Source organism: Bos grunniens, chromosome 5 (assembly GCF_055505025.1).
Source record: "Bos grunniens cultivar Pamir isolate PY7600 chromosome 5, Bosgru_T2T1.0, whole genome shotgun sequence".
In the NCBI taxonomy this organism is placed as follows: Eukaryota; Metazoa; Chordata; class Mammalia; order Artiodactyla; family Bovidae; genus Bos; species Bos grunniens.
This window is the reverse complement of record NC_141169.1, coordinates 21,585,414-21,657,502: the sequence shown is the minus strand read 5'-3', so window position 1 is coordinate 21,657,502 and position 72,089 is coordinate 21,585,414. Positions and strand designations below refer to the sequence as shown.

Genomic DNA, 72,089 nt, shown 5'->3' with positions numbered 1-72,089 from the left:
GTCTAAGTTTTTCCTACATCAGGAGAATTCTGTAAAGTCATATACCCCAAATACAGTGCCTGATATGTAATAGGCACATAGAAAATAAGGCAAATTTGGGAGTAAAATAATATATTAATCTTTTTATTGGTGTGAAATGGAGACTGGATATCTAATTTTTTAGAACAGTTTTAGATTTACAAAAACATTTAACAGATGGTGCAGAGATTTTCATGTAACACTCTCCCATCCCCCATGCACATTTCCTATTTTATTAATATCTTGCATTAGCATGGTACATTTGTTACGATAAATGAAGCAATATTAATACCTTATTATTAACTATAGTCCATCATTTATATTAAAGTTCACCACTAGTGATATACGGTGCTATAGATTTTGGCAAATGCATAATGTCATGTAGGGCTTCCTTGTTGGCTCAGATAGTAAAGAATCTGCCTGCAATGCAAGAGACCCAGGTTCAATCTCTGGGTCAGGAAGGTCCCCTGGAGAAGGGAATGGCAACTCCAGTATTCCTGCCTGGAAGATTCTGTGGACAGAGGAGCCTGGTGGGCTACAGTCTATGGGGTAGAAAAGAGTCAGACATGACTGAGTGACTTAACATTAACACATAATGCCATATATTTACCATCACAATATTACACAGATGAGTTTACTTGCCTTAATAATCCCCCCTGCCTCACCTCTTAACCCCTACTCACTCCCTCTATAACCCTAACCATCACAGATCTTTTCACTGTCTCCACAGTTTCCCCTTTTGCAGACTGCCATATGGTTGGAATCATACAATATGTAGATTGAGAGTCCCCAGTCTCTGGGATCAAATGCCTGACAATCTGAGGTGGAGGTGATGTAATAACAGAAATAACATGCACAATACAGGTAGTGCACTTGAATCATCTCAAAACCACCCCCTCACCTGGTCCATGAAAAAGCCATCTTCCATGAAACCAGTACCTTATGCCAAAAAAAGTTGGGGACCACTGTTGTAAACTTCTAAGGTTGTCGTCTTTCCTTTAGCAATGTGTATTCAAATTTTTACAAGTTACTTTATTGTTTGATCTCTCATTTAAAAAATTATTTTAAAAATGCTTCATTGTATGGATATAGCACTGTATATTTATTCACCTTTGAAAGACATCTTGATTCCTTCCAGTTTGGGGTGATTATAAATAAAACTGCTGTAAACAGATATTCCCAACTCCTTCCTTCCATCCTTTACAATATTGTTGTCATTTATTTTATTTGTCCATATGCTATAATCACCTAAAACATTATTGCTATGATTATTTAAACAATTATGTATTAAATTAAGAATAAGATAAATAAAGTGTTTAATTTCATCTTTATTTATCCCTCCCCTTATGCTCTTCCTTTATTTATTTAGGTCCAAGTTTCTGACCTATATCATTCTTCTCTTTAGACTTCTTTTAATATTTCTTGCAAGGCAGATCTACTGGTAACAGATTTCTTCAGTATATGTTTGTCTAAGAGTCTTTATTTCTCTTTCACTTTTGAAAGATAGGTTGCATGTGTGTGTGCTAAGTTGTTTCAGTTATGTCTGACTTGTTGTGACCCTATGGACTGCAGCCCACCAGGCTCCTCTATCTATGGGATTCTCCAGGCAAGAATACTGGAGTGGGTTGCTATGTCCTCCTTTAGGGAATCTTCCCAATTCAGGGATCAAACCCGCATCTCTTATGTCTCCTGCATTGGCAGGTGGGTTCTTTACTACCAGGGGCTACCCTCAGAGGGTAAAGCATCTGCCTGCAATGCAGGAGACCTGGGTTTGATCCCTAGGTCAGGAAGATCCCCTGGAGAAGGAAATGGCAACCCACTCCAGTACTCTTGCCTGGAAAATCCCATGGAGAGAAAAGCCTGGTAGACTACAAGCCATGGGATCACAAAGAGTCGGACACGACTGAGCAACTTCACTTCACTTTCACTTTCTTTACCACTAGTGTCATCTGGGAAACCTGAAAGATAGGTTAAACAAATACATAACTCAAGAATTTAGGGTTTTTTTTTTTCCCCTCAACACTTTGAATATTTCACTTCATTCTCTTCTTGCTTGCATCCAATGTAATTCTTATTCTTACTCCTCTAGAGATGGTTTCTTCTACTGTTTAATACTTTTTTCTAGATTTCCTCTTTGTCTTTTTTTTTTTTTTGGTATTTAACTATAATATGCTTAGGTGTAGATTTCTTGGTATTTATTTTCTGCTTGTTGAATCTGTAGTTTGGTTCTGTAAATAACTTTAGAAAATTCTATTATTAGTATTTCAAATATTTCTGCTGCTCCTTCCTGTCATTTTTGTCCTTCTCATGTTTTTTATTATACATATTTTATACCTTTTAAAATTCTCCCACATGCCTTGGTTATTCTGTTTTTTTGATTTTTTTTTTTTTTTATTCTTTGTGTTTCACTTTTGGCAGTTTGTATTAGCATATCTTGAGAGTCACCAATTCTTTCCTTTGCCATGTTTAGTCTACTTATGAGACCATCAAAAGAATTCTTCATGTCTATTATAGTATCTGTGACTTTTATACTTTCCTTTTGGGAATTCCCTGGTAGTTCAGTGCTTTAACTGCTGGGGCCCTAAAGTTTGATCCCTGGTTAGGATCTAAGATCCCCTAAGCCATGCAGTGTGGTGGGAAAAAAAAAAAAATTGTCTGATACTCTTTCTTGGGAGTTTCTGTCCCTCCATTTATATCACCCATTTGTTCTTGAAAGTTGTGTATGCTTTCCAATGAAGTCTTTAAAATACTAAACATAATAGTTTTAAATTCTCTGATAATTTCAATATTCATGTCATATCTGAGTTGGGTTGTTTTGTCTCTTTATCTCAAAACTTGTTTTGTTTTGTCTCTTCAGATTGTTTCTTTGTTTTTTATCTTTTAGAATACCTTGTAATTTTTTGCTGAAAGCTGGACATGATGTATTGAGTAATAGTCATCAGAGTAATTAAGCTTTTACTGTGACGTTTTATGTTAATCTGACTAGGAGTTGGGTTGTGTTCAGTGTTTGCCATAATTGTAATTGCCAGAAGCCTAGATTTTCTCTAGTTTCCTTGTCAGACTTTTTTTATTCCTGTTGCTTTTGGGTTTCCCTAGGGACTCCTTCTTAAATAGAATCTGTGATTCTCATTTATAGTCTGTGACTCACTTATGATCTGTTTTAATATTGAAGCCCTGTTGAGGTGGCAATAAGATGTTGGGAAGGGTAAGAAGTCTATATTCTTATAATAAATCTCAGATTTTTAATAGACCATAGTCCCTGAAATGTGGTTTTCAAAACATTCCTTAGCCCCTATTTTCTCATTGTTTATGACAGACAAGTCTAGCACGGTCTGGAATTGTCCGATTGTTTTTGCTTAAGTAAGATAGGGTAGAGTAGTTCCCCATGGAGGACACTGTTAAGTTTCCTTTGGGCATACTTTAAAATATTTACTAAAATCTGTGGAAGAGTGGCAGAGTTAAGAAAATATACAGAAAATATTGAGATAATAAAAAAATGATTAGAGCAAAAACTGATGGTGATGGAACAAAGCAAAATGAGTTTCAATATAACACAATTATTATTCCAGAAAATGATTACAAGGAATTAAACAGAAACAAAATTTCAAAGGTATATTAGATGAGATTTGTCCTGAAATTAAGAATACTAATTAACCTGCAAGTGAAAAATGAACCTTCTTCTTTTGTAAAGATTGACAAAACTGTAAAGGTCAAGCCATCTTTTGTGATGTTACCAATATTCAAAGTCTAGAAAACATCTTGAGTGTGCACAGAGGAAAAGTAAGTAACCTAAACAGTGGAAAATAACTAGGCTGGCTTCAGACTTTTCCACTGCAACTTTTAGTGCCAGAAGACAATGAAGCAATGTCTCAATATTCTAAGAAAGATGTGACCTAAGAATATTCTACCAATTTGTCCTTAGAGTAAAATATTCACAGATATAAAAAAAAAGAAAGAAAAAAAAAAGCAAGTACTCAGGGAACATAGCACATATGAGAAAGAAGTGAATATACTTTCAAAAGAGTTCTATCAAAATCGTACATTCAACACTGAAGCAGATGTGAATAAAAAAGAATGAGTCATTCATATTAAATACTATTGTGCATATATCTAAAGTCAAACACAAGACATACAATTTATAATGTGACAAATAAATGGTCTGGATCTACATTCTTATAGTTTCAACTCTGACAAGTCTTAGGTCTATAACCTTGGGCAAATTAATAATACAAACTATTTCATGAGGTCATTTTGAAGATTTGAAGATTAAATGTGCTATAATCTGCAAATAAAAATGCAGGAGACATTAGATGATGTTGGCTAAAGTAAGCAAACATGTATTCAGACAATAAGAAAAATTGCCAGTCTTTGATAAGTAAAATATAACAAAATTGGAAAGTGAAAAGAAGTGCAAATATAAATGAGTACATAAAATTAGAAATATTTTTAAAAGGTTTAACTCAATAATTTCATAATTTTTAATATTTAAATGAATAATTTTGAATTTTTTGGATAAAATGTCTATTAAACTTTTAACAATTCCTTATATAAGTAATATATCATTATTATATCTTATTATCTATACTTATATTTTTCATCCTTTTTTATCTCTAAATATGCAGAGATAATAAGATTTTGTGTGGTAAGCATGTGGATGATTATTGGGTCTTTTTCTCAAAACTTATAGTCCTTGAATTTTCATAATGATGAGTATGTATAAATTCTACCAAAATAATAAGCTTTTTAAAAAATGCAACATAAAAATGACAAGTAAAATGTAATAATTCAGAGTCTAAATTATGATAAAATAAGCATTAACAGTATCTAAAATTGTTATTTTACTGATTAAGCATGAGTAATGCCAAAATGACAAGGAAAATAGAATATATACATATGCTATACATGAAGCAGAGATTTAATGATACTACCATAACATTTTGGTTTTCAATGATTTATGTATATCTTATATCCAATTCGTTAGAAGACAGATAAGAATCAGAAATTGAGCAAAAGAAACAGCCAAAATAGTTTTTACAAAGTCCATGCATAAAAGTTCAAAGACTTTGTGATGCATGACAAATTCACTCTTCTTTCACTCGTTTTTGCTGGGAACTACCATTCACTCTCTTTTCAGTCTGTTACAAGCTCAAGGAGAAAGCATTTGGTCAAAGGTCTAAGTCAACAAATATTTACTGAATGCCTAACCTGTGTAATGGACTAGAAGTACAGCAATAAACAAAACTGATAAGCCATGTTTTGTGGAGATAACATTCTGGTGGAGAAAATAAATAAATAATAATCTATGCATTTATGTCATATAGTTATGAGTGTTATGAAGAAGTTCATTCACTTTTAGATGGAGTGCTCAGGGAAGGAGTAACCGAGGAGGTAACATTAAGCAGAGCCTCAAATGAGGTAGGGATTCAACCAAATAGACACTGTATTCTCCCAACCCCATTGTTTTCTTTTTGCTAGTTTGATTTTTGAGTGGTGAGCCTATGATTTGATCAGAATCAATAGTACAAAAGAAAATATTTTCTTGGGTTATGAGAACAAAGAATTCTCATCTTCTTCTCTGATATTAACCTAAAATGATACAAGGTATGGAGCAGATGTAGCTACCACCTCTATGTGGAAGATCACTAATTACGGCATCAACAAAAAGAAAGCTCTCTGTAAAGAGAGAAATGTAGTTAAAAAAAAAACTACATTATTTATTATTTATTACTTTGAATTACTATGCATTTGATTTCATACAATCATTAACTGACTGATTCACATAAGAAACACTGGGCACACATTGTGGGCCAGGAACTGTTTTAGACATTAAGGATACAACTGTGACTATGACTAGTAAAGCTGATGCCTCATGAAGCTAGTATTCACCTAAGAGAGATGTATATAAGAAAAGAAAAAATATAATAGCAGGTTGTAACAGGTACCATGAAAATCAACACTTGGAGGAAACAATGATTGGGTGTGACTTGACAACAGAAAGGTCATTCATATGACTGCAGTAGACAGACTGAGGGAGAGGTGCTTGATCTAGGCATGGAGAAGGAGGTGGGCTCCAGCTGATGGGGAACTTTCTGGGACATGGATCAGGAGTTTAGATTTTGTTCAAAGAGAAATATAAAGCTACCGAATGCTTCCAGTGAAAAAGATGTGGAGTTTTATGCATTTATGTTTTAAATGACTCTTGCTGGTGTTTGGCAGAGAAGGCAATGGCACCCCACTCCAGTACTCTTGCCTGGAAAATCCCATGGATGGAGGAGCCTGGTGGGCTGCAGTCCATGGGGTCGCTAAGAGTCGGACAAGACTCAGCGACTTCACGTTCCCTTTTCACTTTCCTGCATTGGAGAAGGCAATGGCAACCCACTCCAGTGTTCTTGCCTGGAGAATCCCAGGGACGGGGGAGCCTCGTGGGCTGCCGTCTATGGGGTCGCACAGAGTCGGACACAACTGAAGTGACTTAGCAGCAGCAGCAGCTGGTGTTTGGCGAATAAACAATAGAAACACAAAACAGAAAGCAAGGAGACCCAGTAGCATGCTTTTTTGGTAGTTCAGATGAGAGAAGATAGTGGAATGAACTATATTTTAAGTAGAACTGAGCTCTTTGATGGATTGGATGGGACACAGTAAAGAATTGGAAGGATTCTACAATAATTGTAAGGCTTTGAGCTGGAGCCAACTAGAGAGATGTATTATCATTTAATAAAGTGTAGAGTAAAGGGACAGAGTTTAGGGCGAGTCCTAAGGCCATTATTTCGGGTATATTATGATTAGACACCCAAGTGGAGACGTCAAGTTCTAAGTAGTCAATGGCATAAAAGAAAAGAAATGGCAGCTCAGACTGAGCTGTGCAGATTGGAGAGGCAGCAGTGGGAGATTTATACATAAGGTGGTGGTTCAAAGTTGTGGTTAAAAACTTGGACTTTGCTGCCAGATGACTTCAGCTTTGATTCTGGCTCTGCCTCTTACTAGCTGAAGTCATTTAATCTTCCTGGACCTTAGATACTTCTCCAGTAAGTGAGGATAATAATGCCAGGCCCATAGTGAGCATTCACAATGGTAGTTATTCTTAAAATTTTGTTTTTGTTGTAATTTTAGAGTGGAAAGAGATGAGGTCACCCAAAGACTAAAAGCTAAGGTACTCCAACATTTATAGGCCGGATAGGGAAAGAGAAAGTTGAGAAAGGAATTGAGAAGGCATAGCCAATGAGATATGGAAACCACGGTGGGTTGCTAGGACAGCAGTTGGGACGAAGCCAGAGAATTATCCATACAGAACCCCGAACTGCTGTAGAATGAAGAGCGGATGAGAAAAGAGCAAGAAGAAACAGTAAATGCAAACCATTAGTTTGAGAATTCTTTTTTCTGTAAAGGGGACAAAGAAATGGAATATAAGTAGGAGGAAAATGTGGAATATAAGAGCCATTACTTTTAACGATGAGACATACCATCTGAAGTCATAATTGTAGAATTTATAGGATGACTCAAGTCTGTAGATATACAGTTTTGGACCCTGGAGTGTTTTAAAATAATTTGATTTTGAATTTTATTTTAGAAGTGGCATATGCTCTGATAGTTACTACTGTACCCATGGTATTTTGTACTTTCACTCAGCATAGAATATCTGCCTGACTATGCACAGGCTGTGTGTGTTTCTACATCCAATAATAGAGAGGGGAGCTAGTGGAGCAAGAGGAGACAATTAAAGAAGCACAGACCCACTCCAGTACTCTTGCCTGGAAAATCCCATGGACGGAGGAGCCTGGTAGGCTGCAGTCCATGGGGTCGCTAGGAGTCAGGCACGACTGAGCGACTTCACTTTCATTTTTCACTTTCATGCACTGGAGAAGGAAATGGCAACCCACTCCAGTGTTCTTGCCTGGAGAATCCCAGGGATGGGGGAGCCTGGTCAGCTGCCGTCTATGGGGTCACACAGAGTCAGACACGACTGAAGTGACGCAGCAACAGCAGCAGCAGCAGATCTTGAGAAGAGAAACAGGGAATTAGATCCTGTTTGGGGAATTTACTTTACTTCTTCCACTGTCACAGAAAGCAAAACAAAAACACACATACATGCAGGTGGGTTTTATAATGAGTTAATTGAACATTTCTCTAATGACTTTCACTGTTACTCTGCTGATATTTGTCAGGAGAAACAGAATACAGGATGCGTTTAAGGACAATGGAAATGTAATGTAGTCATCTTAGAGTACTGGGAAGGGAATAAACATCAGAAAAATGGTAGATCTGCTGGCTAGGGTTGAAGCTTATTTTTAAGAATTTAAAGTGACATCAATTGCTGTAGGTGATTTTCATTAGTAATATACAGCTGCTCAGATGCAAGAGAGAAGAGGGTTGGGAGTTGTGTTTAACCAAAATTTAAGTTTTCATAAATGAGTTTGATGAAAGAAAAAGAAGAAAGAGAGCAGAAAGTGCTTGAAAGGGAGTAATTATGATAATGGTCCATCAAATCTAAAAGCTAAGGAGGAATCTGAAGATAGGAAATTTAATAAATAGTGAAAAAGAGACAGAGTCTGTGGAATGATGTTTTCCTGAGACAAAGGGAAAAATAACAATACCTCAGTAATAGGATTATGTCATGCCTGGTGATGACAAGCTGGGGTTATGACAATAATAGTGGGTAACTTCACATGAGAAGATAAGGCAACTCCAAGTTATGACCAACCTAGATAGCATATTCAAAAGCAGAGACATTACTTTGCCAACAAAGGTCCGTCTAGTCAAGGCTATGGTTTTTCCAGTGGTCATGTATGGATGTGAGAGTTGGACTGTGAAGAAAGCTGAGCGCCGAAGAATTGATGCTTCTGAACTGTGGTGTTGTAGAAGACTCTTGAGAGTCCCTTGGACTGCAAGGAGATCCAACCAGTCCATTCTGAAGGAGATCAGCCCTGGATGTTCTTTGGAAGGAATGATGCTAAAGCTGAAACTCCAGTACTTTGGCCACCTCATGTGAAGAGTTGACTCATTGGAAAAGACCCTGATGCTGGGAGGGATTGGGGGCAGGAGGAAAAGGGGACGACAGAGGATGAGATGGCTGGGTGCCATCACCGACTCAATGGACGTGAGTCTGGGTGAACTCCAGGAGTTGGTGATGGACAGGGAGGCGTGGCTTGCTGCGATTCATGGGGTCGCAAAGAGTCGGACACGACTGAGCGACTGAACTGAACTGAACTGAAGGCCACGGTGGTACATGGGTTATGCACATTGAAGCATGTCATTGGACATGATCACGGGGTATCAGTAGAGAGTATGAGGGACCCAGGAGTCAAAGTCATAGACAAGGAGAGGCTTGACTAGGAGGTCCCGCAGTTGATGACAGGAAGAGGTTGCAGATAATTAAACCAAGTGTCATGAGTTTCAGAATGGATAAAGTTATTTTTTTAAGAGTAAAGAGAAGAAATCATTTGGAAGAGACGATGTAGAGCAGGGAACGTCCCTGCATCTTTGCGTCATGTGAGTAAAGAAGAAGCACAGCTTTTACTTTAAGGACTACAGTGGGAAACGTTTCTTGGGAGACAGCCAGATTTTTAAGGTTAAGAAAAGCAGAGGGGGATTTTTCAAAAGAAACTGAGGACAAAGGAGAATTTTTGGATCAGAGATCAGGCTTGAAAGAATACTGGAAGAGGAGACTGGCTAGGACTAGGGAACACAGGCAGCCCATTGTTTTAATACATAAGTGTATGGTGATGCTAGAAGACTTACAAGAGCTTTGAGTGTCTAATGATGACTAGGTATTTGAGGCAACAAGGGGATTCTTCAGAGCTAATCATACAGGCAATGGTTTTACTTCTTATACTCAATGGAGTGGGACATCTATACCCTCCTGCTGAGTCTTACTAATGTGGTCTTTGGGAGCTGATAACAAGGGCAGAGAGTTGTGGGCTGCCCTCGGAGTGACTGCTCCTGTCCGCTCACCACTGCTACAGAACAGAGAGAAGGGAATCATTAGTACAAGACCATTCTGTTTAAAAATTAATTCTGTCTCAGCAAGAAGGATGGTATTTAATTAACTGTGTAGAGAGTTATAGCCAAAAGGATTTGTATTGATAAAATGTTTGGGGACTTAAAAGGGATAAAGCCTCAGTTACTAGATAATACAAGTGGCCATAATAACTGATCTCCTGAGCATATCTGATGACCAAGTTCAGGCTCTATTAAGAAAATTATCATGAAACTAGAAGATACTTACCAGGGATATGAAAGGCTGGAACTGGTAATTAATCCTCCCTCATTGTTCAGTGCAGATTAGATCCTCAGGAGGCTGTTACAAATTTGAGCTCCCAGAGTTCAAAACAGTTTTGAAATATTGGAGAGGGTCCAGGTAAGAATAAGAGAAAGTTCTTTAAGAATTGTCCCTTAAAAAAAAAATATTGGAGTACAGTTGATTTACAAAGTTGTTTTAGTTTCAGGGGCACAGCAAAATGGCTGAGTTATACACATACATATATTCACCCTGTTTTAGATTATTTTTCCCAGATAGGTTATCACAGAGTGTAGAGTTCCCTGTGTTACACAGTAGGTTCCTATTAGTTATCTATTTTATTTATAGCAGTGTGTATATGGCAATCCCAGTCTATCAATGTATCCCTCTTCCCATTACCCCCAATAACCATAAGCTTGTTTTCTGCATCCGTGACTCTACTTCTGTTTTATAAATAAGTTCACATGTACCCTTTTTTTAGATTCCACATCTAAGTGATATCACATGATATTCGTCTGTGTCTGACTTCACTCAGTATGACAATTTCCATTTTTATAAAGAAAGAGAACTTGGAAGAAGACTCACAAATGATCATTTTTGCTGTCAATTCTATATTAAGACTAGTAATTGTCAACATAATATTAATTCTATATATAATTCTATATATAACACAAGTAATTTGGCTGTGAAATCATCATGAAAAAACTGCATTCGTGGAGAGTGTTCTGGGGCCTATGAAAGACATCACTGAAACATCAGTAACTTAAAGCAGCAGTTCCCAACCTTTTTGACATCAAGGATTGGTTTTTGTGGAAGACAATTTTACAATTTTTCCATGGGAAGAGTCGGGGACAGTTCAGGCAGTAATGCCAGTGATGGGGAGAAGATGAAGCTTTGCTCGCTTGCCCGCGGCTCGCCTCCTACTGTGTAAGTTTCTAACAGGTAAGTTTCTAACAGGTGTGGCCCTGGGGTTGGGGATGCCTGGTTTAAAGGACAGAAATGCCTCTTTCCAGAAATGCTCTGAAAATAGCCTCTAGATGATGTGGTGAAACTGAAAGCGTGCGTGGCTGCCAGGAGGAAACCGCTGCCTCCAAGATGGCTTCACTACTGTTCCAGAGGTCTGTGTAGATTTCATACTTTACATTTTATCACTGCTTCCATTATCAATAAAGCTGACCCTGAGAACAATAATTCACACTGAGAACAAATTATCTGTAACCAGGTACAGATGATGGGGATAATGACTGAGAGTGCCCTGAAGAGATGGGCAAAGCAGTTTGAAGGACGAAATATCGGAGGGAACCAGAAAGGGGAATGAGTATTCTGAAGACAGACCATCTCCTCCGTCGGTTTGTCCAGGATCAAACCTGCTTTCAAAATCCAGGGAAGCTATTCACCTCTGGTCATGAAGGAAAGATTCCTGGTGTACAGGTGAGAGCCGGATGCCTAGATTTACGTAAGACATACCAGAATACCAGATGGAAGTTTCAGTTTTCTCTAGAACTTTTGCAGTGTGAGTGAAAGCAAAGAAGAGAAATTTAATACAAATATATTTTCTATATATACCTGTAATAAAACTCAGCTTCACAAAACACGTCAGGTACCAAAAGCCTAAAATAAATCTTGTATTCTGGAGCGAAAAAGTTTTTAATGTAATTTGATTTTTTGGGCTCTGATTGATAGATAAAAGAGAAGAAATGGAGCCTTCTTTTCAAAACACTCAGATCAAAAAAAAAAAAACACTCAGATCATATTTATGCATTATTTCTGGGCATAATTTTTTAAAAAGATAATCATGCAAGAGGTTATTGTTTGTTCTCAAAGCATTCCAAGCAATCAAAATAATTTGTTTTCTTTTGATTCTTCTCCTTACCCAACATTATATAGGTAAGGTTTTTGCAACATTTACTAAATTTCAGTTAATGTCAATGAAAATTGAAAAAAAAAAAGACAATTCAAGATATGCAAGGTTTGATAAAGTTCTTTCTTCTTAGAACATTTCTGAAATATCCATTTACAGCATCACTGTGTACATTAATGTCTTCCCTTAACTGGTGAATGTGTTGTAGAAGAGATATGTTAAAACAAACTTTTTCTTTTAATTTAAATTTATTTATGTTGATGTATGGTAAAACAAACTTTTTCCATTAAATATTTTTAAGGTGACACATGTGCAATCAGACTTCCTTTAACATAATTTCAGGAGCTTTTTGTACTATGTAATTGGCTTCTGCTGCTTAATTTGAGTGATTATAAAATAATTTGGGTTTTTTTAAAGACTGAGAAGCATTTCCCAAGGTGAGCTTTTCCAAACAAAAAACTGAGTGTTATAAATTCCACCTCCAACAGACCAGAATTCACAACCATTGGTCAGGGGCAAATACCACTGGGACGGCATCCTCAGTCCCTGCGTGCCATTTCAACAAGTCGGAGCCAAAGGTAAGTTTTTACACTTGCCTTCTTCTTGGGTTATAGACTTTTTTCCTACTATAACAACCTTTGAAAAAAAATAATTCACCTTGCTTTAGTGTTTCATGGTGAACTTCAATGGATTGGGTTTAGTTTGCTCCTTTTATATTTATATTATTCTTGGAAAATCCAAAATTCTGAATTAGCTTAGGAATTCAAAAATACAGCAAAAGAGTTTATCTTAATAGCCATGACAGATGCCAATAAAATTATAGTTGTTTCCAATATAGTCCTTAAATCAGGTGCCCTGATACAGAACACATTCTTTGCTAGTATTGACAGGTACTATTGGTTGTTACTGATTGAAATATTATGCAAAAGAAGAAAATTATAAGAATCAGGTGTTTAAAATGTACTGATGATCATATTAGGATTGTGCAATTAGAATGCCTTTTTAAGCTATATATTTTAAAGCTTTATATAAGTATATGCTATTAAAATATCATTAGATGGCATAAAGTAGACATTAAGTTCAAAGTTTCAACAAGCCACTACATTAAACACTAATGTAAGTATTTGAAGGAAGAGATATGCTTTTTATCTACACATGGATATGTGTTCTTCATATTTCTAAGGTTCACAGACTGCCTTATTGGTGATAGCTTTAGGAGATATGTCAAATGCAAGTAAATTCTAATATGCAGATCTTTATAGTATGAAGTGAGAAAAAATAAGCAAGTGCATAATTTTTTTGAACAATGAAACTTTCTGGGAAAATGTACAAGGAAAATATATACTTCTTAGACTAGTGTTGACTGTTGTTACTGCTTCCCCCCTGAATATGGAGATTGGTTCTTGAGAGATTTGCAAATCACACTGTTTTATTAAGCAGGACTTTGTTGGTGACTGCATAATACAGTTTCAAATCTGAGATTGTGCAAAACCTTCTGCAAAGGCAAGTAAAACAGAGGTTTAGTTTATCCTGCGTGAATAAAATTTATTTGAAAAAAGCATAGGAGGGGATAAAAAGGAGCTCCTTGTACTACTTCTTATTCTCAGAGGAATTCCATATGCTTCTGCCTAAACCTGCTTCATAAAGACTTTCTTTCAAGTAACTGAAGGTCAGTTGGTCTGCCAGTGCATTCAAGTTTAAAGGTAATATTTACCATGAATTCCTTTTTATATGTCTGTGTAGGTACAAAACCACACGTACTGTTCATAAGTAAATCCAAGAAATGTATCTGAAATACAAAACCTTTAAAATTAGACATGCTTGATAAAAAGTTTTACAAATATTTTGTTCCTCAACAAATGATCACAAGGTAACACTTTTGATAGGCTTAAACATTTAAAATTATGCTAAGAGATTTTTTTCTAAACTACGCTGTATTCAAAGGAGTATACACAGAATTAAAATAATTAAAATTATAAGATATTGACTGATTCTCCCAAATGCGTGATGCTACCATGGAAAATAAAAATTACATTAATTAAAGAATTACAAAACATTGCTCTAATTTTATGTGTGTGCAAATGCTCCTCTAAGGAAATCTTGCTAAACGGTGACTTTTAAACATGTATTCCCATTGATTCTGAATCTAAACTTTAAATAGCCATTAAGAATTGAAATAAAACACCAAGGACTAAAGGAAAAGTGGTTTTTCTTATCGCCTCCATTTAGTTAAGAACAAATTTTGAAAATATTGCCATGAAATATTAATTTTATGTATGTACATATTAAATTATGTGTGTATTAATGACACCCAGAGGCAACAAAGAAGGAAAAAAAAAGTCTTCATTATTTTGTCTGGAAAAAGCCTTGGGCTTAAATGAACAAGAAACAGACTTAGTTGTATTACTGGCCAGCTCTGTCTTGGTTTCCTCATTTTTAAAATGGTATGACAGTTATAATAATTATCATCATTATCAGCTCTGCATCCCAGAGCTGATGAAGTAACTTCATGCTTACTAAGTGGTGAAACTTAGATAATGTGAAGGCTTTTGTGAATAAAGTGAAAGTCGCTCAGTCGTGTCCAACAGTTTGTGAATCCCATGGACCGTATAGTCCATGCATTCTCCAGGCCAGAATACTGGAGTGGGTAGCTGTTCCCTTCTCCAGGTGATCTTCCCAACCCAGGGATCGAACCCAGGTCTCCTGCATTGCAGGTGGATTCTTTACCATCTGAGCCACCTAAGTTTATCACAGTCTTTCTGCATCTCTTTTTCTCCATGTTTCTTTGTAAAATAAAATCAGTTTATTGTAATTACAGTATCTACTGCAAAAATGTGGGTAGGTTTGTGAATTAATTTGAATACCTGGCAGCAGTAGTCCTCAGAGTCCACACAGTTACACATGTTTTGTTATAAATTATCCATTGAAAGAAAACTACCGGCTTGAGTTTCTCAGTATTGACAGTGATGTATCATTCCTGTTTAGTGCAAACTATTCATAAGTTGTTAGCAATTAAATATTTACGTGTTCCAATGTTTTATGATTAGGAAATTTGAAAAATGAAAGCATTAGCAAGACTCATTGTGGGACTTCTCATCTTGGATGCTGCTGTGACTGCCCCAACTCTAGAATCCATCAACTACGACTCAGAGACATACGATGCCACCTTAGAAGACCTGGATCATCTGTACAACTATGAGAACATTCCAATGGGGCGAGCTGAGGTAACGGATTCCTCCAACTCTTGAGATTTTTTAAGCATCATATAAGGGATTATTGGGGTTTCTTCTCTTCAAATAGATTTTAGTTTACTTAGAAGTAGAGATGGTCCTGGCTTCCCAGGTGACTCAGTGGTAAAGAACGGCCTGCCAATGCAGGAGATGCAGGAGACACGGATTTGGTGCCTGGTTCCAGAAGATCCCCTGGAGGAGGAAATGGCAACCCACTCCAGTATCCTTGCCTGGAAAATCCCACGGACAGAGGAGCCTGGTGGGCTGCAGTTCATGGGGTCACAAAGAGTTAGACACAACTGAGCGACTTAGAACATACACTGAAATGTTCCGACTTAATAATTTCATATTAACATTTTCTCCAGAACATGTTCAGTGTGATGGAGGTTAACATTGGAAGACTCTTTTCTTTTTTATTCTTCATTTCATTTTCTTTACATCTCCTCATAAAGTTGAAAAATAAGAGTTTCTATCAAGTTAGAACAGAGAAAGAGGCAATCAGTGAGAGAAAGGTGAATTCAAATAGTACACCTATAATGATAAAGAAGTTTGGGAAGTTTGAAGTGAAGAAAAAAGATGTGAGAGATTAAAATGTAATAGAAGAAAACTAAAAGAATGCAAAAAAGGGACAATGGTTTGAAACTTTACTGTTTTCCAAGTGAAAATATGCTTCCCTAAATGATCACTCACAGCAGTAATGTAGGCATTGGCAAGGTTACAGACCATTACCTAAATCTAATATGACATGTTCCTAATTAAATGGTAGGCTTTTTATATAACTAAAGGATACAGACTAATTTTTCTGAATCAGAAAACAAGCAGACCTTGAAATGTTGGAGTGTAATGAACACACAACATTGACAAAAACTAATTAAGTACAAATAAACCGAAAGGGAAATTACATCACCTTTACAGAATCAGAACATATTTGGGGCAGTCATTCAAGTGCAAATCTCCTTAGAATAACTTTTGATAAATAGGGACATGAAATATTTAAATAAAAGCATGTATTTAAATTGTATGAGACTTAGATACATCTTTTTTAAGATACTAAATGTTCTCATCTTTCTTTTTATTGCCTTATTAAATAGTTAGATTTTCACTGTACAATATTTTTATATCTTCTCCCCCTACCCTATTCTTTTACTGTCTTTCTCTCATTTGCCCTCTGTCTCTTTATCTTTCTCTTCTTTTTTTTAGTGAAATTTCAGGCTTGATAGCAGGAGACTTCTTCTGAACATTTGGTTATGATTTTTTAAATCTTTATTAATATTCACTGTTGATTCATTTCACTGTGTGCCTTCTATTACATGAAGGGGGCCTTCTGTGGAGAATTTATAGTTATTAATATCTATCTTGCTATAAATGTGATGTCTATATCTCTATTGCATCAATGCAGAGCATTAGAAGAAAGTTTGCAGCACTTAACTCATCTGCCCGTCTCCTTTTTCCATATTGCATAAAATTTTTTTAAAACCACAGTGCGTGTTTGTGTTGTTATCTACTAAAATAAAGATTTTAAACTTATTTGTCATTCTTCCAAAAGATATTTCATAGGATTGGTGAGTACCATAAGTGAATTCTCTATTTTAAGTAGAGCTGAGGAATTTGGATTCAAGGGGCTATTATTCACTTCAGAAGAACAGATGCACAGTACAGAAAACACCTTTTGAGACTAAGCCTTCCTCGTGGCTCAGAAGATTAAAAAATCTGCCTGCAATGCAGGATATCTGGGTTCGATCTCTGGGTTGAGATGATCCCCTGGAGAAAGAAATGGTTACCCACTTTAGTATTCTTGCTTGGAGAATTCTGTGGACAGAGAAACCTGGTGGGCTACAGTCCATGGGGTCGCGGAAGTGAGTAACACTTTCACGTTTTTTAATGCCCTGGGAAAACTGTGAAGGAAGTGAACTTTATCTGCAGACTGCTTTTAAGTTATTCCTCACTGTCAGGATTTTTTGTTGTTGTTGCCCAAGAGGCCCTACACATTCTCATGAAAGTCTAAAATTCTTCCTGCTATCAAGAAAATTAAGCTAATCAATATATCCATATAGAGATGATTTAGTAGACAACTTTTCCTCAGTGTTTGTTTATTCTAGAATAAGAACCTTTCTGTAAGGTACTGAATAGGTGGCATTATATCCTTACATTCTCTAGCCCTTACTTCAGGCAAACATTTCTAATTTTCATAATGGCCTATGCAAGCTCAGAAACCTAAACAGCAGCGGGTTCCAGAGAGTCACGGACAACACCTCGTAGTTAAATAAAATATACCAATCATCACTGATTTAATAACCCTTTGTGGCGAAGTCATCATCAGAAAACTGGTTTTAGGTAGGTGATAGATATAGACACAGGTATAGATAGAAATACAGATATAAATGTGCTATCAGTTCAGTTCAGTTGCTCAGTCATGTCTGACTCTTTGCAAACCCATGGACTATAGCACACCAGGCTTCCCTGTCCATCACCAACTCCCAGAGCTTACTCAAATTCATGTCCATCACGTTGGTGATGCCATCCAACCATCTCTTCCTTTGTTGTCCCCTTCTCTTCCCGCCTTCAATCTTTCCCAGCATGAGGGTCTTTTCCAGTGGGTCAGTTCTTCGCGTCAGGTGGCCAAAGCTTGGAGTTTCAGCTTCAGCATCAGTGGTTCCAATGAATATTCAGGACTGATCTCCTTTAGGATGGACTGGTTGGATCTCCTTGCAGTCCAAGAGACTCTCAAGAGTCTTCTCCAACATCACAGTACAAAAGCATCAGTTCCTTGGCGCTCAGTTTTCTTTATAGTCCAACTCTCACATCCATACATGACTTCTGGAAAAACCATAGCTATGATTAGACAGACCTTTGTTGGCAACGTAATGTCTCTGCTTTTTAATATGCTGTCTAGGTTGGTCATAGCTTTTCTTCCAAGGAGCAAGTGTCTTTTAATTTCATGGCTGCAGTCACCATCTGAAGTGATTTTAGAGCCCCCCAAAATAAAGTCTGTCACTGTTTCCATTGTTTCCCAATCTATTTGCCATGAAGTGATGGGACTGGATGCCATGATCTTAGTTTTCTGAATGTTGAGTTTTAAGCCAATTTTTTCACTCTCCTCTTTCACTTTCATCAGGAGGCTCTTTAGTTCTTCTTTGCTTTCTGCCATAAGGGTGGCAATCTTGATTCAAGCTTGTGCTTCATCCAGGCTGGCATTTCGCATGATGTACTCTGCATATAAGTTAAATAAGCAGGATGACAATATACAGCCTTGACATACTCCTTTCCCTATTTGGAATCAGTCTGTTCTTCCATGTCCAGTTCTAACTGTTGCTTCTTGACCTGTATAACAGATTTCTCAGGAGGCAGGTAAGGTGGTCTGGTATTCCCATCTCTTTCAAAATTTTCCACAGTATGTTATGATCCACACAGTCAAAGGCTTTGGCATAGTCAATAAAGCAGAAGTAGATGTTTTTTTGGAACTCTCTTGCTTTTTCAATGATCCAGCAGATGTTGGCAATTTGATCTCTGGTTCCTCTGCCTTTTCTAAATCCAGCTTGAACACATGGAAGTTCATGGTTCATGTACTGTTGAAACCTGGCTTGGAGAATTTTGAGCATTGCTTTGCTAGTGTATGAGATGAGTGCAATTGTGTGGTGGTTTGAGCATTCTTTGGCATTGCCTTTCTTTTGGATTGGAATGAAAACTGATCTTTTCCAGTCCTGTAGTAACTGCTGAGTTTTCCAAATTTGCTGGCATATTGAGTGCAGCACTTTCACAACATCATGTTTTAGTTTTTGAAATAGTTCAACTGGAATTCCATCCCCTCCATTAGCTTTGTTCATAGATATGCTTCCTAAGGCCCACTTGACTTTGCATTCCAGAATTTCTGGCTCTAGGTGAGTGATCACACCATAGTGGTTATCTGGGTCATGAAGATCTTTTTTGTATAGTTCTTCTGTGTACTCTTGCCACCTCTTCTTAATATCTTCTGCTATGAAAGTATAACACACTTGAAAACATAAACTATATATAATTTTAAAAAGATATTCATGAAATTGGTCCAGTGGCAAAAATCAATCAACCAATCCACTCACCCACCACCTATGGCAAAAATCCAAAAACAAACAAATCAATATGATAAGGTAAGGTGACATGAGGAACCAAATTCAGAACTTTAGTTCAGATCTTCACAAATTATTACTATAAATTTCGTTATAAACAACTACCATATAATTCCCTAAAGAAAATACAAAATACAGCCAGTAGCTCCAGTCATGTGAATGGATTCTAGAATCTGATTAACATGGCATGAATTTCTTGGATGCAGTCTTGGAAGTTTAGATTTTGGAAGGTCAAATAAACTTATATATCTCATCTCTATAAATTAAAGGCAGTGTTTCCACATGTTCTTGATCTTATGGGATACTTTTTGAGTGAACACTGATAACACACCCATAAGGGGTCTCGTTGATGAAAAAGTTCAGAGTAAATGATGCACATTGAGAATGAGGGGATCAGATTCTTCAGTTGTTGCTGTTGTTTTTTTTTTTTCCCTTTGTTCTTGATGCCAAGAGTGTGGTTCTGCATAATGTAGCCTAGAATTTGTTTCATCCGCACAAAAGACAACTTGATATTCTAAAATTGACATTGTCAAATTGTCATTTTACAATGACAGATATCCTGTCATTGTAAAATGACAAGATAACTGCTTTTAAATGCCAATTTTCTTTCTTATAAAATCTAAGACTTGGCAACTTATGCTAATATAGTTTATCCTTTGGTCTAAACTTGGTATGATTATTACTTAAGGCCTTTGATATATGTGGTAGGCAGAATTCTAAGATGTGCTCTAAGTGGCCCACTCCTGGAGGCATCCAAGCTCTTTACAATTCTTAACACCATGAATCTATTGGGATATCACTCCTGTAATAGGTTATGTTCTATGGCATACTTGAAATTTAAAAAGGGAGATTATCTTAGCCTGACGTAAACTCATGAGCCCTTTTAAGTCAGTGTCTTGAGGTTAGGGACAAAATTGGAGTCACAAGAGTAATTCAGTGCAAGGGAAATGATCTGTTTCTGGCTTTAAAGATAGATGGGTATATGGAGCAGGAATGTAGGAAGTCTCTAAATGCTGAGGAGAAGTTGATAGCCAGCAAGTATATGGGGGTAGAAGAAACCCATTTCTAAATATACAGGAAACTTCAAGCTCCACATGAGGTTACAGCCCTGGTCATCACTTTATTTTGGCCTTGTGAGACCTTAAGCAGAGAACCCAGTCAGGCCATTCTTGAACTTCTGATCCACAGAAACTATGAATTTAAAAATGAGTATAGTTTCAAATTACTACGTGTGTGTGTGTGCTAAGTCACTTCAGCCGTGTCCAACTCTTTGCAACCCCATGGACTGTAGCCTGCCAGGCTCCTCTGTCCATGGGGATTCTCCAGGCAAGAACATTGGAGTGGGTTGCCATCCCCTCCTCCAGGGGATCTTCCTGACCCAGATAGCAATTTTCAATGCAGCAACGGAAAACTAATAAAATATGTAGTGATTTAAACTGCTTTTCTGAAAGCCACATTTGAATTACTGTAAGGCTGCAAGGCTTGCATTTATGAGTCCAGTGATTTATTTAGTCAGTGAGCCAAACCACCCTTGATTCCCAGGGTTAGAATCTCAGTAGAGCTTTATTAATTTCTACTGGTAGTAGTATATTCATTACCTCCTCAGTGGTTGGAAAGTATTTCTTCCAATGGTTTGAAAATTATATGCAGTTAATATTTCAGACTGATGACTTACATGATTTCTGAAGCTCTAGAATATCTGGGATCCACTGGACATATATTAGAAAAATATTTTAGACCCAGCAATTCCATCATCTGGGCTTCCCTGGTGGCTCAGCAGTAAGAATCCACCTGCCAATGCAGGAGATGCAAGTTCTATCCCTGGGTTGGGAAGATCCCCTGGAGAAGGAAAGAGCGACCCACTCCAGTATTTTTGCCTGTGATACCCCATGGACAGAGGAGCCTGGTAGGTTACAGTTCATGGCGTCACAAATGAGTCAGACACAACTTAGTACATAAACAACAATGACAAATTCCATCACAATGTTTTAAATTATCCTGTGGATAAATTTGCTGATATAAAGTTGCTGCAGTTTTTACCTCTAGCTTTCATTTTACCATAATGATATGAGTAGGAACTGGTTATAAGCCATAAGACTGAAATGCAGATGTTTTCCTTCTTGATGGATAATAGCTTAATTCTGAGCGCTTATTGCATGTCAGTACCATTCTAGGAATATCACACGTATTATCTCATTTATTTCTTCCAACCAAAGAATGAAGTCCATTATTATTCCCATCGAATAGATAAGAATGTTGAGACAAAGAGCAGTTAAGTAGCTTGACTAAGATTACAGTTATTCATAATATATAATCATAGTGATGTTCTCTTAGTGAAAGTGAAGTCGCTCAATCATGCCCGACTCTTTGCAACCCATGGACTGCAGCCAGCCAGGCTCCTCTGTCCATGGGATTTTCCAGGCAACAATACTGGAGTGGGCTGCCATTTTCTTCTCCAGGGGGTCTTCCCAACCCAGGGATCAAACCCAGGTCTCCTGCACTGTAGGAAGATGCTTTTACCGTCTGAGCCACCAGGGAAGTCCCTGATGCTCTCTTACCAGAATATAATTTCCAACAAACTAATAAAGATTATATTATCCTCCCTTCATTTTCTACCATTTTCTAATTGTCCTTTTAACTTGCACCAGTTTTAGCTGAACTTAATGCCACGTGCATTTTATACTGCACTCTTAGAAAGAAAAACATTCTTCTGTGGGTGAAAGTGCTGCACTTAATATGCCAGCAAATTTGGAAAACTCAGCAGTGGCCACAGGACTGGAAAAGGTCAGTTTTCATTCCAATCCCAAAGAAAGGCAATGCCAAAGAATGCTCAAACTACCGCACAATTGCACTCATCTCACACGCTAGTAAAGTAATGCTCAAAATTCTCCAAGCCAGGCTTCAGCAATACGTGAACCGTGAACTTCCTGATGTTCAAGCTGGTTTTAGAAAAGGCAGAGGAACCAGAGATCAAATTGCCAACATCTGCTGGATCATGGAAAAAGCAAGAGAGTTCCAGAAAAACATCTATTTCTGCTTTATTGACTATGCCAAAGCCTTTGACTGTGTGGATCACAACAAACTGTGGAAAATTCTGAAAGAGATGGGAATACCAGACCACCTGATCTGCCTCTTGAGAAATTTGTATGCAGGTCAGGAAGCAACAGTTAGAACTGGACATGGAACACAGACTGGTTCCAAATAGAAAATGAGTACGTCAAGGCTGTATATTGTCACCCTGTTTATTTAACTTATATGCAGAGTACATCATGAGAAACGCTGGACTGGAAGAAACACAAGCTGGAATCAAGATTGCCGGGAGAAATATCAATAACCTCAGATATGCAGATGACACCACCCTTATGGCAGAAAGTGAAGAGGAACTCAAAAGCCTCTTGATGAAAGTGAAAGTGGAGAGTGAAAAAGTTGGCTTAAAGCTCAACATTCAGAAAACGAAGATCATGGCATCTGGTCCCATCACTTCATGGGAAATAGATGGGGAAACAGTGGAAACAGTGTCAGACTTTATTTTTCTGGGCTCCAAAATCACTGCAGATGGTGACTGCAGCCATGAAATTAAAAGACACTTACTCCTTGGAAGGAAAGTTATGACCAACCTAGATAGCATATTCAAAAGCAGAGACATTACTTTGCCAACAAAGGTCCGTCTAGTCAAGGCTATGGTTTTTCCTGTGGTCATGTATGGATGTGAGAGTTGGACTGTGAAGAAAGCTGAGCACCGAAGAATTGATGCTTTTGAACTGTGGTGTTGGAGAAGACTCTTGAAAGTCCCTTGGAGTGCAAGGAGATCCAACCAGTCCATTCTGAAGGAGATCAGCCCTGGATGTTCTTTGGAAGGAATGATGCTAAAACTGAAACTCCAGTACTTTGGCTACCTCATGCGAAGAGTTGACTCATTGGAAAAGACTCTGATGCTGGGAGGGATTGGGGGCAAGAGGAGAAGGGGACGAAAGAGGATGAGATGGCTGGATGGCATCACTGACTCGATGGACGTGAGTCTGAGTGAACTCTGGGAGTTGGTGATGGACAGGGAGGCCTGGTGTACTGTGATTCATGGAGTCGCAAAGAGTCAGACACGACTGAGCGACTGATCTGATCTGATCTGATGGGTAAATATGGTGAACTAGAAGTGAACTTTATAGACAACTGACAGTTACCTAATTTTTTAGGAAAAAATGGTTTAAGATTACTTAAGAATAATTGCGAATAGGTATATGTATCTAAGTTATAAGGAATAACCTGAGTGTGTAGAGTCCAAGGAAACATTTCACTAATTTTTTAAAAGGTTCATGAAAAAATCTCAATAGTTCAAAATTCTGTATTCTTTGAATGGCTTAAGTTGAGATTGCGCTTTTGACCGAGCAGGTATTTGGTGTTCACATTTTCAGGATCAGTTTTTGCATTATTGATTGTCCATTTCTCTTAGGTCTAAAAAATCATTGGTCTGGCCCATGAGTAAATGATTTTGCTCAGAAACATACTCAGTGGCTATATTAATATTTATTGATGTTCTGCTGAAAGGTATGAACTTCCAATCCTCCAGGAAATTTTCTTGGCTCCTTCCAGGTAATTAGACTTCTCCATACCTCTATCACATTATTTAGTCTTGCATAATTACTTCTACTTAACTGAGCCTGCACTGTTCCCATATCTTCAATAAATAGCAGAGATATGTACCCTGTGGTCCCATGAAGCACTTGACTGTATTTGTTGTAGGATGGTGTCGGGGACATTTAGGACAACATCACACAATGCTCTTTCATGAGGACATGAAGGAAAAATTTCTCTCAGGCCTCAGTGTCAGAACAGGTTGCAATTTTTAAGAAATTTGTTTATGTTCTAGGCCATCCATCTTGTAAATGTGTTTGTCATTTTTTTTTTTCAGAAAACTAGATCTTAATTTTTGCCTCATTCTTCCCTGGCTTTGTATTATTTCCCACACCTCTATCTTCCCGTCACCCTAATCTCTTCAAGGAGGTTATTTTCTAAAATATTACCATATGTGCTTTAAAAATTGCCTTATATACCTACTGGAATGAGAGAAAGTATGCATTCATAAGGAAATAGCATTAATAACTAACAAAAAACATCAGTAATAATTGGCCAAGAGTAAGTTTCTTGAATGAGGAACGCTTTTCTTGCTGTTACTCTCCATTGATCTTAAAATTAAGGCCTTTTTTTTTTTAAATTTCACAGAAAGAACAGGTGGCCAGATTGTTTAAAATTATCCTTAAAAAACTGCCATTGAAATAAATATATTCAGCTTCAAAAATAGCATTTATCAATAACCTTTGTCAAGGGAATGAAAATTAAATTTAGTGAAGTTATAGGAATGGGAGAGAACTCAGTGAAGGCAGTTGTATCAATTAACAATAGAGCAGTGATTTTTCTCTTGTCATAACAGGATGTCATGCAAAAAAAAAAATTTAGAATATATGTTGATGGCCTGTAATACCTGAAACTGCTGAAGTAGAAGCAAACTAATATGGGTAAGCAAACTACTTACAGAAATCAATGTCCATTTTAGATAATGACATATAAAAAAGATCTTAAAATTAGGTTATACAAGTATAATGAATTGGTGTACAACTTCATTAATACTAGAGGATAGTTTGTCTCAAAACTCATCTCTATATATTCTGAACAAAAAACAATTAAATTAGAAATATTTCTACTATTTATTTCTTCTGGTGAAAAAGGCATGCAATACTTTATATTGTATCTGGAATTATGTCTTACTTTGGCCAATTTATATAATATATTTTAAAGTTTCAAATATATGGTTGGCATATAAAATACCTCTTATTGGAAGAAGTAACTTGTTAAAGTGTCAGTCAGCCTGAAGTAAATATTCTTTTCAGACTATGGCAAAAATTAAAAGCTAATCTTTCTCTTTACCCTCCCTTTTCATCAAAGATACTCTGAGGATGAGAGGAAAGAATTTTGCTGATGATCCTTTAATATGGTTGTCTGATTGAGTTTCCATATGCTTCTTTCCAAAGCAGCATTAAACCATTTGATTTTTATTTTAAGCTATTGGAAAACCTTAAAAAAGTGAAGCAACAAAAATGTACAATAATTCAGGCTCATCAGGAGAAAAAGATCACTGATATTATTTGCCAGTGGTCGGTTTGTGTTTGTATCTGTACTATACATTATTTATGAGACCACAAATATAAGTTAATTATCAAAACTAGCCCTTGAAATAAGGCTTATTTTTAAGAACAACTGAGGAGCAGAGTTCTTATTCAACTAGGAAGTTTCAGAGTAAAATTTAAACCAGATTCTTCTGATGCCAAAGCAGAGAGACCCAGGCACTAAAACCTCAATTATTTTCCAATTCCTTCTCTTTCCTCTTTGCTTCTTTTAGCTGTGCCCTATATTGAGGCTTACTTTCTCTGAAATTAAGTTATTTGAGTATTAGGAACCAGAAAAAGTTTTCTAGTGATTACAATTAACACACTATCTACGTATCTCTCTTAGCTGTCAAAGTATTTAAGGAAGAGACAGGAAAGATGATCCTTCTGAACTCAAAGCAGCTTTGTAAAACACATGCGATTGAGCAATCTTTGCCAAACACATTTCTTCCTCATACATTTTCAAGATAAAGTAGAAAATAAGATACAGCTTTCATTGCCTGTGCTCATGGTCACATTCTTTTAGATAATTAATATAAATCACTTAAATTAATTTGAGCACCAGACTTATGCTTAGCGCAGAATTTCATCACACTTAGCCAATTTCATCACCTACATGCCAGCATGTGGAACCCACAAGAATACTCTTAGTAACTCAGGCTGAATGAATGGCCCAGGGCCTATTTGGGAACCAAATTTTGATATAATGATGACAACAAAGAACACTTTCAACACTTTCAAGATTTGACTGGTGGGGTAATTTGGGAGAAAGATAAATTTAAAATTCTGTTCTGTTTTACTTGGTGCTGAATAAAAATCCAAATAGTATTCAGGATTTTGAAGACTTTAACAAAACAGGGAGATTGGCCTATAATTTAAATATTATGTGCTGGAGGAACGGAGTTCACTGGTTAGGTATAGACTGGCAGAGTGCAGACTCTAAGCAAATAAACAAGTAGGACATTTGCTTCTCAATCTGGCTTTGCCTGGGCACTTAAATCATTACCACGCACACTACAAAGAATGAGGGTAGAAACCACCAGCTTTGGGTGTTGCTCATGTGTACATCTGATTCATCCTTGAGAGGCAGTTTTTCACAGAGTTGAGTGACATGGGCTATGGAGTCAGACTCCTCATGTGTGAGTCTCAAGTCTGTCACACCAACTGCGTGGCCTTGGACTGTCATAAAAACCCTCTGAGTTTCAGCTTCCGAGTCCCAAGATATCTTGGGAGAAGACTTGAGAGTCCCTTGGACTACAAGGTGATCAAACCAGTCAGTCCTAAAGGAAATCAGTCCTTAATATTCACTGGAAGGACTGATGGTGAAGCTGAAGCTTCAATACTTTAGCCACCTGATGTGAAGAGCAGACTCACTGGAAAACACCCTGATGGGAAAGATTATCTTCAGAACATGTGATTTAATTCAACATAATTTTTAAGGGAATTTTTGAAAGAGTTAACTTTTGAAGGTAGCAGCTTTAAAAATGCAAAGAGCCAACTCACTGGAAAGACCCTGATGCTGGGAAAGATTGAGGGCACGAGAAGAAGTGGGTGACAGAGGATAAGATGGTTGGAGAGCATCATCGACTCAATAAACATGAGCGACACAAACTCTGGGAGATCGTGAAGGACAGGGAAGCCTGGCATACTCCAGTCCATGAGGTCACAAAGATTTGGACACAACTTAAGAGACTAAATAACTATGATTTAACTTAGTTCAGTGAATATTATCTTTACCATGGAATCAGTTATTAGTCAACAGCCACAGAGGGTTATGCACTGGTGATCAGAGAAGCCTTCATGGAAGGGAGAGGATTTGTGCTATAATGAAGATTAACTCTACCGGCATGGGTTCACTTTGGATCCACTTACAAATCTTTTGCTGAAAGTCAGGAATAGAAGCAGGTAAATCAGACCAAGTCCCTCCCTGTCCCTCAGTAGCTCTCAGTCTAGTCATCTTAGAAACACACAGCTTCAACACAATAAAGGAAGTGAAAAAATTTAGTATAAACAAGATCTATAGTTTGGGGACATAAGGTTTCTATGAGTTCAGCTGCAAAATATACAGATGTGCTGAGAAATTATGTCTCCAAATCTGTCATGAGTCACAGACCTGACAGAAAATCTTAGATATAAGTTATTTTACTCTTGTGTTTATCTACTATTGTTTTTGAATAGTATGTAAGTCTAGTTACATGCATAAATGCTATAATGAATACAGAAATAGATGTATAAATATATAGATAAATATAATTGTAGATAAAATCAGATTAATATAAGCTATATACAATGGGTTTCCCTGGTGGCTCAGATGGTAAAGAATACACCTGCAGTGTGGAAGACCTGGGTTTGATCCCTGGGTTGGGAAGATCCCCTGGAAGAGGGCATGGCAACCCACTCCAGTATTCTTGCCTGGAGAATCCTCATGGACTGAGGGGCCTGGTGGGCTACAGTTAATGGAGTCATAAAGAGTAAGACACAACTAAGCGACTAAGCATAGCATGAGCTATATACAATAATATTATCTCATAAAATAGTTTACAAAAATATATAAGGTATATTGTATTATATTATGCACATCACATCTTATATATTATTAATTATGTATTATATTATGATATAAAATATAAATTAAGACAGTGAGGCAAAGAGAAGAGTTGTTAACATAATATGAAGCCAGGGGTTGAGTATATTATTTGAAAATGCATACTATTCTATATATGACACATAGAGATACATATAGAAATTTTCTGGGCAATAGTGTTAGGTTTTAAGGGACCTTATACATGTTCCTGCTATGGCCTACCTAAATTTAGGATCAACTGAGAGACAGAAATGAGACTAAGACAAATAGAGTTCAAAAAACCCCCTTATTACTGATAAAGGCTAAGTTGCAATATATGACTTAGGTGTGAAGCAACTGTGGGGGTTTTAATATAAAACTTCAGAAATAGGCCAGGTCATCAGTCACAGGCAAGGCTAGTCAACCACAGGCCTCAGCATACAGTAAACCTTATTGCCTGCATGAAGGGGCAAAACAGAACGCATGCTCCTGGCAAGCAGGCAACTTCTTCTAAAAAAGAAGATAGCCACTCATGCTGAGCTCCTTTTCCTACTCACTAATCACCCTGACCATTCTTCTTCCCTTAGGAGGAGTGGATGGACCTAATCCCCAACCCGGTGGCCTCACAAGCCATTAGGCGTGGCCACTGAGTTCAATATAGCTCTCCACATCAAGAGAGGAAGTCAGCCCATTTTTTAGGACAGTGGCTCCTACATTCCTGAGGCCTGCCCTTGAGGCCTGCATGAGGCCAACCAGCACTCTCAGATATCCTCTGTAGCTTTTGATTGCACAAAATCCTGAAGTAGGTCCAAGCACATCAGTGAATTTATCTCAAAGATTGAAATTTCACTCTCAGTTCTATGTTCTAACCTCAAATTATATCAAGCCCCATTATTTAATATCAGAGCTTCTGCAATGAAGTGAAATGCTGAGTAATTATACCAATAAGACAATTTCAGAAACATTGAGGATACAGATTTGCCTATAGCTCCCCTACCTCTATTAAGTTTTGGAGGAAAAGTTAACAAGTACACATTAATGTCCCTTGCATATTAAAGCATGTTGTTGTTTAGTCGCTAAGATATGTCTGACTGTTTTGAAACCCCATGGACTATAGCCTGCCAGGATCCTCTATCCATGGAATTTTCCAGGCAAGAATACTGAAGTGGGTTGCCATTTCTTTCTCCAGGGGATCTTCCTGACCCAGAGATGGAACAAGCATTTCCTGCATTGGAGGCAGATTTTTCACACTCAGCCACCTGGGAAGTCCATATGAAAGTATGAGTGAAAAAAAAAATGAAAAAAAAAGAAAGTATGAGTGAAAGTCACTCAGTCATCTCTGACTCTTTGCAACCCATGGACTATATAGTCCATGGAATTCTCCAGGCCAGAATACTGGAGTGGGTAGCCTTTTCCTTCTCCAGGGGATCTTTCCAGCCCAGGGATTGAACCCAGGTCTCCCACATTGCAGGCAGATTCTTTACTAGGTGAGCCACAAGGGAAGCCCATATTAAAGTAGAAAGATGTTTACATCCAAAGAGATTATAGTACAAAGTCAGAATTACTTGCCTCATGATTTAAAAGATTGAAGAATATGGACTCCAAAACTCCCCTTTTTCACAACCTAAGTGGACTCTACCAAGTACAGATGTCGTTCTTCAAAGACACATAAATTGCTGTTTGTTCATTACCAAGTCTCCCATGACCCTGATATTTAAAGAGAATGAAGCACTGATTGCACATACAATATTATCACAATATTGACCCCAATCTCCATCAAATTTTAAGAAACATGTTAATCCTGAGTCCCTAAACAGCTATTCTAGGCAGAAGTGTATTCCTCATGCCTGTACATACTATTGCCAGAGACCAAGAAGAGAGTTGATGGTATCTGAGAATTCAGAAGATGGAAAGAACTTTTGGTTTAACCTCATCCAGATATTGGTCAGCTTATGTTCATTGTCCCTAGCCTACAGAATTTGAGGTTAAGTACAATTTGGAGAAATCTCCCACTAGAAGTTAAATTATGGCACTGTTTAACTTTGAGAGCAGCTGTTCTCAAAGTGTAATTCTTGAGCTGGCAGCATCAGCATTTACCTGAAAACTGGTCAGGTATGCAAACTTTCAGGTTCCACTCCAGATCTAACAAATCAGAAACCCACCCTCCAGGTCATTCTGATGTACCTATGAGCTGCACTGAACTAGAAAACATCCCCAAACACCATGTCTCTTCTCTCACAGTATCATTGGAGATATTACTCTTTCTTGGCCCAGTTTTAAATATCCGGTTTTTTAGCAGAGGTGACTGATGGCTTCGCTGGTGGTTCAGTTGTTAAAGAATCTGCTTGCATTGCAGGAGACTGCCTGCAATATAGGAGACCTGGGTTCGATCCCTGAGCCAGGAAGTTCCCCCTGGGGAAGGAAATGGCAATCCACTCTAGTATTCTTGCCTGGAAAATCCCACAGACACAGGAGTCTGGTAGGTTATAGTCCTTAACATTGCAAAGAGTTGGACATGACTGAGCAACTAAACCACCACCCCACCAATCATCAGATCCATCTGAAGCTTATCTTTCTGTACATTCAAAGCTTTGAACTCCATTTTCCTGCTAAGTCCTGGTTTTCTGGCTGCTGGTGTTGCATTGACTATGTGTTCTTTCAAGTGACAGATGGTTGTATGCAAGGGTTTTCAGCCAGGGGTTTCTCCAGTCTGGAACCTCTGTGTCCCAGGGGCTTTTAGCCTTGCTTCAGGTTGTGAAATTCAAGAAATCTACCTCCCAGAGAGTTTCCACTGCTTCCCCATGGTTTTTTTTGTTTGTTTGTTTTGTTTCAAGCTGGAGAATGAACCTCCGCAGATTCCTGAACTGAAACTGCCAGCTGATATCTCTCATGACTGTGGCCCTTGGGAGGCCAGTAAAAATCAATCCCTCTACTGTGTGTTCTAAGGCTATACTCAACATTTCAGAGTTCAGGACTTAATTGGCACTTGCGTCTCCTATGTTCTAGTCTGTGGAATTAACACTGACCTTGGCCATATATTTGAATCACCTCTAGAGTTTCAAAGTCAAAGTCGCTCAGTCGTGTCCGGCTCTTTGCGACCCCATGGACTGTATTACAGCCCACCAGGCTGCTCTGTTCATGGAATTCTCCAGGTAAGAATACTGAAGTGGGTTCCCATTCCTTTCTCTATGGGATCTTCCCAACCTAGGGAGGCAGATTCTTTACCGTCTGAGCCAAGAAAGAACATTTTAATGCCTGGACCACACTCTAGATTATTAAAATCAGAATATCTAGGGGTAGGACTCAGACTGGGTATTTGACGGCCCTCAGCTATTCTTTTAGTGTTCGTCTGTTACTATCGTGTTTAACCAGTTTACTATGCTTTTTAGTTGGGTCCCTTTACTTCTTTAGTACTGTGTGTCTTCTAGTAATGAGAGCCTTCTCTCTTCTTTCCGGTCCAGACTTGTTTTTCTGACAAAAGTGAAAGCGTTAGTTTCTCAGTCATATCTGATTCTTTGCAACCTTATGGACTGTAACCCGCTAGGTTCCTCTGTCTGTGGAATTTTTCAAGCAAGAATACTGGAGTGGGTTGCCATTCCCTTCTCCAGGGGCTCTTCCTGACCCAGTGTTTGAACCCGGGTCTCCTGCATTGCAGGTGAATTATTTACCATCTGAACCACTATTTTCTGACAAAGTTCTCCAGATATTGTTTTGTGGCATCTTCTACAGAGACATTAAAAAATCAGTAAATGATAAATCTGCCAAAAGTAACATTGTTCAAAAGAAATTTTGGACATCTTCACATTTCTGAGTTGGATAATCCTATACTAGACATGCTCCTCCATTACACTAATTTCTAACCCAGGACTGGACCTCACCTCTTATTGTCCTGCATAGCCTTTCTAAAAAATGCAGTGTAAGCCTCTCTGTTCCCAGCAAACTCAAGACAAAGTTTACCATAACACTCCCTAGGAGTGTTAGAATGAGAAATGTGTGGAATTAGGAAAGATCCAATGAAAATAGGGCATTTAAAAAAAAAAGGCTAGGCAGGACAATAAGAGGTCAAACAATGTTGTCATCCATTAGGCTGTACAATTATTGGCTTATGATGTCAGTGTACTCCATATAAGATGCAAAGAGGTGGGCGTCAAAGGATAATCACAGTGATATCATGTCAATATCTTTGCTAACTTTCAATGTGGGCTTTAAAGAGGAAAAGTATATGTGTAAATATATAAAACACTCCATTTCTTAAAGCGTATAAGGAGAAGAACAAATGAAATGTATCTAGAAGGTATTGAGGATGGATCAAATATTTTTTCAATGTGTTCTCTCTGGAGTTATGATATTGAAACTCTGATCAAAGACATAAATATGAAATCAAATTCAGAATGTTTAAAAGTCCTTCACCATATCTATACTGAATCTATAACACATATATAGAATGGAGATTAAAGCAGATCCATACATTTTGATACTGAGATTAATAAGGAAGATCATAGAGCCAAATATTACCAGAGTCAATTAACTACTACTCAGCAGCCTTCTGTTGACTGAATGACTTCTATCAGGCTAATGACTGCAAAAACATATGATAGTCAACAAATTCAAGGATTTCAAACCCTTGAAAAACAGCCATCTGTTACTTTACGTTATTATAGAGCTGATATACACAGGGTCTGGAGAAGGCAATGGCACCCCACTCCAGTACTCTTGCCTGGAAAATCCCATGGACGGAGGAGGCTGGTAGGCTGCAGTCCATGGGGTTGCTAAGAGTCGGACACGACTGAGTGACTTCACTTTCACTTTTCACTTTCATGCATTGGAGAAGGAAATGGCAACCCACTCCAGTACTCTTGCCTGGAGAATCCCAGGGATGGGGGAGCCTGGTTGGCTTCCATCTATGGGATCGCACGGAGTCAGACACAACTGAAGCGACTTAGCAGCAGCAGCAGTATACACAGGGTCCTCGAGTCTGCTTTTGTTTCTACAAAGTTTTAACTATAATTAAGCCCCCAAGTGAAGCTACAGAGACTACAGAGAACATACTGGTGGCAATAACAGGGTTCAGGTTAGTATACTAGGTTAGAATGGTCTTTTGAATTTGTTTAAAGTCATTCTGCCACTGAGAGATTAAGTCAGATTTATAAACTTGGAAAATTTTGCAAGGCTTTACCACCAATCCTGTACAATAGGAAAAAATATAATGTAATAACTATTTTGAAGACAACTGAATCTTAGCTGCTTCTCCCGAGAAACATCCTCTGAAATGCAAGTTTTCCTGTTTAAAATGTCTATAATCACCTCTGATAATATGTAAATCGTCATCATGAATGAACAGCAGTTGTGTTCAGAGACGCCCTGCATATTAAAAGGCACAGTTTGTTATACTTTGTGCCTCAAGAAAGTCTGTGTTAGAAGGAACAATTTGCTTTGTGTTAGGATGGGAAAGATTGAAACTTAAAAAAAAAAATACGAAATTACTCCATCATAAAATAAAGAGCCAGTGTTTGAAAGGTTCCAAATATCTTGGTTTTCAGTCCAGCTTCTTTGTTTTCAATTACTGTGATTGACTCTCTCCCCCTACTCCCATCCTCAAGAGATTACTGATTTCAGCCTGCGCTAAATTGTCCTTCTGGCAACCTTACTTGGGGAACAAGGGCAGTAAGGGGAAAGGGAAAATGAACTGACTTTGCTATTAGATAATGTTTCTACAGCCTTTGCCAAAGTCCCCTACCAATATCATTTGGAGACATTCAATTAGAACTAGATGATACATTTTGTGAGAACTAAGATATTGGAAACCTATTAAGTTTCTGGAGCCTAAGGGGGTGATGGTGAACAGAGTCCTGAATAAATCGGGATAAAACTGAAGTAAAAAACAGTCTATCTGGCAAATAAAAATGAAATATCTCCATTTTCTGACAACAAGAAAAGGAAATGAGAAAATAAACATGTGAACAAAGGAAAAAACACTGACGTCCCAGAAGAGACACCGGCTAGAGAGGATATGATTAAATGCAACCTTCAAATCATCAGCTTTTGTTTCTTTTGTGTTACAGTTTTCACTTAAACTTGGCATTGAACACAAATCTACGAAGAATAGCTGTACATTAGGATAGATTTTAAAAAAGAAAGCATTTACAGGTTTTCTTCAATACATACATATCTTAGCAAGTTAATATCAAATATTATGACTGTATGCTATTTTGATTAAAAAAAAAGCCATTAACTAGTCTTGATTTAGACTTTCAGACATTTATTCACTATATAGATTTATTAATTTTGAAATAAGTTAATAAAATACTGAGATTTAAAAATATATAAATTGAAATAATGGTCAACTGAGTAAAATTCGGTGATATATTTCAAAGTACTACATAAGTGACCTAGATCAAAGAACAGTAGTCTGTTAAAGAGAAATTAGAGAGGATAAAGAGACAAAAACATGCACATATGTATATTTTTCTAATGTCAAAGAAATGTGCTAGGTAAATAAATTCCAAAAATGTTAAAAATTGTTTCATTAATTTAATTAGGAAATGGATAATAAAACAACAATTGGAAAGGTCTATTTTAGGGCAAGTTACATCAGCAGCAGTAACAAATAATTCAAAATCCCAATGGCTTAATGCAATAAGAAATTTATATCTTGCTGACATGGCTACCTAATGCAGGTCAAGGGGTTTACTGCCTTCCAAGTAGTTATTCAGGGATTCAAACATCTTTCATGTTAGAACGTCACCATCTTCACCTTTGGACTTCAAAGTCACAGTGGATCTTCTGTTGACAGATTAAGGGAAGAGAGAAAACCTGAAGAAAGAATGCTTGCTCTTCTGATTTGAACCAGACGTTGCACATGACCTTCTCTCTCCCTATCAGTTGGCCAGAACTAGCCACATGGCCCAATCTAGAGTCTAAGAAAGTGGAAAACTGATTTCAGCTGAATGCCCAAGAGGAAAATGAATATATGAAACTATCATAGCTTAAGCAGACTAGAGCTTCATTCTACATAAAAGCTTATTTCTTACAAAATTGAGAAAATTACAATCAATGCTGCTTGAATTTTACATTCTACCTACATCAGTGTTATGTGATATATTTTATACTTGTCAATTTCAGGAGAAAGACTGATTGGCTGCCAAGTGCTCTCATAGGGGAGCATGGCCTTGGTAGGGTGTTCAGCCTTCATGTGTAGCAACAGACTAACGTCATCAGTCATGGTCAGATATGACGGTAGGCTGATAAATGACACTAAGAAAAAAAAATCACACAAGGCTTAAAATATGTACAAGAAAGTCCATTTATGAATTTATAATGTGAGGTCATTTCCACTGATGACAATGCTCACTTCTCCTATCCAGAGCTCCTCTTTCTCAGAATGAAGATACGTAAGAAGTTAGATTATTCAGCATAAATTTTTTTGGCTGAGTACAGAATCAGTAAGTATTAAGGAAGTTGTGTAGTTTTATGACAATCATAATCAGATTTAAAACCTGGGCTGACTACCTAGGAGCTGTGCGACCTCGGACAGCTTACTCAGCCCTGCCTCCTTCCATTCTCAGTTTATAAATCTATTAAATGTGCACAGTCATCGCACCTTCCACAGAGGGCTATTTTGAGAAATACATGCAAATCAATGGAAAGAGTATAACAGTTGTTCATATACAATGAGTATTCAATCCATGCCCAATATTTTCATCTAGCCCATAGTGAGATCCAGTGAATCCTCTCTTCTCCATTTTAGAGATGATATCTTTAGGTTCAATGAATTTAGTGTTTCTCTCTTCCAAACAATGATGGCTACAATAACAAACTATCATATATTTCCCCGGGCTCAATTTTTCTAGACTACCCTCTTCTTCAGTTTACTTGTGGGATACCCGAATTCTATCCCTAGGTCAGGAAGATCCCCTGGAGAAGGAAATGGCAACTCCTTCCAGTTTTCTTGCCTGGAAAATCCCATGGATGGAGGAGCTTGGCAGGCTACAGTCCATGGGGTCTTAAAGAGTCAGACATGACTGAGCGACTTCACTTTCCTTTCTTTGACTATATCATCATCACAAATGAGTCAAGAGTCATGAGTCAAGAAACCGCTCCCAAGGGTTTGAAACAGTCTCTTCTCACTGATCAGATCTACATCATAAGAACAATCTAAAGTAACTTCAGTTTCTTGGGCTGGGAATCTCACTGTGACTCTTTCTTGGACTCTATTTTATCTACTAAAATCTGCATTATTTTTTTTCCAATAGGATTGATTATATTTTCATTCTTGGATCAATGTTTAGAAAATATTAATGACAGGGAAAATGGAGAGTTGACCATAGCTTAACTGTAATGCTTGGCACAGGCATTCAGTCTGGTTGATTAGATAATGATAAACACTGCCAAACTTTCTATCATTTATAAATTCATTCATTCATTTAGTGATCCTTTCATTCATTCATAAAGATAGGAATCGAACCCAAGTAATGATTTCCATCTCACATGTATTATATTTTCTTTTCATCCTTTCCATCTCACAGGTATAACATTTTCATTGAGTTTTTCACTGGAAATTTAGTGCAGATTAAGCACTGCTACTGCTGCTGCTAAGTTGTTTCAGTTGTGTCCAACTCTGTGCGATCCCATGGACTGCAGCCTACCAGGTTCCTCCGTCCATGGGATTTTCCAGGCAAGAGTACTGGAGTGGGTTGCCATTGCCTTCTCCTAAGCACAGATTAAGCACAGAGATGAAAAATATTAAAATATCAAAAAACAAAATATACTAGTTTTAATTAATTCAAACAATGCTTAAGAGCACCAAAATAGTTTGTGACTACCCTGAACAGGTGTGAGTAGCATGCTCAACAACAGGTGTCTACTGAAAGAATCAGTGGAAAATAAGACAATCAGAAGAGGTGTGGCTGTTTCTGAACATATTAATTATTTATAGTTTTACTCTGAAATTAGGACAAATAAATTTAGGCTTAATGGTAGTAATTCAGTTGCGTAGATCGTTTAGATATACTTTTTGCTAGAGGGCAAATTGATTTGATTAAAAGGATTTTTTTGGGTTTTTGTTTGTTTGTTTGTTTAATATTATGTTTCTTATTATTGGAGTACAGTTGATGACAGTGTTGTCTTAGTTTCAGGAGTATAGCAGAGTGAGTCAGTTATATTACATCTGCTCTTTATTAGATTATTTCCCCATGTAGCTCATTACAGAGTATTGAGTAGAGTTCCCTGTGCTATACAATAGATCCTTATTAGTTATACATTTTTATATATAGTAGTGTATATATGTCAATCCCAATCTCCCAATTTATCCCCACTTCTTTATGTTACTGTCACTTAAAATGGTGCTGGGTGCTTTCAGAGAAAGTTTCTTCTGTGAGCAGCTCTGCAGACTATGTTTTAAAAATAAATTTTATTGGAGTATAATTTCTTTACAGTACTCTTAGTCTCTGCTATCCAACTAAATAAATTAGCTATATGTAAATACATATCCCTTTCTTCTTGAACCTCCCTGCTACCCACCTCATTCCACCCATCTAGGTCATCACAGAACACTGAGCTAAGCTCCCTGCCTGCTGACTATTTGAGAATGAAGGTCTCAAATCTTTCAGTGTTATTAATAACAATATAAACACAGCCAGTAAAAGTCTGAGTACACATAATCTGGTTAAAAAAAAAAAATGTAACTGACTTTCTTTCCACTTAGAGTCCTTATTTCTCCAGGAGCAGAAACTTCATCTAAGCCACCTCAGGGTCATTTCAGCCCTGTTTTCTCAGAGATTGCATTGAGGTTCGAGGTCATCTCCATGGAATCAGGGCTGTGCTGCGTGTGGAGGTCAAGGGATGGTGGAGGACACTTCTTGGTACTATTATCTCTTCAGTGTGACATTTGCAGAGACCTCAATGTGACTTCCCAAGTGGCTCAGTGGTAAAGAATCTGCCTGACAATGCAGAAGATGCAAGAGACATGGGTTCGAGCCCTGGGTCAGGAAGATCCCCTGGAGAAGGAAATGGCAACCCACTCCAGTATTCTTGCCTGGAAAAGTTCATGGAGAGAGGAGCCTGGCAGGCAACAGCTTACTGGGTCTCAAAGAGTCAGACATGACTGAGCGACTAAGTTCAGCACTCTACCCAGCCTGTGGGCTATGCATCTGTAATCTCTGATAGAAATAAACCTCTTTCATGGATATGGAAGGTACTTCTAAACACTGTCTGCCGTGACATCAACTATCTAAAGTTCCAAGGCCAGTAAACAAGAAAATAGAACGAGACAACTGATTAACTCAAAGATATACCCTACTGGTCAAGAAGATAAGCACAAGAAGTAATGACACGTGGGAATGACCTGATGTTGTGTCTTTAAATTTAGGGAAATATAATGATCAGATCAAAAGTCAACTCAGTAGGGAGCAAGTTTGAATAAAATAAGGAGGCAAAATGAAAAGGAGGGGAGAAAAACTCCAAAAGAATAAATATTTATATCAGAGGCTCAGTTATGTGTGCATTTGAGAAAGCGGGCAGGGGTATTTTCTGGCCATTTATGTTTCTTCCCAAATTTAGGTTTCTGCAGCATTAAGCATAAAAGTCTGTTACTCGGACAGCCAGGTGGTTACGTTTCCCTGGCCTCATTTCCCTGCATGCATTGCCTCACCGCTTCATATCACAGTATGAAAATTGTTAAAGAGGAAAAGACAGAACCCTAAATCACTTCTATCCAATGGTGAGAATAAATGCGTCTGCAGTGCAAAAGGCTCTCCGGGCACAGTACTTTGAGGCTATAGTTCTGTAACTTTGCTGAACTGAAAATACATTCCTTTTCCTCGGTTTTAAAAGCTGCTCAACATTCACGTTTTATTAGCAAGGAAGCATGAACAAAACAGTTTTTGATAAACATAAAAGCTGTTTTGCCTCATTATATTGAATGACAACTGAGATCTTACAGCTTCACGTCAAATCAGTGGAAAAACAATTATCTGTAAAAAAAAGTATGCACAAACATTTTTCTACAAAGCTAAAGATTCAAGGCAACGTGTCTGGAATGTGTTTCTCCCTTTAGGCTGCCTCCATTCCATGAAACATCTGTCTCAATTTCCGTTCTTCCCAGAACCTCCTTTTGGTCTCTCTGCAAATCCATTCCTTCTGAAACTGCCTCCTTCTGACCCTGCAGATGGAAACCGTATGTTTCTCTGTTTAAGGAAGTGTGCTTCTCAAGCAGAGATTTCTGGACACGTTTTATAATATTTTCATGTATGGCTTCCTAATGCACCCAATATACTGTAATTTGCTTTAGGTTTGCCTTCATGCTTTAAATGCAGTAAAATAAGCTTTAGTACCTTCGTTGATTTTTCTTAGCAAAATGTCTAAAACTAAGCGTGGAGCTGTGAATTAGATATATTTTGGACAAGCAAAATTTTTTATTATAATCAATTAGCACTTGTTGATCACCTACTATGCTACAGCCTTGAGGGGCGAAGATAGAAGACCTAACACAAAGTGTACTGTAAAGTAGCCTTGGGTTGGCAGAAACCTGATGGAATCAATACCATACAATGTAGGAAGGGCTGAAATGGAGAAACTACAGCTGCACAGAAGGAGACACAATCCAGAAAAATAAATTGACCAAAAAATAGTTTAGTTTCCTTTAAAGGGATAATTTTCATTTGTGGAGCAATGTATTCAAGTGTATAAAAGTGACATTAAATCATAAGTCTATCATAAAATTTTAAAATAATCTGAAACATCTATCTAAAATACTCAGAAAGTATCTAGTGTAATTATTTATTTTACATATTTCATATTTCAAACATGAAAGCAATAGCTTGCATATCATGTTGACATTCAGTAAGTTAGAAAGTAATTTGTGTGTGTGTGTTTAATGAAAACAAAGAGGGATTAAAAAAATCAAGGTGATAAAGGGAGACTTTGGAAATTCTAGGGTGTCATGTGGAGAAGACAATGGCACCCCACTCCAGTACTTTTGCCTAGAAAATCCCATGGACGAGGAGCCTGGTAGGCTGAAGTCCATGGGGTTGCTAGAGTCGGACAGGACTAAGCGACTTCACTTTCACTTTTCACTTTCATGCATTGGAGAAGAAAATGGCAACCCACTCCAGTGTTCTTGCCTGGAGAATCCCAGGGACGGTGAAGCCTGGTGGGCTGCTGTCTATGGGGTCGCACAGAGTCGGACACGACTGAAGTGACTTAGCAGTAGCAGGGTGCCATGAAAAAACTAGTCCTCTAAGGATGATTCCTACATAAGCCTGTGAGCGGGTGTAGTCACTCAGTTGTATTTGACTGTTTGCAACCCCATGGACTGTAGCCCACAGGATCCTCTGTCCACGGGATTTTCCAGGCATGAATACTGGAGTGGGTTGCCATGCCCTCCTCTAGGGGATCTTCCCCACCCAGGGATGGAACTCATGTCTCCTGTGTCTCCTGCTTGGCAGGTGGATTCTTTACCTCTGAGCCAGTTCCTACATGTTGACAACCAATTGTCTTGAGCAAATTTCTCACCCAAAGTTTCAAGGTCAGCAGGAAATTAGGGTAGGGAGGTAGGGATTTACAATACAAAGAAACTGGGGCTTCCCTGGTGGCTCAGTGGTAAAGAATCCGCCTGTCAATGCAGGAGGCCCTGGTTCAATCTCTGGATCAGGAAGATCCCTTGAAGAAGGAAATGGCAACCCACTCTAGGTTTTTGCCTGGAAAATCCAATGGACAAAGGAGCTTGGTGGGCTACAGTAAATGGGGTTGCAAAAGAGTCCGACACAATGTAGCAACTAAATAACAACAACAAAGAAACAGACACTGAGATAAGGGAAGAAAGTTGGGAGTAAGGGGTTCTTCTAAGTGCCAGTGTTCTTAGAATCAAAAGCTCACTACATAAAACATGCAAGGAAGAAGGGAAAATCAAGAATAATCTAAAATAGAAGCCATCTTTGACCAGGTTTTCAAATTTTATAAAAGTGCCTTGTATTGTCAAAGCTCTCAAGAAGGTCAATTTTAATATCCCAATATTATTGGTAATATTTGTCATTCAAATAATAGTGAAAATATGTGAGAAATGGTATTCCATGGTCAAGTCATGTAGTGTTCATACATTTACATATTTTAGTTTAGCATAAAGGATAAAGGAAAGGAAAGTGAAGTCGCTCAGTCGTGTGTGACTCTTTGCGACCCCTGGACTATAGCCTACCAGGCTCCTCCATCCAAAGAATTTTCCAAGCAAGAGTACTGGAGTGGATTGCCATTTACTTTTCACTAAAAATGCAACCAAAGGAAGTGTAAGTCACTGTAAAGGAACAGAATATTTTAATCTAGAAAATCAAAGATTAAAAGGACTCGAAAATACACATCAGTTTCTTATTGGGAGTAGAATTGGGGCTGCAGGAGGAAGGGGAATTTTGGATTTTACTCTCAGAATCTTTCACAATAAGGCATTCTTGCAACACTATGTATTTAGAAAACAATAAACAAGGTTATTTTTAAACCTATGAAATAAACATACGCGGGTGTTTTAAAGAGCAATAAGACCATAATTAAAAAGGCACTGGAAACTATTACTAAGATTTGAGAAACAAAAATAATTAAAAAGAAAATGGGAACCGCATGTGCCTTCCCAGGCAAGCAGGCGTCACACAGCGTTCAACTTCAGGACACCAGCGACCTCTTGTGGCAAAGATGGATACATTTTTAAATTTGTGTCACGGCCACAAAGGGTGATTGAGAAAGCTGCCTGATGAAATTCTGCTTCTTTTTTAGATTGAAATAGCGACAGTGATGCCTTCCGGAAACAGAGAGCTCCTCACCCCACCCCCACAGCCAGAGGAGGCTGAAGAGGAAGAGGAAGAGGAATCTACCCCCAGGCTGATCGACGGTTCTTCCCCACAAGAGCCTGAATTCACCGGGGTTCTGGGTCCACAGACCAATGAAGGTCAGGTCCGTTAGGGCTGGATTGCACTGACGTTCACGTGTCTCTGTCTCAAAACTGCCAAGTTCCAACTCTGCAGGGACCCACATGACCCAAGGAGAGAGCTTTGCTAGAGGCTAGGTTTGAAGCAGGAGATACACATGTATTTTGTGTTAAAATATAAAGCAGTTTTAATAATTCAGCTTTGGCATGATGGAAATGATCAAATAACCAAAGATCTGGGGTGAAAATATTTGTCTGGCATCATTACTCAAAAAGCTTTGTGGTGGAATGAATGCATTTCTAGACTAAAGGATACACTATTAGCAAGATCCGAATCCATGGCTGAGAGACCAAGTCCCAGCATTTCAAGGAGATAAGTGATGATGGTGAGGATGATGGTGGTGATAGTAATAATGTTTTCCATTGATTGAGCACACACTTTCTGGGGGCCATAATGCTCAGCAGGTCACATTATCTCATGTGACTACTACAACCTCCCTGTGAAGGTATTAGTATTCATTTTTTTACATTATTACCTAGGAAACTAGCTCAGAAAGGGTTGGAACTCTCCAGAGATCACTGAACATGAGTTTCACACATTGAGTGTTAAGCAAAGTTGTTCTGATTCCTGAGTGTGTTCTTAGTGGAAACCAAGCTGCCTTTCCACTCAGTCCCAGGGGCAGAGAAAGGACAAGAGAAGACAGGGTTCCATAATATTGGACTCCACTTTGTAGGACCTGAAAGTTATGTAAACCAGGGCCTTTTGGGTGATAAAAGGAATTCCTGGTGCTAAATGTGAGTCTACAGTTTGTCTATATTTCATGTTAGAATTTGTCAGTGTCAACCTTGGGAGGTATTCAAGTGGACTCACACTAGAATACTTTTACACACGTGTGTGCTCTGATGAAGGGGGTGCAGAAAAAAATGAATAGTTTTCATTGTGAAGGTTTACTTACATTGAATGTCTCTGTACTGTAAGTTCGGGATATACAAAACAGTTTTAAATGACTACTATTTTCACAGATATTTCTGTTTAGTACAGAGACAGACATGTAAAGCAACTTAGAGACAATAGATGTTATAGGTAATATAAGAAAAAGTCAGTACATAACACAATGAGAGAACAAAAGAGAGGAAAGAGCATTCAGATCCCCACGTTCAGATTTGCTGGATATTCAGTCTTGAGCAAAGCATTCAATATTTTTTTGCCTTTGTTTCCTCATCTAGAAAATGGGGTAATCAGTAACAGATGTCACCTCATAGAGTTGTTGCAAGGATTAACTGAATAAATTTAGTGCCTGGCCCACAGTTAACATCATCAATGGTAGCGATTCTCATTATTATTGATAGAATTTTTTTACTTACTGTCAACAAATTGTTCAGTGTATGATACATACATTAACTGTAGGCACCATGTTGTAAGATGTCTAGGACATAATTCATTTTACACACCTGAAACCAGTCCCCCCTCCCCCCAGTCCCTGGTAATCACCAATGTACTCTCTGATTCTATGAGTGTCTCACTATTCACTAAGAAGTCATATGAAAAGTTGTCTTTTGTGAAATGCTGCCAATACGCCAGTCACTGAAGTGTTTTATATTGTGTCTTTGAAGAGACACAGTAGTACTAAGTACGTGTTAGTTATTACTATTTTCACTTTATGAATAGGCAAACTAAAATTTAAAATACCACAAAAGTGGTCCAAGATCATGGAGGTGGTACGTAATGGTGCTGGAATGAAGACAGAAACCACTAAATCCTGTCTTTAATGAATACATTGTATTCTTCCCACACAGTCAACTTTCTGTGGGGTGGTAGAACATGCTAAAAACAGAACCAGGGAGAGACACACACAATGAGAAGGAAATGTGCACACCCGGCAGAAAGTCCTCAAAACAGGGAAATTAAATATCTCTAGAACATTACTTACTTTTAAGTAATTTCAGAGCTTTCACAAGTTGACTGATTTGGAATTATCTGATGTGCCAAGATTAAGAGGAGTAGAATGCCCAATCTTTTGAAAAGCTCTAGTAAAATGTATGGCTCAATAATGTAAATTTTGAAACAATGTAAGAAAAATTATGACTTAAAATATTTGTTTCTTAAAGGAGTCTAAGTAACGAAATTAAAAAGTTAATTCATATTTTACTTTGCACAAAAATAAGTTCTAAACTTTAAAACTTAAATGTAAATCATAAATTTATTTAAGTCAAATAGTTTGGAAATATTTAAAACATTAAAAACTGAAACATTATTTGTTATTATAACTATCAATTTCTAGAACGAATACTTAGAAGCTACACTGAGTAGGCTTGAGTTATAAGTGGAAAAAAACTAGAATTAAAAACAACTGTTGTGACTATATATAATTACTCTAAGCAATTACCGCTAAATTAGCATGGTCATATATATAGAAGAATGAAATGCTTTTCTTCTTGAAACATTGTGATGAGTAGCAAATATTTATTTATAATAATTGGAGAAATTAGCAAGTATTAAGGAGAAGGAAATGGCAGCCCAGGCAGTACTCTTGCCTGGAAAATCCCATGGACAGAGGAGCCTGGTGGGCTACAGTCCATGGGGTCGTGAAGAGTTAGATACGACTGAAGTGACTTAGCAGCAGCAGCAAGTATTAAATATTTTATAGCTCTCCCTTAAATTTTTTCCCCAAACTTCCATTCCTAAAATAGCTTTCATTCCTGAAGTTGTTATAAGTGATTTTTTTTCTATTTAATGACCTTGTTTTCTTGGGAATCCTAACTTTATAATTAAAATCACTAAAATCTGCCTGCAACGCAGGAGACTTGGGTTCAATCCCTGGGTCAGGAAGAAGGAAATGGCAGCCCACTCCAGTATACTTGCCTAGAAAGTTCCATGGACATTGGAGCCTAGTGGGCTACAGTCCATGCAGTTGCAAAGAGTCGGACACCACTTAACAACTAAACAACAACAACAATAAGACCTTAGTAGGTGCATTACTAATTCTTGATCTCAAACCATTGTGGATCCTTCAACAAGGGCAACCAAAGGTCCTGACTTGCCTAGGAGTGAGGGATCCCAAGACACGAGGCTTCCAATGCTAAAATCAGCAAACTCTCAGCCAAATGAGGATCACCAAGCAATTCAAAGAAAGTCTTTCATCACTTCTATCTCTCATGGCTATTTTACTTTCTCCATCCATCTCATGTCTCATAACCATTCTCTCCTTCTCCCTAAACTCCTCAAAACTCGTCAGAGAGCTTGGCTTCCTCCTACACAAAGAAAATACAGTCTTCAGGTTAACGGCTCCTTGGTCTTTCTATTTTCAGACACATAATTTACCTACATCTATATCCATGCCATTGGAGAAGGCGATGGCACCCCACTCCAGTACTGTTGCCTGGAAAATCCCATGGACGGAGGAGCCTGGTGGGCTGCAGTCCATGGGGTTGCTAGAGTCGGACACGACTGAGCAACTTTACTTTCACTTTTCACTTTCATGCACTGGAGAAGGAAATGGCAACCCACTCCAGTGTTCTTGCTTGGAGAATCCCAGGGACAGGGGAGCCTGGTGGGCTGCCATCTCTGGGGTCGCACAAAGTCAGACACGACTGAAGTGACTTAGCAGCAGCAGCAGCATATCCACGCCATACATGTTTTACCTACATTTCCATCTACAGCCAGCAAATTTGGAAAACTCAGTAGTGGCCACAGGACTGGAAAAGGTCAGTTTTCATTCCACTCCCAAAGATAGGCAATGCCAAAGAGTGCTCCAACTACCACACAATTGCACTCATCTCACACATTAGCAAAGTAATGCTCAAAATTCTCCAAGCCAGGCTTCAACAGTAGGTGAACTGAGAACTTCCAGATGTTCAAGCCGGATTTAGAAAAGGCAGAGGAACCAGAGATCAAATTGCCAACATCCATTGGATCACTGAGAAAACAAGAGAGTTCCAGAAAAATATCTACTTCTGCTTTATTGACTATGCCAAAGGCTTTGACTGTGTGGACAACACAAACTGTGGAAAATTCCTAAAGAGATGGGAATACCAGACCACCTTACCTGCCTCCTTAGAAATCTGCATGCAGGTCAAGAAGCAACAGTTAGAACTGGACATGGAACAATAGACTGGTTCCAAGTAGGGAAGGAATACGTTAAGGCTGTATAGTGTCACCCTGTTTATTTAACTTAAATGTAGAGTACATCATGAGAAATGCTGGGCTGGATGAAGCACAAGCTGGAATCAAGATTACTCGGAGAAATATCAATAACATCAGATATGCAGATGACACCACCCTTATGGCAGAAAGTGAAGAAGAACTAAAAAGCCTCTTGATGAAAGTGAAAGAGGTGTGTGAAAAAGCTGGCTTGACACTCAGCATTCAAATAACTAAGATCATGGCCTGGTCCCATCACTTCATGGCAAATAGATGGGGAAACAATGGAAACAGTGACCGACTTTATTTTCTTGGACTCCAAAATCACTGCAGATGGTGACTGCAGCCATGAAGTTGAAAGACGTTTGCTTCTTGGAAGGAAAGCTATGACAAACCTAGATAGCATATTAAAAAGGAGAGACATTACTTAGCTGACAAAGGTCTGTATAGTCAAAGCTATGGTTTTTCCAGTAGTCATGTAAGAATGTGAGAGCTGGACCATAAAGAAAGCTGAGCACTGAAGAATTGATGCTTTTGAACTGTGGTGCTGGAGAAGACTGTTGAGAGTCCCTTGGACTGCAAGGAGATCAAACCAGTTCATCCTAAAGGAAATCAGTCCTGAATATTCACTGGAAGGACTGATGCTGAAGTTGAAGTTCCAATACTTTGGCCACCTCATGGGAAGAACTGACTCATTGGAAAAGAGCCTGATCCTGGGAAAGATTGAAGGCAGGAGAAGGGGACAACAGAGGATGAGATGGTTGGGTGGCATCACCAACTTGATGGATAAGAGTTTGAGCATGCTCCAGGAATTGGTAATGGACAGGGAAGCTTGGAGTGCTGCAATCCATGGAGTTGCAAAGAGTCGGACATGACTGAGCAACTGAATTGACTTACAGACATCCTCGCCTCTTCCCCTTCCTCCTGTTACAACAGAAGAACTGTCTGTGCTCCCTCACGTGGATATAAATGCTTCCCATCGTGTTCTTAGTTCCATTTCCTGCTGCCCTCTCAGGATCCTTTTCATCTTCAATCTCTCTCCCCTTGGATTTTTTTTTCAAATCTCTCCCACTTTAGTCCATTTCCTCCTCATACACACTACAAATAGGTCTTATAGTTATCACTATCTCTCTTTCCTTTTTCTTTACAGTCAAACATCTCAGAAACATTGTCTGCACGTTGTATAACTGTTTCCTCACCTCCTACATCCTCCTTCAGGGACTGTGATCTGGCTTCCAGCCTTATCACTCCACAGCTCTTACTGAAGTCTCCTTTAACCTCCACAATAACTACTTCAAGAGAGATTTTACAGTCCTTAACTGACATCTCAGCTGATTTAGATTATTTTCTATTCCCTGTTCCTTCAAACTATCTCTCCACTTGGCCTCCATAATACTGATCATCTATTATCCTTCTTTTCTTCTGACCATTGCTTCTCTATCTCCCTTAGAAGCCCTCTGTCCTCTATAAGATCAATAAGACCAATAAGTAGAGAGTGAAGGAGGGAGCTCTGTGTATGTGTGTGTGTGTATGTGTGTGAAAGAGAGAGAGAGAATAGATTAATAAATGGAGATATAATATAACTTGAAATTTTTAGTGGGGGGGGGTCTGTTGCCTTTTCTATCACATTGTCATAGCCAAGCAAGCACCATCTTTTATCTTGATAACTCATTACCCCTATGCCCATCCCACTCCGCCCTCTACCCCATCAATCAGTCTTCCAGTTCACCTTCAAGCACGGTATATCTTAACCCGCAAATCTGATCATGTGATACTCCTGCCCATCCTTAGGACAAGAGACCAAGCCTGTAACACAGCCCGTAGGCCTGTGTGTTTTGTGTCCTACACATTCCAAAGCTTCTGTGCTGTCGCTACAGGGACCGTCTTTCAGTCCCCTCAGAGTGAAGGGACCTGGTGCGCTCTGCGTTCTCGGCCTGCAGACTCTTTCGGCTCACCTGAACAGTCAGGTCCTGCTCTTCCTGCAGATCTCAACCCAGTCATCACCTCCTCAAAGAACCACGACTCTCAGACTGGATCAAATTCTCCTATTTTATGCTTCTATGATATTCCATGACATTAACCGCAATCATCATTTTATGTGATTAACATCCGTCTTACACAGCAGATCATGAAACAGAACTGTGTCTTTGTGGTTACCACTGTTCCAACAGCTACCACAGCGCAATTACACAGAATAGATTCAATAAATGCATATTGAGTGAATTAATATTAATGATAATTGCCCTACCCTTTCCCTTGATTTTATTTCAGTGGGGTGTATAAATACTGAATGAAAGATAAAAATATTATATGTGATGTTTTAAATTTATAAAAACTGCAATCAATATTTACTTCTGAAAATAGAATTTTCAATAAATATAAAAGCAACAATCATGCAATATTCAGTAGATAATTTAAAATAAAATTTTAAAACATTACAAAGACTATATTAATTATTAGGGCAGCCTGGGTTGTTATATTTAACTTTAGTATTTTATTTATAGAAAACTACATAAGAAGATATTAAATATGCCAGCATAGTCTATATGAGACTGTAATCTTGCTTAATAAACATTTGTAATCCCGTTATTTGTTAGAAATTGCTTGTTGCTTACATATATTATTTGCCTCTCTTTTAGACTTTCCAACCTGCCTTCTGTGTACTTGTATAAGTACCACCGTATACTGTGATGACCATGAACTTGATGCTATTCCTCCGCTGCCCAAGAACACAGCTTATTTCTATTCCCGTTTTAACAGAATTAAAAAGATCAACAAAAATGATTTTGCAAGCCTAAGTATGGATGCTGGCACTAATATCCTTCCCTTTTGTTTCCTAAATGTTTGCATTATAAAATGTTGGTACCAAAAATGAAACTTGAATATTAAAATATGTCTTGTAAATCAATTTTTACTTATTTGTATGCTTGAAGGTTTGTTTTAATTACAATAAGAAAGAATGATGAATCATTAAAGGTCGTTATGAAACTATATGGATTTCCCAAGTGGCATTAGTGGTAAAGAACCTGCCTGCGAATGCAGGAGACATAAGAAATGCGGGTTTGATCCCTAAGTAGGGAAGGTCCCCTGGAGGAAGCCATGGCAACCCACTCCAGTATTCTTGCCTGGAGAATCCCAATGACAATCCCCAGTCCAGGAGGCCTCAAAGCGTCAGACACAATTGAAGTGACATGACTTATGCACATGAAACTATATAGTTGTTGATATTCTCACTATTTTCAAGTAAACAAAAATCACAAATAATTCTATTTTATAGGCTAAAACTCTTTATCATGTTATCACAATAAGAGCAGAAAGTCATGACCATATATTTAGTAGGATCTGGGTTGTTCGAATAGACTTCCATTGAAGCACAATTAAAAAAAAAAAGCACAATTGCTTTATAATTGGTGAATGCAAATCTAAATTCTGGCCAAAGTTGTTGCCAACTTTGAAAAAAGTTGGTATTTGTCTTCATTAAGTGTTTTAATCATTTAAAAATTTCTTTTTAATGCCTGTGTATTTTAATGCTAATGTATCTATTACTGTTAGAAAATATAATAATCTGCCAGCACGGAGAAAAAATAAAAAATATTTTAAATAGTAAGATCCAGACAAAATTTATGAGGAATATAGGAAAAAGATCAATTATTTTAAATATAATGAAATATAATGGGTCAATTTCTTTGCTAAGGCTACACTTTCTTTGGAGTGCATAAATATGAATAGTATTTGGAGGAAATCCAGGTGGTTCAGTGGTAAGGAATCCGCCTGCCAATGCAGGAGACATAAGGTTCAGGGGTTCAGTCCCTGGGTCAGGAAGATCCCCTGCAGGAGGGAATGGCAACCCACTTCAGTATTCCTGCCTGGAGAACCCCATGAACAGAGGCGCCTAGAGGGCTATAGTCCATAGGGTCGCAGAGAGTCAGACATGACTGAGCAGCAGCAGTAGTCTATTAAATTTTTATAAAGTTGTTAGAAATAATTGTTTCATTAACTATCTCTAATTCATGTTTATATTTGTTTATATGTGGGAAATTTATATTTTTATGTGAGTGAAACATATTCAACTACTTCTCTCGTGTTTTTTTTTTTCCAGATGATCTAAGAAGGATTGATCTGACATCAAACTTAATATCTGAGATTGATGAAGATGCATTCAGAAAGCTGCCTCAACTCCGAGAGCTTGTTCTGCGTGACAACAAAATTAGGCAGCTCCCAGAATTGCCAACCACTTTGAGATTTATTGATATCAGCAACAATAGACTTGGAAGGAAAGGAATAAAGCAAGAAGCATTTAAAGTGAGTTTTAAGTTTGAATATGAAATACTTTAATCTTCCTGTTCCCTTTGCAATCAGTGTCTAGTCTTTTTATTTCCACAAAGGGATTCAATTTGATGAGACTTTTAATGCCTAAAATAAACTTTAGAACACTATGTGTCATGCCTTTGGGAAACACTGTGTCCTGGTACATTCTGAGGCTGCTCAAGAACTAAGAAGAGAAAGCAGAGCTGGAATAAGAAGTGGGTGGAGCACCAGTCTGTTAAGTTGCACCTAAGAATGCTATGAGCCAAATGATGCATATTTACCAAGGCTCCACTCAAGGAGAGTACTTTGTGTGGTTGGAAGGACAGTTATTTGCACAGAGTGTGGAGGGTGGTTTGAGGGTAGAAGCCTTCTAAATTATCTATGAGGGGGATGGATTCAGTTAATCTTATGAATTTTATTTTCTAAGTGAAGGAAACAAGTTTGGGGTTAGAATGGCTTTGCTTGGCATAACTGCAGAGAGTCTGAGAACAGTAACCAGTTTGGCTTTCTTATCCAGTCTTAACTCCCTTCGAGCTGCTTCTCTAAATATCTGTTGAACAAATACATTTAAGCTATTGTTTGAAGGGACATCTCACAACTTCCATGGAGGCTACAAGGGGTTGTGTGGATTCGCTAGCCCTGGGCAATGGTAGAAAGGCTGTATCTCCCCCTGTGCTCCTGTGACACCACTGTGGCGGGCAAGGGAGTTAGGACACCTCACCAGAGCCTGGCAAAGATCAAATCTAGTCCCCTCACTCAGGGTCTATTGGCATGGGTAACAGTGAGTCACCCTTTGTCCTGTGACATTTGGTTGGAGTAGACCTGGTTGTATCTAAAGGTATATTCTGTCTTGTTAGGCTGCCCTCTTGCTACTTGCATGGGAGGCGGTAGGATTTTCTCAGGGAGAATTTCTCATTTCCCCATTCCTGTAACGTGAAGGAAATTCTTGTTATTTCTCACCATAATCCTCAAAATTTTACTGCAGAATCTCTGTGTGGGAAATCAATGCCTTGCTTAAACTGAGAAAGTTAGAGTGGACAAAGTAGGTTCTTCCAGAGACTAAGAAAGATGTTTCATTTACATCGAGAGATATTTGCTGGCTATCAATTCTTGCAGAACTCAATTGAATAGTCCAGGAACACAGGAAACTAATTTGCCTCAACTTTAGAAAACATGGCACCCCATACCAGTACTCTTGCCTGGGAAATCCCATGGACGGAGGAGCCTGGTATGCTACAGTCAACCGGGTCACAAAGAGTCGGACACAACTGAGCAACTTCACTCACTCACTCACTTAGAAAACGAGACCTGAACAGGCATGTGTTATTTTACAAATAGTTTCATGGGCAGGGGATGAACCGTGTGACTGTGGCCCACTAATTTCTATTAAGGCCCTACATTTGGAATGTTTACAGGATATGTATGATCTCCATCATCTCTACCTCACGGATAACAACTTGGACCACATCCCTCTACCACTCCCAGAAAATCTGCGAGCCCTTCACCTCCAGGTAGGCTTCTCCTAGTAAGTTATGTCCAACACATCCATGGAAAACAGATGCAGACGGGAGGAAGCCACGATACAAAAGCTGTGTATAATGGCATGTTAATACACTGTGACAGGTTTTTTTTTTTCTTCTCTCATTTATTCTCTCTCTCACTCTGAGTACAAGGTGTTTGCATATTCATGACTCTATCTATACTGATTTATTTCTGATAACTTTAGTCTTTATTTTCATTTTTTGCCAAGTCATAATGCATCTTTTTGGCACACAAATCTTCTTTTTTTAGAAAATAAGAGCTTCATCTGCTGAAGAAATGTGTGAAGACTAGAAATGAAAGAGAGTAAGAGAGAAAGAAAAATTTAATTTGATTTCCAGCTTTCAGAGGAAAAAAATGTCAGTTTTAGCTCTTGATTTTAGGTTCCATGAACTGAGTTAAATTCAATCCTAGGACATTCCTATCTGCTGAGAGATGATGGACTTTCATCTCTCTGGATTAAGAAAATGCAGTTTTTTCTAAACCAACATATTTGAAAGCTTGCGTTATTTTAAATTCCTTTAAGCTACATTTTATCTTTGAAGTAATGAGTGAAAACACATTTTCAAAATGTTACGATCTGATATTTTCTAAATACTGGGTTGGCCAGTAAGTTTGTTCATTTTTTTTTTTTTTTTCCTATAAGATGTTATAGAAAAACCCGAACAAACTGTGGCCAACCAAATATATTCCATTGAAGTATATTACAATACGATCAATAAAAAAACACTTGGCTGTTGAAACAAAGAAAGATAAGTTATTTCTTATTTCAGACGTAACTTTTGGTATACAGTTGTAATCAACTTTCTGTAATAATTTTATCTGTTCTATGGAATAAATCTGTAGAGAACACAAGCATTATGTGCTCAAAGACACAATATCATAGTGCAATATTAGTCTTTTAGGAGGAAAAGTATAAACCATCACAAGAAGTGATTCTGCTCTGTGACAGCAAGTCTGATTCTTTTTTTTTTTTTTTTTTGCTCTGTGGATTCTGTAATTATTTACCTCTGTGTCCTTTCTTCCATTCCTGTTTACATCTTTCCATACTTCTTTTTGGTGTCTTTGTGTGTGTATCTGTCTATGGCTCTTGGATACCTATCTCTTGAGAGTTTTTCTGACTATTTAACTTCCTTAATGTGATATCCTTTCTAGTCCTTATCTGGTTTCTGGATGACTCTCTATTGGTCTTCTCTTTTTCTGGGGGTGAATGTCTATGTCAATGAGAATTTCTTGCCTGGTTTAGGATTGGAAAGAGGATTTTCAAGGAAACCATAAAAGGAACTGGAAATTTTTTTTCCAATTCTGAATTAAATTTCATTACTATGTCTGATGATATTGACTCCACAGAGTAACCAGGTCTCTGATGTTATATTTAAACATAATGTGATTGCATATACAATCTAAGATTTTTTTTGAAGTGATTGGCTTTACATTTCCTATTCTAAGGATTAAGAAAGTATCAAGTGAACATTTAAAAATATTTCTCTTTCACAATCACCTTACCAATATCCAGTATAAGGCTGTTTTTAATTTACATTGTCTTCATTTTATATTTATTTTTAATGCTCATATAAAAAATCTCTTTTTGTGATTCATTTGAAAAATATTTTCCAACATACTATGAGAATGACAGATCTGGCAAAAGCAGATTCCCTGGGCTGAAATTCTACTTGACACTATTTACTGATTGAACAAGTATCTAAACCTCTCTGCATCTCAGTTTTAGTTCATAAACTGGGTGCTGCATTCACTGATACATGATAATGACTTAAAGATAAGGCATGATAATTATTAACTGTGTATGTATTACCTATCAAAGAAAATAGAATAGTGCTCATGGACACTTTGTAAAATAGAGAGTCAATCTATCAGAAAGACATAAGGCTTATAAATACATATGTACCTAACAACAAAGCCTCAAAATTTATAAGGACTTCACTATTAGAATTGAAGGGAGAAAAAGACAATTCAACAATAATAGTTAGAGTCCTCAATATTCCACTTTTAATAATGGATAGAGCAACTAGCCATAAGATCAACTAAGAAACAGAAGACTTGGGCAACACTATATACCAACTAGCCCTAACAGTCATGTACAAAACTTTCAACCCAATAGCCATTTTGACATTTTTTTTTCTCATTCTTGAACTTGCCATGCATATTTTTCAGAATTTGAACTTGGTGTTCTGTCTGGGATATTCTTACCTCAGCTCTCTCCCATGCCCATGCCTCCTTGTCATTCCATTCTCAGCTCCACTGCTGTCTCTTAAGATACTTTTTCACAGACACTTTCCTTTCTTCTTAGGTTAGATTATTTTTGGAAATAATTTGTTTTTTCATCTAATTATCTTATATTCCCATTACTGAAGTATAAGCTTCATAAAGGCAAGCATATGTCTATTATGTTTATTGGCTTATCCTCACTGCTTTAGAAAGTGTTGATGTATATAACAGTTGCATAATGTGCATTTCTGGATGAGAGAAGGAATGAAGGCGTAAAAGCAGGGGTGAAGCAAAATTGACTATATTATTCATCAATACTAGGAATATGTGATAACTCATCTAATAACTTATCTTAATCTTTTTTAGAATAACAACATTATGGAGATGCATGAAGATACCTTCTGCAATGTTAAAAATTTGACTTATATTCGTAAGGCACTAGAGGATATTCGACTGGATGGAAACCCTATCAATCTCAGCAAAACTCCCCAAGCCTATATGTGCCTACCTCGTTTGCCTATTGGGAGTCTCGTCTGATTTCAGATAATGGTTAGCATTATGATGCCTCCTATAACAAAATGATTCTTCCTGCTCTCTTCAAAAAGAAAACTCGGCATGATACTTTCAAAATACGTTCTGGAAGATGATATAAGTACATAAAATACAGCTAAAATTTTTAATATATGATAGCAATGTAGTAGCCTAAGAAAACACCAGATTAATCAGAAATAAACCAAAAAATGTACAGAAATAGAAGACTAAGAGAAAATATTTCATAGATATTCTTATAAATCACATGTAATTTTCAAGTTTTAGGAATTCATATCCTATATAACTTTAAATTAATCATATACTAAAAATTAAAAATTAATAGTGTAGGTATATTGCCAAGATTTTAATGTTTTAATTAAACTTTTCCTTTTTTTAACTAAAGCATGTTTTTATTTTCAAATTCATTAAAGAAAATGAAGAAAAGAATAAAAATATTTGAAAATGATAAGGGCCTTGTGGAAAATATTCATTATAATCACAACAGACATATAGCTTCAGTATTTTAACAATAATATTTTATCATCGTAAAGCCCTGCCAACTCATTTTTAGACCTTTCCTAAATTATTAGTTAATTGGTAATATTTCTGTGCCTGTGGAAAAAATAAAATGTAGAAAATGGAAAATATAAACAATAATATGAAAATGACAGTAGGGAAGAAGTTAAGGAGTACCTTCTAGAGAGAAAGTTGAACTTTCTGAAATGTGTGATAATAGTACAAAAAACTGAAAGATAACAAAAGAGTATACACTGAAAGGTGAGTTTGTTTCCTGCAGCAAACCCTAAGTTCCACTCCTTGGAAATAGTCAATGGTTTCTTTCATTATTTTATCAAGTTTTCCATAAGAAGCAAAAACTTGCACATAAAATAACTGCTCCTCTTTTACAAAAATACATATGGATATATGACTTATATATAAATATATAAATATATCTCTCTATATAAATATATCACTATTATGTATGTGTCGGTACATGTAAACATGGATTTTTAAACACAATAGATAATCACTATTTTGCTTGTTTCACTTAAAACTACTCCTTGATCACTCTTACCACATCTACCATATTAGCACACACAGCTCTACTGATTTTGAAAAACAGATATCAGCTTACTACAAGGATGTATATTGTTACAACAGGAACCAATTCTTGAACACAAAAGATGTACTAGGCATCTACTAAGGTTTTCTGTATGTATTAATTCACAACATCCTAGGAGTTGAAGATAGTAATGACTATTCCAGTCACAGATCAGAGAGCTTAAACAACTTGCCCCTGGTTAAGGGCTGATCCCAAACACCTATTCTACACTTCACCTCACTGTCCTGTCTCATATACCATGGATGTGTCTTTTCCCTGTATTGTAATACAAGAAAATGGTGTATGGACTGGACAGAGAAGTTGTTATGAGCTGAATGTTTACCCCCACAATTTGTGTATTGAAGCTCTAAATAACCCCCTCCTCATTGTGATGGTGTTTGGAAATGGGGCCTTTGGGAGTTTAATAACGGTTAGATGAGTCATGACGTAGGGGCCTCATGATGGGATTAGTGGCCTTATGAGAAAAGGAAAAAAAGGAGACTACTCTGTGTGTGTGTGTGTGTGTGTGTGTGTACCTATACTAAAGAAAAGCCATAAAGAAATCAAAGATGACACACATAGATAGAGAAATATACAGTGTTCATGGGTCGGAAGAATCAATATAGTGAAAATGAGTATACTACCCAAAGCAATCTATAGATTCAATGTAATCCCTATCAAGCTACCAACGGTATTTTTCAGAGAACTAATACAAGTAATTTCACTATTTGTATGGAAATACGAAAAACCTCGAATAGCCAAAGCAGTCTTGAGAAAGAAGAATGGAACTGGAGGAATCAACCTGCTTGACTTCAGACTATACTACAAAGCTACAGTCATCAAGACAGTATGGGCACAAAGACAGAAATATAAATCAACGGAACAAAATAGAAAGCCCAGAGATAAATCCACACACCTATGGACACTTTATCTTTGACAAAGGAGGCAAGAATATACAATGGAGAAAAGACAGTCTCTTTAACCAGTGGTGCTGGGAAAACTGGTCAACCACTTGTAAAAGAATGAAACTAGAACACTTTCTAACACCATACACAAAAATAAACTCAAAATGGATTAAAGATCTAAATGTAAGACCAGAAACTATAAAACTCCTAGAGGGACACATAAGCAAAACACTCTTTGACATAAATCACAGCAGGATCCTCTATGACCCACCTCCCAGAGTAATGGAAATAAAAGCAAGAATAAACATGTGGGACCCAATTAAAAGATTTTGCACAACGAATGAAACTATAGGCAAGGTGAAAAGACAGCCTTCAGAATGGGAGAAACAATAGCAAACGAAGCAACTGACAAAGAATTAATCTCAAAACTATACAAGCAGCTCCTGCAGCTCAACTCCAGAAAAATAAACCCAATCAAAAAATGGGCCAAGAACTAAACAGACATTTCTCCAAAGAAGACATACAAATGGCTAACAAACACATGAAAAGATGCTCAACATCGCTCATTATCAGAAAAATGCAAATCAAAACCACAATGAGGTACCATCTCACGCCAGTCAGAATGGCTGCTATCAAAATGTCTACAAACAATAAATGCTGGAGAGGGTGTGGAGAAAAAGGAAGCCTCTTACAGTGCTGGTGGGAATACAAACTAGTACAGCCACTATGAAGAACAGTGTGGAGATTCCTTTAAAAACTGGAACTAGAACTGCCATATGACCCAGAAATTCCTCTGCTGGGCATACACACTGAGGAAACCAGAATTGAAAGAGACACGTGTACCGCAATGTTCATCGCAGCACTGTTTACAATAGCCAGGACATGGAAGCAACCTAGATGTCCATCAGCAGATGAATGAATGAGAAAGCTGTGATACGTATACACAATAGAATACTACTCAGCCATTAAAAAGAATGCATTTAAATCAGTTCTAATGAGGTGGATGAAACTGGAGCCTATTATACGAGTGAAGTAAGAAAGAAAAATACCAATACAGTATACTAACGCATGAATATGGAATTTAGAAAGAGGGTAACAACGACCCTATATATGAGACAGCAAAAAAGACACAGATGTAAAGAACAGTTTTTTTGGACTCTGTGGGAGAAGGCAAGGGTGGGATGATTTGAGAGGGTAGCGTTGAAACATGTATATTATCATATGTGGAGTGGATCACAGGTCCAGGTTCGATGCATGAGACAGGGTGCTCACGGCTGGTGCACTGGGATGAACCTGGGGGATGGGATGGGGAGGGAGGTGGGAGGGGAGTTCTGGATGGGGAACACGTACACCCGTGGCAGATCCATATCGATGTTTGGCAGAAACCACAATATTGTAATTAGCCTACAATTAAAATAAATTAATTAATTAAAAAAAAGAAAAGAAAAGCCATGTGATGACATAACGAAAAGTCGTCCATCTACAATCCAGGAAGTAAGCTCTCACTAGGAATAAAATCAGCTGACACCTTGATCTTGGATATGCTATCCTCCAAAACTAGGAGAAATAAAATTGTTTTATTTAAGCCACTCAGTCTATGGTATTATGGTAGCCCAAACAGACTAACATAGGTGTCAAGCTCAGTGTTATCTTTTTGTATGCCACAGTGACTTCCAAATGGTCAAAGGCCTTTGAGTCACATTTGAGTAAACACTTCTAGGGTCTAGAGTAGGCTTCCAGATACCCAGCCTCCAGAAGTTCAGCAGAAAGATGGACTGAGATGCTTTGGACCAGGAGGGTAAAGAAAGACTCCCAGCAGGCAGGGCTGACTTACTCATTTTAGGAACTTAGCATGTGCTTTTCAATGAAAAGAAAACACATGATTATAATAATAATAGTAAACAGGCAATAAAGAATCCAGCCTGGAACATATTAGTGTTTATAGCAACATGGTATAAACTATAACGTTCACTTTTTAATGGAGGAAATGGTCCATAAATTCATAATGCCCTGCACACACAAGCTACTGATGATCTCAGATCTCCCCACAAATGACACAGAAAACCCCTCTGTTCTCACAGTCTTCTCAACACACCATGACTACAAAATCATGAGTAGGGTGTTGGAAGTTGTAGTTAAAGGAAAGAAAGGGGGAAGAGAGATAGAGAGAGAAAGAAAGAATGAAAAGAAAAGGAAAGAATGAAAAGGAAAGAAAGAAAAAGAAAGACTGGAAAGAAGGAAGAAAGAAAGAAAAGGAAATATTGGGATAAAAAGAGTATCATTATGCAAAAGCTATGGGGTCAGTTGACATTCTCATGGGCATTATGACTGCCTACTCACAAGGCTGCTTTACAGATGTAATTCATCATCAACTCTATAAGGACAAAGTAAGAACTATAACCCTGAAAATATGCAATTTTCGCACCACCTGATGTGAAGAGCTGACTCATTGGAAAAGACCCTGATGCTGGGAAAGATTGAGGGCAGGAGGAGAAGGGGATGACAGAGGATGAGATGGTTGGATGCCATCACAGACTCGATGGACATGGGTTTGGGTGGACTCCAGAAGTTGGTGATGGACAGGGAAGCCTGGTGTGCTGCGGTTCATGGGGTCGCAAAGAGTCGGACACGACTGAGCAACTGAAGTGAACTGAACTGATGATGGCATTCCTTTAAAATGTATTCTATTTAAATGACCACCTTAAACACCTCACATTCTTAATTGAAAGCTCTGATCTAAAATTGATCCCTGATTAAACACAATCTTTTTTATAGCAAAAGTTTTTCTTTATGAATATGCTATACACATTTCTTTTTCTCTAAATATTACAGGTTCTTTTCCAAGGGGGAGGACATTGCATTTTATTGCCCCATATTATAGTGTACTTTAAAACTATTTATAAGCAAACATCTCCATATTGAAATTCCTAAGTAATTCTCACTGAATACACATATTTCTCAGATAATAGGACTACAATATATTTTGCTAATCCTCTGAAAACCTTGAGTTGTTGTAGGGTTAGTAATATTTTCAAAAGGCAATAGCAAATACCTACACAGACTACTATTATAAATGTAAAATTCATATCCCTACTTCTCTTTAAATCTGTAACACTGTCTTTGTAGTTATTACAAACTTTCCCTTCATAATTTACTTAAATGAGAATCGTAAATGGAAAATATCAAGTGGTATTCCCTGATGCACAAGGTGCCTTATTTACTTGCAAACATCACAACTTTCCAAATTGTGGAGAGAAAGCAATGAGTAATTTTGAATCTCTTTTTTCTCACTTTCAAAAAGTCAGAAAGGCTTAATACTTTGCATTTAGTCTCTGTAACCACTAGATGGCGACTACATTTTAAATTACATGAATATCTTCAGGGTGGAAAAAGGCAAATTTTTGAGAGTGCATAAAAGGAGTTATGTTTACATTATTTTATGTATATCATAGCAACACTGGGGCTTCCCTGGTGGCTCAGAGGTTAAAGCGTCTGCCTGGAATTCAGGAGACCCGGGTTCAATCCCTGGGTCAGGAAGATCCCCTGGAAAAGGAAATGGCAACCCACTCCAGTACTCTTGCCTGGAGAATCTTATAGACAGAGGAGCCTGGTAGGCTACAGTCCACGGGGTCGCAAAGAGTCGGACACGACTGAGCGACTTCACTTTCACTTTCATAGCAACACATTGATTACAAAGATAAATCTGAAATATGCTTTGTATTTCATTTCTCTGACCAAATATATCAGGTATATACCACTTTTCTCTGAAGAATTTTATTTACCAGTTTAACTAGCAGAGCTGAGCTTTTCAAACTCCAGTCAAAAAAAAAATGCTAATCTAATAAATATACCCGATTCTACCACTCCAGGAAAACAAAAAGGATAATTAATATTGGCAACCTGGAGTAACTTGATATATGTGATAAAATATTTTTTATAAAGTGTCTAATTTCAGTTTCTTTGGTATAAGGACTTTTACTGCCTGAATCTTGAGTTTCTACTGCCATCCAGTGTTAGAATTCATTCTTTTCAAGTCACCCAAATGCACAATCAAGACTGCAGTGTTTTAAACTTAACATAACGCTCTGAATAACATAAAACATAGCAAAACTAATGCTGTTACATGGCACTCATCAGAATTTCAAAATGCAGCAATATCATGAAAATCTCCCAAGTTGTAACTAGTTACTACAAAGGACCTATTTGACTGCCTTTACTTGAAACATGTGCAGGCAGACTAAGGTGATCCCCAGTGATTTCCTGCCTGTTGGAATTTGTGCCTTTGTGTCAACCTCTCTTCTTGAGCGCTGGTAGGACCTGGGCCTTGCTTCTAGCCAAGAGGAAATGACAAAGGTCAGGGATGTCACAAAAGTCAAGCCCCATGATTATGACACACACAGATATGTGTCTCTGTGTGTTCACCGTGCTAGGAAGCACGGACGAGAGGCTCTTGGCTAGCAGGAGGGGGTGAGTGGCCACGTTGAGGAAGCCCATGACCGGGATCTGCAGGCTGCCTCTAACCACTGGTGTCCTCGCCAACCTGCAGTTAGCCTTCAAATTTGAGGACTTCCTCAGCCAACATGAAAGCTAAAGTTTAGGGCCCTCAGTTAAACAGCCACAAGGAAATAAATTCTGCCAATAACATGAATGATCTTGAGAGCAGATTTTCCCAAATTGAGTTCCAGGATGAGAGCACAGCCAAATGCTTCTATCATAGCCCCAGGGAGATCCTGAGCAGAAAACACAGCTAAGTTGTTCCTGGATCCCAACATTTGGAAATGCTGAGAAAACAAATGTATGTACACGTTGTTTTAAGTATGGATGACTAAGTTTGTGGGAATTTTTAATGTAGCAATCTAGATGGATACAATGTATAAAAATATGGTGCGTTGGATTTTAATGTTGAATCAAAGTATGTCCTTTTGCAGTATTTGAAGAATATGGGTCAATTTTAAAAGTCTTTAAAATTTCTTAATTGCATCTGATGGTGGTGCTTAACAATCTCTGGTTCCAATTCTCTTGGGTAATTTACCAGTATGAACAGTCAGTATTATAATGTAAATCTACTGAAAAAAAAAAAAATCATAAAAGGTAATTTGCTGTTTTTCTTAAAAAAAGTAAGACAATTCTGCATTAATGTTTTTAAGCAGGGAGGATAGGTCTGAAAGATATATATCTCACCATGAAAAAAGTGTATTAAAGTCAGTATTACTTATATAAAGTTCACATCAACTGAATAAAAAAATGCCCTTAATTATCCTTGAGGTAATCTTTTTTTAAAGAAAGAAATGGATAGGAATATCACTAATCAACATGCTCAATTTCTAGAGATCTCAATTAAAACTCAATATCATATATCATATATGTTCTTAGAAAAATAAATCTGGAATGGCACAGTTCCAAGTTCAGCAGATCAGGGGGTGAGTCACCACCCAGTGTGTGAGTCTCTGTTCAAAAATGGACACGGGAGGCTTAAAATGTCAGCATTCTGCCCTGGGACACAAGCAGACTTGTCTCCTCAGCAAACCACAGAGCAAATGACCTTGAACGATGTCTGTGGAGTCTGTAAGTCCCATGTCAAAGGGTAGAGTGCTGATCCAAGAACCCCTGTACTATTCTCAATTTTCAACCAGGAAAGTATAATGACCTTTGCAAGCATCAAGGCTTCGCCACATTTTGCTTCTCTGTCATTTAATGGAAGCCTGTATGGACTCAGTTCCCACTGGGCAGTGTTCCATTTTGCACAATTCCACTGAGCACAGGAAGGTAATAAAAGAATATACTCGATAGTTTTCTATAGGGTCAAAGCTGGTGGCACTTTCCTGCTATTTCTCAAAAGTGGGACAAGAAAAAGGTCATGAGGATGGGGATATCTAGTCTATTTTTGCTTCCAGCATAAGGTTAGTTATCTCTATATGTACTGTATCAATTTCTTGACAAGTTCTAAAACATGTAAGTATGATAATGATGCTAGTTCCTAGTTACTAAGTGCCCACAGAGTACCTGTGTTATGTGCTTTAATCGATACTTAATCCTTAACATAACTCTATGCAACAGGCACTATAACTATACTCAATGGTATGGGTGAGGAACTGGAGGCTTCCAGAAGTTAATAATTGCTGAGCTGAAGTTGAAGTACCTCTATTTTTTATTTTTGTTGTTTAGTTGCTAAGTCATATCCGACTCTTTGTGACCCCATGGACTGTAGCCCGCCAGGCTTCTCTGTCCATGTGATTTCCCAGGCAAGACTACTGGAATGGGTTGCCATTTTCTTCTCCAGGAGATCTTCCCAACACAGGGATCCAGCCCCAGTCTTCCTCATTGGCAGGCAGATTCTTCACTGAGCCTCCAGGGAAGCCACTATTTTTTTTTTTTTAGCCCTTATTTTTTAGAGAAATGTTAGATTCACAGCAAAATGAGAAGAAGGTACAGAGATTCCTCATATACTCTCCCCCCATTATAAACATCCTCCACCAGAGTGGTTTATTTATTAATAATGAACCTACAGTGACACATCATTACCAACAAAAGTCCATAGTTTTTATTAGAGGTCATTAGGGCTCCTCTTGACATTACACCTTCTACAGATTTGGATAAACCTAGACTTCCCAGATGGCCCTAGTGGTAAAGAGTCCACCTGCCAACACAGAGGACGCAGGAGACACAGGTTCTATCCCTCGGTTGGGAAGATACTCTGGAGGACAGCATAGCAACCTACTCCAGTATTCTTGCCTGGAGAACTCCATGGACAGAGGAGACTGGCAGGCTATGGTCCATAGGGTCGCAAAGAGTCTAACAGGACTGAAGGGAATCATTCAGGGTAGGCTCTTGTCTATTTAAACTGAAGCCCATATTCTTAACTGTAATATTACAGAGGCTCCCAAGGTACCATGGTGCCTGGTTAACAAAAGGACAAAAGGAAAAACAATTGGCACTGTAGCATTCTTACAAACAAACCCATGGTAAACATCCTGGTAATGTTTAATCAAAGCACATTTACATGATATACTACAATTAGTGCAGTGCTTGACCATACAGATTCCCTGTACTCTTCATCACAGTCCTGTTTAAGGTGTTTGGGCACTGCAGTAACCTAAGAATTTGGGCTCTGAGGTCAAACACGTTTAAACACTAGCCCTTAAATTCACTGACCTCACAAGCTCGGGTAAATTAACGTCTTAGCTTCCTAACCTAGGAAATGTGGTAACCATGCCTACTTCACAGAGCAGGTGTGGGACTTGTGTGCCACAAGCCCACCTGCACAGAAAGCACAAGCAATAAACGTCTGCCATCTTGTTTTATGCATGATGAAACAGAGCTCCAGGAGTTAGAGCAGTGGCCACAAAGTAAGGCGTGGCACCCTGTTTCCGACTCCAGGGGCTTTCTCTTTACCCCTTCCATCACCCCAAAGGCATAGGATATTGTTTTTCAACAGACAAGTTTCTCCCCAACCCCTGCCTCTGGGTTCGGCTGAAGGTGCATCTTCTCTAACTCAGCACCTCAAGATGGTCGGAGGGGGCAAAGGAAAAACGGCCTCAGGTGGTTCCTAACGTGGGCTGCACAAACCCAGCCTCCGCCCTCCCTCCCGCAAAAACTACGTCACAAGCCCCCTGCGAATGTTCACTGGGCACCTGTTCCGGCTGGAACCCCACCTCCACGCCCGGGGAGAACGACCTCAACCCCAATTGGCTGTCTCCCGGGGCGACCAAGGATGCGGTGGGCACGCGGGGCCCCTGGCCGGTATTTAAAGGCTGCGGCGGCCCACGCCACCCCAGTCCGGCCCGGACGGCGACGGTGAAGCACCTGGGTTGAGAGGGAGCAGGAAGGCAACGGCGCGACCCCTGCCTCCCCCCGGCCCCAGCCCGCGCATCCACTGAGGCGGGTGTGAGTGGGACCCGGGAGCGGGTCTCACCGCGCATTGCCCACCAACACCTTCCTCACCCACCATCCTTACCCAGCCCCAGTCCCACCCAACCCGCCTTGGCGAGACAACTCGGGTGCGAAGGATCAGAGATAACGCGGAGAGCGACTGAGCGAGCAGAGAGGCGGGGATCCTTCTGGAGACAAAGGCGTGATCCCAGCGGCGGGCACGTGGTGCTGGGCAGAGAGAGAAACGAGGCCCTTGAGACCGTCAGATCTGTCCAAACGCGACGACAGCTCCTAGGGCGCTACCGTGTCGACCTCTCGGAGCACCCTGAATCATGACCCAGACCCTCGACACAAAAGAGGATCCTCTTAACCTGGGCGGCGGCTGGGCATCCTCTGCCCCGTTACGCACCTGGTCGTTTGGCCCCCGAAGGCGCAGGGGCGCTCCCGTTTACAGGCGGCGGCCTCGCTACGGCCCCAAGGCCGAATACGAGCCCCCGAGGAAACAGGCGAAGCAGCAATACGGTCCAGGCCCTTGGTTCCAACCACCCTGGCGTCCCTACTGGGCCGTGTATTCTAACTGGGGGCGCTGGAGAGGGCCCTGGTGCCCACCTCCGGCGGGATTCAGGAAGCCCCCGGGCCGGGTGCAAGTGATCCGGGTGTACGGCCTGCATCCGCTCTGCCTTTGCTGCTGCTCCTGCTGCCATGGGCCCTGGAACCCCGGCTGGGCGAGGCCCCCGGGCAGAAAGAAGCGCTGGGGTCGCCGGGGCCGCGGCCTGCGCCGTCACCCTCGCCGCTCCGCCCAGAGGAGCCCTCCGGTGGATCTGAGCACATTGCTGCGGCCGGTCAACCTGTACGGGTGGCGCGCCCCTGGCATGCGGGCGCCGCGCAACACCACGCAGTTCATCATGAACCAGATCTACGAGGACATGCGGCAGCAGGAGAAGCTAGAGCGCCAGCAGGAGGCGCTGCGGGCGCATCAGGCCCAGGCAGCGAGCACAGCCTCCCCGGAGGGCGCCTTCGGAAACGACGTCCCACCTAGCGGTGGCCAGGAAGACGAGGAGCTGCAAGATACTCTGTACAGCTTTGTGCGGAATCCCTCTCTCGTCTTCAGCCCTGACCCAGATGAGGAAAAGCAGACGGCCACCTCACAGCTGGTGGAGGAGGAAGAGGAAGGGGAGAGAGAAGAGGAGGAGGAGGAGTGGTGTGACGAGGAGGAGTGTGATGGCAAGGAGCTGGAGAGCCAGGAGGAGGACGAAGAGTCAGAGGCCAAAGATGAGGAGGACGAAGAGTCAGAGGCCAAAGATGAGGAGGAGGGCGAAGAGGCTGATTACATGGAGGAGCGGGAGGAGGAAGATGAGGAGGACGAAGCGGAGGAGATAGCAGAGGAAGAAGAGGGGCTGGCGGAGGATGAGCAGACTGAGGAAGAGAATCATTTGCCTCTGGAAATGCCTTTATCATTCCTAGTGGGGGCTGAAGAAGAGAGAGAGAACTTTATGAACTGTACCTATTTAAGCCCCAAACAGGGAATTCCCAAAGTGGCACAGGAAGCTCTCTTCATGGTACAGGACATTAACTGTTAAGACATCAGGAAAGGGATTGAGGAATGCTATGGAACTGATTGAAGGCTAAAATGATTAGCCACTTGTCAAAAACTAATGAAAAAGTGAGTTCCATTAATAAACCTATCATCTTTGGCCATTATAAAACATTTAAAAATTGGTGTGTTGTGTGTATGACTATGGGTGGGGGAGGTAGAGCTTTCAAATATAATTTAACTGGAAATGATTAAAGGCCAAATATTTTATTACTACAGTTTGAATATTTTCATTTGGTGTTTTCTCCTCTAGATGCTTGAGTTTTTTTTTTTTTTTTAATAATTCTGGTAATGCTGAAAATGTTTCCTTTTAAACAACTTTATACATCATCTCTACTTAATGAGCTTGGATGAACAGTTATTTTGGCTGTTAGATGCCTAAGAAACATGTGCCATGTTTATTAAATGTTCGTCAGTACTTTTAACATGATAGCTGAAACCATTTTAAAATGCCTATTTTAATAATTTAAGATTTTCCACCTTCAGAGTTCATTTTTGAGGGCTGTATTTTGGTAACCCAGTTTGCAGTCTCTTGTGGCATCGCTCATTTATATTCCTTGTTCCACAGTGCTATGGATCTTCCTCAGAAGAACATGAAGTTGCTTCTGTGGAACTGGTTATCTGCCATGGCCTCAGCAATCCATAAATCCATGCATGGAGAGGATTCCCCATGGTCAGAAGTCAACTTGCACACCTAGTTAAAATCTAAGGTAACTGCAAACAATGGAACATAGATTTTGAAGCCTTGTTCCTGGATATATTCCTTGTCATAAGTTCACAGGAATAATAAAAATAGACTTTGCAGAATGAATTTTTTAAAGATGATTGGCCTTTTGGGGGTGGAATATCTTTTTTAAAAATTTTCTTTCCCAATTGTCTTCCTTATAAAGGAGAGTAAAACAAATATGTTTAAGTGCAAGCTTGTGTGAACTAGTTTCTGATGTCTAAACAATTACCTATGGAGAATTCAACATTCAAAATAACAGCTTTTATTCAGACATTTTTAGGAAGTAATACTGTTCTTGGATCCTTGATTCTCATAACTCAATAAAAGTTACAGTCATAGTATATTTCCAAAACTCCCCTAGATGAAGGATTTGAGTCCAGCTTATCAAAAATTACATCTTTTGACAAACTATACTACTAAGTATAGTCTGAACCACCATTCAGTATTTAATGAAAAGAAGACTGTAGGGTCTTCTTTACCTGTAGGGTCATCTCTTACCTGAATGCTGATTTTATTGCAGCTTTTGGGGGGATAAGCTTAAGCTGTTAAAAAAGATAATAAAATAATTAAAGTGTTGCTGTGCTGCTCAATTCTTATTTTTGAATATCAGACATCTTATTCAGTGGTCAACAGGATGAATGTAAGAAGAAAAACTAACACAAAGATTGTAGGATGATTTTTTAATGACACTAAACAGTCCAAACTACAGCAGTGACTAACCAAACATTTATTATGCTCTTAAGAAATCATTATTTTCTGCAAGATGCAATTTTATGGTGACCTATAAAATTGACCACCCATATACATTTCTAATGCACAGGGAGAAACCAAGAATCCTGCTGCTGATAATGATCAATAAATCCTTACAAGTTACAGTCCAAAATACTTTCTCCAAGATACTCAAGTAATCGCTAAGTTCTCATTAAAGAAACACTTTCATTTAGGACTGAATGAAAGTCCTATCAGTTCACAATCATATCTGGACAGTTCTCAAATTATTCTTACAAAAGATTCCACTTTTACATGACAAACTTCAGCACATGTTAATTGCCTCCACATACACAAGACATTATCCACTAGTCTCTGGGAGGGATGCAAATATGAGCAGTGCTCAAGAGTTCAGTTTGGGAATGATTATTTACCAAATAATTATGGAACTACCAGGATCCAGGGACCACAAACAGTGATTAGGATACGATGGCAAATAAGCAAAATCTCCTCTTGTAGTTTAGTCCAAAGGACAGACACTAAATGAAGTTAGTCAAATCGGCCACTGCCAGAATTCTAAAGGAAGTGCAACACTATGAAAGAATGTGTCACAAGGGAGCCCAAGAGAGAAGCTGGGAATGTTCACTGTGGGGAGAGGGTGACTTGAGGCTAAAGGTAGAGAGCTGGGAGGAGCTTGGTGCCTTGGAGGAACAGTACAGAAGCACCAGAGTGTCCTGAAGGAGCAGCCAGTGAGAAGTGAGAGAGAAACCGTATTATCCACTCATTTCTGCACTATCCATATCTTCTGAATAGTCCAGCAAAAAAAAAAAAAAAAAAATGAAAGGAGAACCTAAGTCATTGGTGAGTCCCTACCTGAGCTTTTTTTTTTTAGCCAGATACTGTGATGGCCCCTGTACTAACCTTGAAGGCTGATATGAAATGATTAAATCATGTCACAGGGTGGGAGGTTTGCACATCCCAGTACACCTATTCCACTTTTCAGAGACCTACCCAACCACTCCCGTGTAATGAAGTGGTCCTGGGCATTGCTGCTCAGCATGACTGGATCACCTTGGAGACGCGCCACACCACTTGATGATTCAAGAGTATCAGCGTTACATATGGCTCAGAATAAACCCCATCTTTAGTTTTAGAGGTAAGTATGCTTGATGAAAATTCACGATTAAAAAAAAAAGTTCTTAAAATCATTTCAAACTTGAGAGGACACAGTGCTAAAGAGCTGCCACTTAGCTGTGTCTTTTAAGTACGGGGTAATATTTGCTTTGTCAACTGTCAGAAAAATGACATTATAAATCATAAGGCCTAGGCTTGATAAAAATTTTTGCTGTCTATTCTCAGGTGTTTTTACACAAGAGATTCTGATATTTTCCTTTCCAGTGACTGACAGCATTTCTTAATTTATCTTCATTACTTTGTCTCCATAGTAACTTAATGGAATTTTTTCCTGTGAAAATATGAGTCCTCTAAGGATGGTAAATACACTTGGCATTTGGAGAGCAACTCTGAATTCTCTGAGAATGGTTTCATAACATTTGCATATGAAGATAAGAGTTATTCCAACATCTTTAGTTTCATTAAAATAAACACTAGAGGTGAAACAACTCAGCTATATCAAACCCACAGAGTCTGGGAAGAAAATGATTCAAATATCACCCTATAGATGTTCTTGGGTCAAGAATAGGATAAGAAAACACAGCTTATTCAGTTTAATTTTTTATTTTAGCAGAATAATAAAATGATATATGCAGCTAAATTACATTTATACAGGTTCACATTAACATAATTGTAATTGAGAATTATTGTTAATATAAATTGGGCTTCCCTGGTGGCTAATATTAATGCTTCTGAATCAATTTGGCCTTGATTATCTGTATATTTAAAGCAAAATCAGCATATGGCTGTATCTTAACTGTTTTAGTAGTAGCAGTTTCACTTTTAGCCAGTTAATGGAACATAACCTGAGCTCAAGGTCAGCTGATGAAAGGGAAGAGTTTGGGCAACTGTGTTGTCACAGCTGCCTAAGAGACTGGTGATGGGTAGTCTTAGGTCTCTGTTTCCAAAGAAATAGTTATCATACCTTATTACTGCTCACACCAATTTGTTGTTGCTATTCACTCAGTCACGTGACCCCATGGACTGCAGCACACCAGGCTTCCCTGTTCATCACCATATCCCTGAATTTGCTCAAACTCATGTCCATTGAGTCAATAATGCCATCCAACCATCGCCTTCTCTGTCGGCCCCTTCTCCTCTTGCCCTTCACCTTCCCCAGAATCAGGGTCTTTTCCAATGAGTCGGCTCTTTGCATCAGGTGGCCAAAGTATTGGAGCTTCAGCATCAGTCCTTCCAATGAATATTCAGGGTTGATTTCCTTTAGGATTGTTTTGATCTCCTTGCTGTCCAAAGGACTCTCTAGAGTCTTCTCCAACACCACAGTTCAAAAGCATCAATTCTTCAGCTCTTAGACTTCTTTATGGTCCAACTCTCACATCCATACATGACTACTGGAAAAACCATAGCTTTGACTATATGGACCTTTTTCAACAAAGTGATATCACATCTACACATGACTACTGGAAAAACCATAGGTTTGACTATATGGACCTTTTTCAACAAAGTGATATCTCTGCTTTTCAATATGCTGTCTAGGTTTGTCATAGCTTTTTTTCCAAAGAGCAAGCGTCTTTTAATTTCATGGCTGCAGTCACTGTCCACAGTGATTTTGGAGCCCAAGAAAATAAATTCGGTCACTGTTTACATTATTTCCCCATCTATTTGCCATGAACTGATGGGACTGGATGCCATGATCTTTGTTTTTTGAATGTTGAGCTTCAAGCCAGCCTTTTCATTCTCCTCTTTCACTTCTTGATGAAATATTTCTCCTTTCTTCACTTTCTGTCATTAGGGTGGTATCATCTGCATATCTGAGGTTATTGATATTTCTCCCTGCAGTCTTGATATACCTACTTGTGATTCATCCAGCCCGGTATTTTGCATGATGTACTCTGCATATAAGTTAAATAAGCAGGAGACAATATACAGCCTTGACATATTCCTTCCCCAATTTTGAACACACCTATTGTGAAGACCAAATAACCTAATATTTATTTCATTATAGACTATAAATCACTGTTAATTATTGTACACAAATCATCTAAATTTATGAACATTGGGTCTAAATTAACAAGGCTCAGGAGATCTCATTGTAGTTTGTTGGACTGAGATATCTAGATAGTTAATATCAACTGAGCTAAACATGAACCAGCTGGTCCTAGAAATTCAATTTTGGCTTCCAGTTATAAGGAATGTGCAAATGCAGTGGTCTGGCACTTTGGTATTGAAACTGTGGTCCATGAACCAGTATTATGGGAACCACCTAATAGCTTTTTAGAAATGTTGCCCAGGCTCCACCCATATCTACTGAGTTGGAATCTGCTTTGTAGAAAGGCGTCTAAGCACACACATGAGAGACCTAGAAGATCTGTGGTTTAGGGGTTTGTGCATTGCAGAGTCCTCTTGGGAATTTAATAATTAAGACTGTGGTTTGTGGGTTCAATACTTCTGTTTTGTTCTACTTGTGTAACCTAAGGCATGTTCCTGAAATTCTGGCTTCTCATTTTCCTCATCTGTAGTATCTACCTCTTGGGATTAAATGAGATTATGATGATTAAATGAGTCAATGCTTACCACATTCTCAGAACAGTGATACTCAATATCTTCCAGTTATAATAAGTATTTAATAAATGCACAGATGAGACCACTGACATATTATGTGGTATCTAAAAATCATTTGTTAATAATTAGGGCAAGTATAAATGTAATATCTAATAAGACAATTCGAAAAACTGATTCATTACATGTCTTGTTTTCTCTTGGATAACTGCAGTCAGATGTGTTATTCTGAGCTGCATATTTCATTGTGCAGGACTGTAAGAACCAATTAAATCTCTGGAGCTGGACTCATTCCCCAAGTACACTTTCTGCCCTCTGTCTCTTCCCCTTACTGGGTCATGATACTTCATTCGCTTTATGGCTGATATTAATATTCTAATAGGTAGTGCTAAGAATTACCCACTCGAGTCAGATAATTCCTTTCCATACAGGCAATGCATCTTTTAAAAATCAAAATGCATGTATCATAATGCCTAAAGAGAAAGATTCTATCTTATGCTATACCTCAAGACAATGAAAATTCCAACAAATATGAAATACGTTCTATAAGCCACTTACATAGAACACCTAAGGTATTCAGAACAGAGATCTAAGAATTCAAAAATCGTTTAAACATATGCAAGATTTTAACACACATTATCACATATAACCACACTATTAACTAATACTTTAT

General features: G+C 38.4%; 2 protein-coding genes across 2 annotated transcripts; both read left to right on the top strand.

Moving 5' to 3' along the window:
* Positions 1-12,555: 12,555 nt before the first annotated feature.
* On the top strand, positions 12,556-55,284 carry EPYC (epiphycan). The gene is made up of 7 exons (XM_086398915.1): positions 12,556-12,691; positions 15,161-15,337; positions 41,923-42,094; positions 48,854-49,012; positions 50,314-50,516; positions 51,938-52,033; positions 54,654-55,284. The coding sequence occupies exons 2-7, from the start codon at positions 15,173-15,175 to the stop codon at positions 54,822-54,824; spliced, it is 966 nt and encodes a 321-aa protein (XP_086255041.1). The 5' UTR covers positions 12,556-12,691; positions 15,161-15,172; the 3' UTR covers positions 54,825-55,284.
* A 6,018-nt stretch (positions 55,285-61,302) lies between these two features.
* CCER1 (coiled-coil glutamate rich protein 1) lies at positions 61,303-67,099 on the top strand. Its single transcript, XM_086398914.1, has one exon. It carries the CDS (start codon positions 65,027-65,029, stop codon positions 66,272-66,274), a length of 1,248 nt encoding a protein of 415 aa, XP_086255040.1. The 5' UTR covers positions 61,303-65,026; the 3' UTR covers positions 66,275-67,099.
* Positions 67,100-72,089: the final 4,990 nt, after the last annotated feature.

Excerpts from the sequence above, each read along its gene's own strand:
- EPYC (XM_086398915.1), top strand. The coding sequence starts at position 15,173 with ATGAAAGCATTAGCAAGACTCATTGTGGGACTTCTCATCTTGGATGCT. Across the intron at positions 15,338-41,922 it reads TTCCAATGGGGCGAGCTGAG|ATTGAAATAGCGACAGTGAT; the intron begins GTAACGGATTCC and ends CTTCTTTTTTAG. Across the intron at positions 42,095-48,853 it reads GGGTCCACAGACCAATGAAG|ACTTTCCAACCTGCCTTCTG; the intron begins GTCAGGTCCGTT and ends CCTCTCTTTTAG.
- CCER1 (XM_086398914.1), top strand. The coding sequence starts at position 65,027 with ATGACCCAGACCCTCGACACAAAAGAGGATCCTCTTAACCTGGGCGGC.